Below are 72,089 nucleotides of genomic sequence, written 5' to 3'. Positions count from 1 at the left end.
AAAGACCGCAAATGGGAAACTAAATAGTTAGCAGTAAATCAATGAGCAACTTTTACTGCAAGCATCGAAAACTTTATGCGCCCTCAGAAACGTTCTATGATAGCTTTTTCGTCCGCTAATCGGCTCATATTTCTTACATTTTACGGTTAGTGCCCTGAACTCCAGCTGCACAATGCTATATTTTCATTCCGTGTCTACGTGACTTCATAAAAACTTCACTGTCTCAAACGATAAAAGTAAAAGATGCACTTAGCTTCTTTCACCGCCAGCAATATTCTTCAAGTTTTGTGGGTTCGTGATAAATTACTGGAGTTTTATTAGAGCGAAGTAATATTTTAAATGCCTTATGTTGTAGCTGCGGTCTCGAAGGAAATCTCTCTTAACATAACCTCGTTTGCGTGATAGAGAGGGGGTCCAAAGGGACAGGCTGGCGGCTTGCAATCCCGACACTATCATTTTAATAGGTGATATTTGAACTTATTATTTTTTATAATTGCGTAGTATATTATAGTTTGAATTCTACCAAAACCCATTTGAGCTGCTGATCCCCAATACCTACGGTTCTCATCATAAGATCTTATTACAAATGGAAAACAACTTTATGTAGGTTTTCGAACTTCTAACTTTTGACACGGCGGAAACCAAAGAATTTCCGCAAAATTTCGATAGAATAATATAATTATGCTCAACTTTCTTTTACGTATCTCATCAAAAATCTGTAAACTTTGGTTTCAATAATGGGGAATCAATTTTAATTAACATTTCATAATTATCTTGCGATCGACAAGGAGGGAAGGAAAAACTTTTCTCCCTAACTACTTATTGAATAACTGAGTACTCGAGCACGGTTAATTAAACTGTCCAGCGGTCTTGGTACTTATCCTCTTGATTACGTGCTTTTTGTTCACCCTTCTTACTACCTATACCTTATTATCTGATCTGCAGGTATGTGATAACAGCTATGCTTTGTAATTAGAAATGTCCCAGTTCTAGTGGCAGCCACGCCAGTACTTCGATTGCATGCGTGTTTTTGAATATTTTAGATTTTACGGTAGATCCGTAATATCAGCAATAGTTTTGTGAGAATCATTTATGTTTTCAGAAAACAAAAAACGGGTCTGGCTTATAATCTTTTCATTGAAAGTAATTTGATTCTGCCCTTTGTCCGTATCGAAGTAAGGTCGGAGCATATTATTAGCTGTTGTTATATTTCAAGCGTGGGCAGTAATTTTGTTACAAAAAATTACCTGCTTTTTATCAGAGTGTATTTTTTTGATGCTATGATTTTTTGATAGAAAATCGGTTTATCTAAAGATAGCCCGACAGCTTATTTAAAGAAGTCCCTAAGTGGTCTTCAGCTTATATTGAAAGCAAAGATTTTATCGGTGTTAAGTACATTGATAAAATCTCAATCAAAGTGAATAAAACGTTGTTCGTAAGTTAAATGTAAAAGGTTAGGTACAATTTATGATATCGTACTAATATAACCTAACGCTGAATCAGCATTTACATTTACTTTCCCACAAAGTTGAATTGAGATTGTCTTCAAAGAATTCCAAGTCAAAAACGACTACAATTCCATTATGTATTGCACGAATGGGTTCTAAACATTTAAGCAACTCTACAAGTTTCCTTGTAACGCCTTCTTAGTATGAAGAGCAATAAGCCACGCATAGAACGTGGAATATTGACTCCGTGACCCCTGCTTCTTTGAATAAGGAGCTAGCTTACAAACATTTCATACCGTCACTTGACACACGGGCTTGTCGAACGTGATCACTGATACATGTATTTGTATACAATATTTATACAACTAAAATGTCTGAGTACTTAAGTGTGAGGCTTTTAAAAATTTCGACATGTTGTAGATATTGAGATCGAGTTTCGCAGCTTGTGTTATTTCAATATTGTCGTTATAATAAGATATCAAGTACATATTCTTTACTGTAAACATACCAAGTTACACGGTTACAAATTAAATAAAACAGCATAATTGCAACTTATTTTATTTGTCATTGAACTTTTCATTAGTAAAAGATAAAACAATACGAGTATCAGAACTTTCCTAATAGGAAATTCCTATATTGAAAACTGAATTTCAAAGGTACAGACATACCCCTATACTAACATTGTATCCGCAGGGCAAAGTTGTTCCTGACAGCAAAATAACAGAAAAAGTCCGAGAGAGTTCTCAGAAATTGGCTAATGAGAATCCATTGATTTTTAGAATTTTATGTTCAAGTACATTCTGACTTCATGTATTAAGTTCTTATTCCATCGAATTACAGAATACATACACGTATAAAGGATATGTCTGATTAGGGTGAGTAAGAAAAAAGTTTAGGGTGGGTTAAGCCACTTTTGTTTCAGTGGGCGCGAAGGGAAAATTGTACCCAGATTTTTGTGACTATTCCCGTGGCCGACTTCCCCCGTCTGACTTTAATCCACTCAAACGTCACACTGTCACATCGTACACTTTAGTACGACACGTCGACGTGACAGTAAGAACGAGATAATGTTACATTTTAACGTCATGTCAGTAATAAATCCCACTAATAGGATGAATCGTAAAATATACGTTTTACATTGTCATCTTAGCTGATAGTGCATTTTATGACGTCATTATATTTCACGATTTTACAACCGGTTATATAAAATGTTATTAATTCACTAGTTCTCACTCATAAAAGATCAAAATTACATAAAGCAGTGAAAGATTTGACACCTAGCATAGCTTAATTTTATCTTCATAGCTAAATTTCAATGCCTATTTTGCGGTGTACCGATGTTCGCTAAAAAGCAGTGCAAAACCAACGTAGCTAAAGGTCACAAAAACTAGTCTGGGTGCGTAATGGGCCTCAAAATGTCTTTGAACTTCTCTTTTGTTTGCTCTGTCTCGCTTAGAATCTAGTTTGTTCCCAACGAAACAAAAAATAAAACAAAATAAATTGGTACGTATTTTGCGGAAGACTTTTATTAGAGAGTAAATGGTTTTTACGACCGTTTTATGTTTAAAGCAGACCAACAACTATTAAATAAAGCAATTAATAAATTCCCGATAAGCCTAAAAGGTCTATAAAGTCACAAAAAAATCACTAACGGCTAGGTAAAATGATTTAAAATAAACCTATTCATATAGCTGCTTATAATAAGTTACAGCGAACGTTTAACCTTCGTTAAATTCATTTTCCACAGGGATAACCACTTATAAAAGCATGAATCATATATGCCCGTGGATAAATAAGGAATTCTGCGTGAACGTTAAAAGCAATTTGTAACGAAGGACGCCTTTCCCTATTTGAAATTAGATGTCGGCTAAGTTGTGGCATCCTTTTAAAGCCGTATATTTTCACAAATAAATAAAAAAATATATAAATACATACTTAAATATAAAAGTCTAAGAAAAATATTCTTTATGCGTGAGGGGTGAGGGGCGGATCCAGCCGATATAGCACAAAAACTAACAAAAAAATTACATACATTCGCACGACCCTCATGACCCCCTGCAACCACGCCTAATACGCTGTATTTACGCACTTTTTTTCTCTTCGCCTCTCAGTCAGCTTTCATATCGAAAAAGTTGAAAAGATTTTATTAGAATTCGGTAGGTGAAAACCTGCAGGACATACAAACCCAAAAGAAAGATTTCGTCCTACTGCCCAATTTAAAGGAGCGAACACTACACGTGTGACATAAACCATGTGTTATGATAATATGACCTTTAACGGCTTCACACTCCGTATAAAACAATAAACAGGTTTTTATGGGATCCCAAGAATTCAGTAGGAAGTGTTTACGTAACACGATCAGAATAAAATGTGTGGGACCCACATGTTTTGAAATCTGCGTGATCTGATTAGTTTATGATTTCCTGGTAGTAAAGTTGTTGTTTTGAAGGATATTGAGCCTTCCAGATTTAACACATTCTTCTTAGGTACCTATCAAACTACGAATAATGTATCCTAGTACCAAGTTACTTACGCTATGTCATGCATGTGTTAATTTTTGGCGTACATCTTAATACATATAAGGACCAATTTGGTGGATAAATAATAATAAATCTATACGTATTACCTAGAGGAACTAAAAAAGAGTCACTTATAAACCTGTTAATGAACGGAACAGCTTCACCTAGCTGATACAAATGGTGTCGATAATGGACCTTCTTCCTATACGTGGATCCTATACACAGAAAGTGGTTGGCTAATGGACGGATACTGATTGAGCCCATTGTCTACAAGTACCTTTATAACGGCCTCCCCTCAATCGGCTCTTACAACTTGGGAATGAGCGTACTGTATAGCATGTCTTTATCCCGGGTAATGTGTTCCGTACCTGCGTTGCATGCTAAAACATATTTGGAGAAAATTGGGGGAACAATAGCTACCTAACGAATAAGGTTTTAGTGTCTCGGATATAAAAATTATCCTCAGCTGTGTCGATATCAGCTGGCTGAAAGGTGTTGGCCGACTGTATATAATAAAGGCTGTATTACATTAGCATGTCCTGGGAATTGTCATGTATACGAAGCGATGATCAAAAATGTTTTACTGAGATCAAACATTCGACCATTCGTTACCTATATAGGTACCAGCAGTATTCAAATAAGGAAGCCAGGAGAAGTTAGGCACAGATTAAAAAGAGTAGGTGACAACAATATAATATTAAAAACTTTTTTATTAGTCGGCACATGTTTCATTGTAACTGCGAAGTTTAATTTTATCCAGCTTGGCGGTTTTTGCGGAAACCTTTTCAACAACTTTTGGAAATGCTTTTTTAGGATCTGTTTTATAACGATACTTTCTCACGTCGATCGTGTGGGCGTGCTTTTAATGAAAATGGTGTAACTTTATTGTATTCGCAAAAGTCATGACGTCTAGGACAAGCTTGCCTCCGAATGTCATGGGATCGGTTACCTATATCAAACGTATTGTCAGATTGTATTTTGTTTTTGTCATTTACGACGAAAGTGGTCTATTATTTTGTCTAGAGTTTTAGACTGATAGAATGGGTGCTGACTACTTATTATTTCTTAAAAAAACTACATTATTGTATTTTAAAGAAAAGTTAACACTGTCCGAAAATGACTACTTGCACAAGCAAGTTAAATATTTGATTAATAATTCTAATTCAAGATGGAGGAACGCAAACATATTTGACAAGAGCCTGAAAAGTGAATTTAGTTTGAGTTGTAGACAGTTGGTTTATTTCTTTTGTTTGTGTCTGCACTGAACTTGTGTCTGGACTCGGAATAATGTAATTGTTGTTAAAAGATAATTATCTGCCATGTGGACGAAAATAACTAACGTAGTACTACTTAGTGAGTTTTATTTATTTCTTAGCTGTACAGGAATATGTGCCCTTATGTCCTTTCAACAAAACATTAGATAACATTCCTGTGTCTTAATGGGTCTTACGAAGAAACAAGTTATTATTTTTTAGTAACTTCTAAGTAATCTATTCAAATATTCGAAATCAAAAGACTCAGTATTTTCGACATAGCAACGATATGATTCGATTGATTTAATTTGAGACCGCGAATTTGATTGGTTTCATACTACCCACTCTGTTACTTACTCAGTAAAGTTCTTGATGCTTGTAAGTAGTCGAGCGATTGATGTAAAAGTTTCTAAATCGTGGCGTGTGCGTGATCGGGAAGTTTCAAATAAACTTGGTTTGTTGGTCAATCAGAATGGGAAGTAGTTAAAGCTCTTCAGGACTCACTGGTATGACCCTTTCGAACGAAACACAACATCTACCTTTATACTGTATCTTGTCATTTACTTTTCACGATCTTGCCCACCCACGCTGAAGTATTGTTGTGGTTTTTATATGTTGTGTGTGTATGTTTTTAGTCTAGTGTCTAGGCTAGACTGTAGTCTAACCAAGTCTGACGGTCTTGCTAATTAGGTTGGTTAATTCAAAAAGATAAATTGGGGGAACTTGACAAAGCTGGAATACCTTCTCACGCGTCTGTCAGTTTTAAAGATGTGGTCTGACTTTCGTTGAAAGTTAGACGTTTAATAACAAATTCAAGAAAGACAATATTAATTCTTACTACAGTTAGGTATTTCGTATTATGTTATTTGTATTTGATATCACTTCGGGCGGTTGTCATCAACACAACGTGCCTCTGGCGATCGCGTCGTTTTATATTTTGCTTTTGGTTTTCTAAGTAGGGAATTTAAATGAATTATAATAATGTCGGGCTTACTAACAACAACTAAATTGGCAATTTGCTTTTCTAGTAAAGATAAAGTAGTAATTATAACTACCTATTAAACAAAAAAATACGATGCTTAATCAATCGTTTACAAACATGACGAGAGATCACGAGATTGAACTTCCTATAATTATTAAACTTAATCAAACACCAGTAAGTATAATCTTCTTTCAGAAAGTAAGTCTTCTTACTGAATAATGCTTTACTTTTCATGCTCTGACAATTCTCACATACAGATTTAAGGGCATTCCCATGCTTGATTGAATCGGCATGCGGCAGTACTTAATACGTTTAAAGGATTTATGTAAAGACTCACAAGAGGCAGGTATGTGCTCGTCACGTTTATGTAATGTCAATCTGTGCAATGTGTAAATCCTTTTTCCTTTCTTGCCAGCAGCAATTTCTTTGTTATTTTCGTAAACGAGGACCATCTTTTTAATTTATTGAACAATATACCTAAACGATATTCCGAATACGAGGTAAAAGAGTTGAGTAATTAAGTAAAAAAGGGATAGGTAGGTACTCAAACATAAATCTATTTTATTTTGTTTCAAACGGTAAGAACAGAATCTAAAATGTTAATACCAAAAATAAATAAAGACAATTTATTATCTCTTAGTCAAGGAATAGAAAGCGCTGACTGGCAGAATTTTGAAGGAAAATCCCGACTTCAGTTTGATACCCTTTGTAATTAGTATCCCACCCAAAACAATAATGTGAAAGACTGCCAAGTTCGATAATATGGGAATGCTTCGCCTATAAAAGAAGTGAGATCTGAATAAGTACCAAGTTCCATAGTTACATATACCTCAGTTCAAAATAGTTACTTTTTAATGATGCTACTTGGCAAGTTTTCACACACCTTGTTATAAACCTACTAAACGCAATGAATCAAGTATTTAATTTTCTATTAAAACTTGCCAAGTAACATCATTAAAAAGTAACTATTTTGAACTGAGGTATATGTAACTATGGAACTTGGTACTTATTCAGATCTCACTTCTTTTATAGGCGAAGCATTCCCATATTATCGAACTTGGCAGTCTTTCACATTATTGTTTTGGGTGGGATTTCATTTATTTTTGTAAGGTTGATTATTTTATTTTTTTCTTATGATTAAGTTAGTTAAGGAAATGTCTCATTTATACTATCTTTCATATTTATGCTTCTTACAAAGAAATGAACTAGATTAACTAAATGGACTAGATTTACCAACTGACTGACATGACATGTTATTTATGTTCGTGGATCAAAGTTACACATTCGTTATTTTCGAAACTGACGCACACTTGGTCGTTTTCAGATCAGATTTTTACTTTACTTTGACTTAATACAAACCTTTGTAACGAATTTCAGATCGGTACGACCATTCGAAGATATATTATATAAATATAGATAAATTTATTTCGTTTTAGTTCCTTAGGGGTATAAATTTACACCGGGTATAAAACACCTTCATTATTTTGAAACCGACTCACACTTGGCCATTTTCAGATTTTTCCCTTTACCTTGACATAAAGACCTACCTCTATGCCAAATTTCAAGTCAATACGACCATTGGAAGTGGTCTAGGTTTTTGATGAGTGAGTCAGTCAGTCAGTCAGTCAGTCAGTCAGTGAGTGTATAGTAAAAATAGCGATTTTCTGACGTCAATATCTCAAGACCTACAATAGGTATATTAATGAAATTTTGTATTTTAGATAAGTGAGGGGGTCTCAACAGATACTAAAAATTTGGTATGCGTAAATAAAATAGATTTTGAGTTATAGGGGGGTCGAATTTGGCCCGAAATGGTTCGTGTAATATAACCCACGGCCGGTGTGTCGCTTTTTTTGCTCGAACTTGGCGGACACACTGCCGTGTGTCTAGATTATCTTGAGGCATATTTTAGCGGAGTCAGGAAGGCTTATAACAATATCTGCTCATTCAAAAGTGTTTGTGGATTAATAATGGAAAGTATTTAAGACCTTATTTTTGTATATAATTTTGTTTTGTTTCCGTGGCAAGCGTAGGAGTGAAGAAACGAAAATGTTTAATTTATTTCTTGGAAATTCTCGTTCTATAAAAAGCATAGAAAGATGAATTGACGATTGACGTGATAGCTGTTAAGAGTTAAAGAAAATGATTTCAGAAATACGTTTGAGGTCAAGATGATGTTCAAAGATAACTGGAGGACATTGTATTTTGATATTTCAGGATTACAGTCTATTGACTAGAACTACGTTTAATTCTATAAACTCTTTCAATATTTTATTCAAATCAAATCTTGAAGCTCCTGAAAATTTAATATATTTCCGTTATGGATCATAAAAATCTTAAAAACGCAATTTTTCCTATATAAAATCGCTTCATTATTTTTCCAGGAACGGATCTTACAATGTATACAATATTTATTTTACCTATAAGAGACCACTTTATGTAAGCTTCGGATGTTTATAAATAAATTATTATTTTTGCCTTTTCAGTCAACCCTTATTTCCAGAGAATTTTAATTTAAAGATAAAAGAAATGCATGAGATCCTTTTGAACCAGTGCCTATATAATTAATTTGAGAGGCATTTTATCCTTTTATGGTGAAAATTTTATGTAAAAAATATAACCATATTTCGATTTCAATAAATAAATAATCCGCTTGTTCAATAAAGCCACAGAAAGCTTTATATTCAATCTGTTAAATAATTATCCCATTTTATACCGCATTGGTTATAAAGTAAGGTTTTAATACGGTTCACAAATATGAAATTTAATTAACAATTTTGGTTTCACCACCATTGTTGAGCAAACAATGACGCTGAAATCAAAATTGTCATATTATATTGTTCATATTACGTAACATACATACACATAACATAACATACATAACATTCGATTTTAGTAATTTGATTGACGAAACTCAATGACTGCGAAGATCACAAGTATATCTACAAAATTCTTAAGAAACATTTGCTTACCTATAAAAAAAAAAAACTGAATACGACAGAGAACTCTTGATTTTTCGCAAACTCAAAGAAACGCTTTCGTCAGGAAATTTGATTTGGAAGATGTCAGTGAACATGCTAATTTACAATTGAAATTCACCGTGTTTCTGTTCAGTGTTCAGTCACAAGAAAATACTTCGCGTATCAACTTTGTAAATTGTTTTGCGAGCAATCAATTTCGATAACTTCATGAGTATGTTGCTTGAGAGTGCCACACACACGTACACCGCAGAGTAAACAGTCGGCCGATAGATCTGTCAGTATCGGCCACAGAAAATCGAGAAATCAATTAAAGTCGGCCTGATACCGGCCAAATACCTGATCGTTGTAATGTGCGCTCGCCCATACTTCTCCGAACTTATGAAGCGCCCGATCAACTTGTCGGCTGACAAAAAGTCTGCACTGTGCTGGTACTTTAAGTATCTACGGCAAGTAACTTTGTTGAATGCAAAATCAAGTACATTTTCAAAAGGAGGTTCAAAAATAAGTTTTAAGTACCTGCTGTCAGTGGTTACTGAATAAGTTATTCAGCGTTTTATCACTTACGTTACTTGCTTTCCTAAGACGACTAAAAGTTTCCTGACTGTCATAAATTCACGTGCTGTAAATTGTAGTAAGACACGTATCTACATTTGAATGTTTTACATTTTGTTATTAACTAACCTTTTTATATTTCCTTTCGATTATATAAAAATGCCAAACCCACTATACTTAAATTCTTTACATCCTTAATGGCAAGGGTTTTTTGGAACCAAATATTATTCATGAAACAACGATATACCTAGCTATCTTATAAGACGACCTTATGGTTAGAAGCAGATAGGTACCCGATATTAATTTTAATATAATAACAGTACGTATAATAGTATAGCAGTCACATATTAAACTAGCACAGTTGGTAATAAAACTGGCACTAAATCTAGTCTAATATAAACTTTGAAGATTAATAATTTCGCATACAACTATGAAAATATGATGTGCTACGCGTGGCTATGAAAACTGTATTTCGTTTGAATTGTCTGAGTTTAATACATAGTTACTTTTTTATGATTTTAGATGTGGTATATTTGCTTTATATTCTAAAATGCATTGTCTGCAATGAATTGTTAATAAAATAGTTATGTTAAAAAAACAGAAATCTATTATTTCAGGTCCACCAACAAGGTGGACAGAAGACCTTATAAAGGTCGCCGTCGGTCGCTTCCAACCGGTACCTGTGGAGATCTAAGAGGGAGGAGGCCTATGTTCAGCAGTGGACGTCCTTTGGCTGAGATGATGATGATGAAGATTATTTCACTTGATAGTTAAAGTATACCAAAACGATTCATACACGTTTAATGATTACAATAATTCTGTTATATTTTTTGTTTCGTAACTGTAAATGAAACTTGTAGCTTTAACCGTAAATCACAGTACTTAGTAAATTAAATTGCGTGTGAAGATTACACAAGGCATTAAAGACTCCACGCTTCGCTTTACACGACTGTTGAAGGTATAGCACCTACATTAATTTAATTAAGACACGTTAATCGTTCACATAGGGTTTCGTAATAAAGTTATGCTATCATACTTTGACTTCAAGTTAAAGCGCGTCGAAGTTAGGATTTTGATGTTGTTGGTCTTGGGTGACTGGACATCATCATATTCATCGCCTTAGCCAGAATATTAAGCTGCATAAATAGAGGCTATTTTGTATTTCTTCTTTCATTTAGTTAATGGAACCAGATAACAAGATAACAACACACATAAGAATAACTATATGAATGAATATAAAATAGTGTATGTAGGTATACCATTATATTCATGAATGTTTTTCATACTTACATGTTATTCATTAGTTAGTAGTCCAAAACATTCCAAGCGAATGTGACATTTAATTCTTCCACCCTTCACAGAAACAGCAGGGTTTCATAAAATGTTACAATCCAGCAGGCTTTGTTCCTATTTCATTTTGTATTTTATTTGCCAAAATGTCCGCAACTAAGGTTTAATCAGACTAATTAGTACAAAAGCTGGGTGAAAGTTTAGATCGTGATCCACTTTTTGCAGTGCCGTTTAAAACTGTGATGCCGTAAATATTTAACTAAGAAGAGCGCGGCGCTTATAGACTGTTCTACAGTGCTTTACAGACAAAAAGTTGTTAACTATAAATAATTCTAATAAAAAATTAAGACTCAAAAGCACTTTATTTCACTGAAAATAAAATGCTTCAAAATTAGTAAAGATTGTTTAAAAAGTTACTGTGTGTTCTGAAAACAAAGGTTAGGCTTTCTTGATAATTACAAGGCATACAAAAAGTCTAGCGTAGTTCACTAAGAAATGATAAACGATGCCAGTAACAGCTGTTGGCGTGAACATAAATGACGTGGACATACGTAAAAAATAATAAAACAAAATCTACCAATTAGTTGTAGAGTTCGATAGTCCAGCTTTCATTACTTGGCTGTCAGGCTGCATCATACGCTTGGCCAGCCCGCGTAATAGCTATATGTTCCATGATTCCATCACAGCACACCGAATAACGGAATCGTTATAAATAAACAACTTTTCAAATACGTAATTGAAATTGTAAAGCTCTAGGTTACCCTCCAGGTCAATGAGTTTTGTGTGTTTTGTTCTCTAGAAAGAACAAAGGCGAATATATTATTCTTCTATGTACCTACATCATTTAATCAATAGCAAAAAGTTACACAAAGACAAGGAAAAGTTATTTTTCCATTACTGTTTAATTTCAACGGAATGATTTACAAAGTTTATAAAAGAAAGAAAAGTTCAAAGAATAAAGAATTCGTTTTGAAAACATCGGTTCGTTCATCGTAATGTTTTATAGCCGAATATCGATCGAACTCAGGAAGGAAGTATGATATTTTTCGAATCGAATCATGCTATCCAGCCACTTACCGATCGGATATCTTCAAATCGATTTATTTACGCCCAATTCGAATATCGATTACTGATTCTATCGCTGAAATCAATCACTCGTGTCTGACGCGGGCGCTCGTCCGTTTTCGATATTATTTTGTAAAACGTCCGCAAATGGTAAGGATACTAGACCCAATTATGTACAATATTGTACTGTTAATTAAGGATCTTGGTTTATATTGATGCTCGAAATAGCTGGTCTCATTAATATTGAAATTTTTCCCCCTATTTCAATAAGTTCGTAAAATATATTTGGTATTTACTTATATTCAAACATAGTTTTCCAGAAATATTTTCTATAGATTGAAGGTTTTTCTTATTTCATTATGATGACAGCAAGCGGTCTATTACGAATAAGTAATATACGGGGCACAAAAATATATAATGTATAATAATATATAATGTAACAAATGAACGTCGTGAAAGTGACACAAAAAGGTAAAAATACGAAAACTTATTAGAAATTGTATAAACACGTAGCCAGAAAAGAAGAGATATTTTAACGAAAAAGAAATGCTTGAATCCCGGTCTAAATGACTCATTATTTTAAATAATAATTATTTTTTGTTTTGCACAAAAAAAATCTGGAATGTTTTAAGACATTAATTTATTTTAGTCATTTATTACCTACTGTATATATTATCTATTACATTAAACATAGGTTCATTGAAGTAAACATGATTAATCAACGTAGATATTGGTGTAAAAGGGATTTATTATGAACGTTTTATAAGCTTCAGCTAGCTAGTCACCCGTAACAAATAATTAAGTATGTATTGTAGGATAAAGTCATACCTAGTTACCTCATTTAACGGTTAGTGGATACGAAGGATGAACTAGTTCTTCAGGACACAATACCTACCTGTTTCAAAGAACATGAGAAAATAACAATTATAAGAAGATAGCCATTTTATTTCTCAGGTAAAAAAAAGTCCCCAGTCAACATCACGACGTTTAAGTTGTCTAATTAAAAAGTTTCTACACTTGGAGAAAAGTTAAGATCTCGTGCGAACAAAATACATGGAATATGTATGTATGTCTGATGCGTTTTAAAAATAAAATATGCATGTACAAGTACAGAAAATTGAGTCTGTAGTATGGATATTTTATTTCACTTGTGTGTGTACTTGCAAATTGTCTTCGTAGGACTCGGTACTCGGCCACTACGGAGTGTTCCCGAGCTTACGCATACAAAGAAAATGTGCATGCATTTACACACACACAGGTAAGACACCCACTTTGTGAATAAAACATCTACAGCATCTATACAAATAAACATTTTTCATTTATTTCAAAATAGCAACTGTGTCTTATTTCCAATCACGCTACAACGTAGATTGCATGGTTATTTTGATAACTACGTATTTGTTTGCAAAAATATTAATACACAAGCCTGGGTCAACGAACTCTCTTTGCAGAGTACAAACTCAAATGATTTATTTAGTCCGCCATATCATTACCATCTTATTATTATGAGTTTAACGTACTGTAAAACCAGATTCTGATGAATAATACAAAAAATTAAGTGGAAAGTTTAATACGTAAAGCTATTATTTTGAACCAATTTCAGTGAGGGCAGAGCTCGTTAGTTCTGAAAGGATGTTTTTCTCATACAATTACTGAATGCGAACAGGTCTTGCTTTTCAAAACTACAATTAAGTAAGTTTTAGGTAAAAGGTTAGAAGTCCCAAGGAGATCTTACAGAAAGTAATATTTTAGTTAGCAATACTTAGAATAAATTAGCGAATTCATTATCTACAGGTAAGTACGCAACAATCACCTTTAGGTAATAGCAACTTTTGCTCAATTTTATAAAGTTTATTACATTTACCGTATCAGAGTACCTCACTGATGCGACTTTAAAATTCTCACGGTAATGGTTAGCCATTTCAATGCCCTTCTTAACACAATTTACGGGTAATTGTAGAGATTATCCCTTATTTATGAAGTAAAATGGATGCAAACATTCAGATAAATATTTTGTACCATAGATTATACACTTATATACTTTGTACTTTAGGAATAGTTTAATTCAGCCAACTGGAATACTTTCTTTCATCTTTTGCCTTTTCTTTGTGTATAAAAGAAAAGCTATAGCGGTATTATTGTTTATTTTTTTTACGAACGCATTGTTTTCAAGACAATAGAATCCTAGTGAGTATGTTTTCTTTGAACAACCTCAGTTTGAACTTTACAGTAACAAAGGATAATTTTGTAATCACCTATCTTATGTACAATTTCAAAGAAAGCATACATAAAGCTTATTTGATCATATGTATTAGCCAAAAATAAAACTGAACTTAATAAAAAAATATTTGCCTTTTTCCTTCTATAAAATGACCTTAATTTTTTTACCATAACATTGTATGGAGTTTGCTAAAGTTGTGGAGTTATGCGGCATAAACGATAAAGTTTATCCACTTCCTAAACAATGTATTGCTCCAAACTTTTTCCATGAGATCAACAAACCCTGAAAAAAACTGCCTAAAATTTTACTTCTAACATCAGTAATTATGAAATGTTCAAATAATAATAACTTTAGTGTCTTTTTTCATATACAAAAGTTTTTATTTAACATTATTTTTCAATCGATGAACATCAGCGCACTTCGGTAAATTACATAAGCATTTTGTTTTTAGACTATTCCAAATCTAAAAAAAACAAAGGAAAGTAGAAACATTTAGAGTAAAAATCAAAAATGTTCCAAAATACATAGGTAAGTGACAAAGAAATCCGATTGTGCAATGTGCAGTGTCTGTGAGATCTGCTGACTGCAGCTTTAGATAATGTCTTCTTTGGGATTGTCATAAAAGAGATATCTCTATGTCTGATCTGAGAGGAAATCGAATAGTGTGATCATAATATAAGTTTGTGAGATCTTGGTATAAGGAACAAACTGGAAGTCTTAAAGGGTAATGTAATGTAAAAATCTTTGGAACCGTTCCAGAAATTCTCACACTAATACCTTGGTAGGTTACATTATTGAGTACCCTAAAGCAGTAGTTACTCAATTATTATTTTTATGTACATACAAACCGGCCTTCATTTCTTGTTAATTAATTTTGGAAGCAATTTTCATCGGGGATATCATTTTAACTAAATAAATATGTCTGAGACAATGTTGTATCTTTTGATGATGCATCTCGCTACGATATTGCAATTATGTGCCAGTTGCGATGAAATTATTTTATATTTAAAACCAGAGGAAATGTGGAGAAGTAATGAAGAGCTTTAATGTACATTGGGAAGGAAGATAATTCAAAATATGTAGTTATTTTCATCGGCCAAGTTAAATCATAAAATAACGGTGGTATGGGTGTGATGCGATATAATTAATTTATGTAAAGGTGTGGCTGAACAACAATTAATGTGTAATAATTATGTTGAACACAGATATAGAATATCAGAGTTACCGAAGGTGTTACAGGCACGTACATTACGGGTCCCGTTTGTAATAATTATGTGAGTATTAATTGCGCAAATAATGGGAATTTGATTTTCCCGCATCATTATAATGTTGGTTCACTCCCATATTAATTATTTTTAATAACATCCTGGTTTACATATTTGTTTTAATAATTTTACATTTTGTTGATACACGTTAGATAGTAGAAGGAGGTTGGAATTCAAGTAGTAGGTAGTAGTAGCATTAATTAAATAATATAAAATATCAAAAAAATATTTCAAATAATTATAGAATTGAAAAAGTTTCGTATGAATATTTTTTTACTTCAACGAAGCTATATAAGACCTAGTCTAACTAAACGAAAGAAAAAAGTACAATCGTCTTATACATATGATGACCCGCGGGTACTTTTATGATAGAACTCAAGCTCAAGATCCCTTTGACTAATGCTTTTTGTTTACGAACCATTGTTCAATTTAAATTCTGTTTTCGGGGCATATATGTGCGACCCTCGTGCACACAAGAGATTTCATCTGAAAAGCTTACATCATGTATTTTAAAAGCCGCATTGTGATTTATAAATAACCCAGCTTCGGGATATTTAAAGCATTTAGGTAAACTGACCTCTGAATACATTAAGACTAGTTAGGTATTATTTTTTAATTTAGAATCATTGTAATATTTTTTAGAGAAAAAATAATGTGTAAATATGCAAATAAATTGTATGTAAACCTAATTAGGTTACTAAAGCATTGAATAATTATTTGTGGTTGAACATACGAAGGTATTAATTTCAGCACATGCGGTAATTACATTATGCGGGCCCGGATGAAATGTGTTCCATTAGACGTTTATTTGCCTCGAACAATAGAAAATGTTGCCAACATTTTTGCACAAAATTATTCAACAATCCTTTTAGAAAATTTTAGATTTAATTTAAATATAATTATTCTTGGAAACACCTTCATTGTTCTACTTATTTCCCGTTTTGGTTCTAGCATAAAAATATTGTATTATTCGGTTCTCTCGTATTATGGATGTCGGTCTTAGATGTTGGGATCTTTCATCCTAACTAACGTATTTACTTCAAAGTTTTTATTTACTAAAACTGTTATTTTTTACTGTCGGCTGCAACTTAGAAAAAACCTAAAAGTGGCGGACGTAAAATTATGGATTTTTAAATTCAATAACTGGTGCTGTCGAGTGCATGTTTACCAGAACGTTAGATAAATGCATTAGGTGAACTAAGTTACGTCTAGGTTGCCACAGTAAATAAATGTGTATTTTTTATCTCGGAGCCCATACGTGGTGGTTCTGCTCATGCCGATATTTGAAACCTACAGGCTTCGGTACTTTAAGCAAGTTAAACATAGCCTTGCAAAGATCAAGTTCAACTAAAAATTAATAAAAATGTAAGTTATTTATGTACTTTGTTGATGATAATGAGGTAAGTTTTCACTGTCTACTTTGACAGGATAGTCATAAATCTTAAATGGAAGATACTCAAATCTTCCGACGAAAATGTCTGAAATTAATATTCTGATAGCAAAAGTAGTACCCACTTAGTCAAAGCTGAGAATTTGGTTTCAGTTTGCGCGTGACTGAACCGACACGGCTCTTTCTTAAACGCGAGCCAAAGACTAAAAGCTAATTTGCTTCTCATTGTTATAGGAATTTAACTATTTAACAGCAATACAATCGTATTTAGCACTGTGATATTTTTACTTGCTCTATAAATAAATGTAGTAGGAATATTTTTAATTTTTGGATGACAAACTCATAAAAATGATACGTTAAATACGCCATCATATACACACATAATGTAGCTAAGGTTAGCCTGTAACTCCTCCCGAATTTATTCACTATCACTTAATAAACAGCCAAATACCAATTTAACAGTACATTGAATAACAATAGGCAATTCATCAGTCGATATCATTCGCCCGACTACCCAGAACAAACAAAAAACGTGAAGAATATTTCCTTTCGAGATATTCCCACAGGATCGCGAAAAAGCGAATGAAAAAGGGTTCTCAATTCGAGAACCGACTCTTAATATACCGAATTCTATAGCTAGGATTTACTACTCGAGGGTTTTCTTAAACAAGCTCCTTCAGTGACGTAGATTAGTCTACGACAAAATACGGGTAGTATCTTGGGTCTTATTCGTCTATCAAGAATGTACTACTTATTTCTCGCAAAGTGTATTAAACTGTATTGGGGAGCATGACAAAATATCAGGCTACGGTACAATATTTTCAGTCGGATATTAAGGAGGCTGGGATAGTGTTAATAAATAAGTATACGTTTTGATATGTTTTTAGCTTTTTTTTGCTGGTTGTGATTGACTTATGTAGGTATTATATTATAATCTCTTAGACTGAAATAGCTTACATAATTAGGGTCTTTCGATTGAAAGATTTACGCAGTTTTAAACTTATGGCCCACCAGATTTATAGATTTCAGACCTTACCGAGGCTTCAGTCCGCTAAAATAAAATGTGTATGAATTAAAAAAGCACCTGAGTTAAGGTTATAAGGAGATTTATTCGGATTGGTACGCCGACCCACGTTTTTTTCTGCCTTTTGTTTTTTTCATAATTCAGCAAAACATAGGCGAAATGTGTGCCTAATGGAAAATACATGTTTTAGAAAACGGCACTTAAAGACTTAGAATGGCTGACCTTAGCGCCGAAAACAATTCAGGAGCACTAGATTTTTTATGAAGTTCAATGACATCAGAGACATGCAAGTAGGTATGTTAAGGTTTTCGCCTCTATATATCGGTCGAGTGACTGTCCGACTTCTTTGTAGACCGGATTACTACCGGAGTCCCTAAGTACGGCTCACGGTTCGGAAATTGTTGTTGCATGATAATAGCCACCGACCACTTAGTGTTGGCATTGTTAGACGTTAAATCGTAAATGGGATGTTGCTAATTTTGGTCCATTGTTATTTTTTTCTTTTCTTCCTATTTATATACAGCTTTCTTAGCGACGAATTATACTGATTTCTTTATAATGTCAGAAGGAAAAATAGCTATTGTGTACTTTATTAGGAGTGACAGGTTTAAGATGTTATTTTTGGCGGGTGTTGAATAGCTCCATTTTAATCAAAAGATATACTTAGGTACTTATCAATCGCAATTTTATTACAAAAGATAAGATTTAAAGATTAGACAGATTGACTAGTACTCAAAATACCTGCTAGTTTCGAAAGTCATGAACTAACGAGTGAATCATATGAAAATTGATTTTGAACTTGATATGCGCAATCCTCTCGTGAGCTCAGTGGACAATTCGTGGAACCCCAATTACCTTTGAAATTGAAACTTCTTGAGGAGCTTCACACGATTCCTCGCTTCATGTTTCTGCTCGTCGATATTTACTGATACCGTGGAATATATTATTATGCATAACTATACACACTATTTTACAAAATATAATTTGTGTGTTATGGCTGATTTACATTGAGTCAGTAACTGACGTCAGTGCTGACCCGGCACTGCCATCGTGTAAAATTGTAAATTGATTTGAAGTCAGTACAGTGACTATATAGTTCGTGTAAATAGCACGCGTCAGTTTTCGGCGCCTACACTGACGTCAGTTATTGACTCAATGTAAATCAGCCTTTATGATGCTTTTTACTAAAAATGGACTGATTTCTTGAGAAAGCCTATTTATAAAATGCTAATACCATAAAATTACTCATTTTCCAATTCGATTCTCAGTATTTACTTACTACCAAATTTTTAGTGATATCAAACTATAAACAATATTTACACTAAAGTTTAAGGAATATTTTTATCTACCTATTCATTTAAATATATTCAATTGCTGCGCTAAATAAAGCGTTCTTGAAGCAGTAGTCACGTAAAAAAGGAATGAATGAACTCTTATTTGCTTTGAAAACGGCTTGGCTATCAAATTTTTATATTTTCTTCACTTTTTTTTTGGTACGGCGTAGCAACATTCGACACTTGCTACGTAAAAGTCGTCTGTACGTAGGTACAGTCAACTTCAGGTCAGTGGTAACAGTATTATAGAAAAACCAAAAATCGTTGAAAGAGTTAATTAGCATGCATCACCTCTATTTTTTTTAGAATTTTATACCCCGTAGTTATAAAAATAGAGGGGGGGGGACATACTTTTTACGACTTTGAGAGCTGATATCTCAAAAACCGTTCACTTTAAGAAAAATGTTTTTTAGAAAACTTTATATCATTTTAAAAGACCTTTCCATTGATACCCCACACGGGTATGTACATCGAAAAAAAAAATTTCATCCCTCAGTTACATGTATGGGGGGCCCCACCCCCAATTCTTTTTTTTACTATTTAGTGTCATATTTTTGTGGCGGTTCATACAACACATATTCCCATCAAATTTCATCACTGTAGTACTTATAGTTTCCGAGTAAATCGGCTGTGACAGACGGACAGACGGACAGACGGACAGACGGACATGACGAAACTATAAGGGTTCCGTTTTTGCCATTTTGGCTACGGAACCCTAAAAATCGTTCTTATTAGTATAGTGTTAAGGTACATGACAGTTACCACTGATGTGCAGTCTACCGTACAATGTATAATTTGGTTGCAACTGATAATACCGCAAACATAAACCATAATAAGATGACTTTAAAGCTATTAGTTTTAGTTATCTATCGATATAGCAATATCGAACATAGTTTACATTGCCAAACGAGTTGTGAAACTTCAACGGGATATTCTGTAAATTTGACCCGCACAAAACCTAACATGCCCCAGTTTTGCGGTTTAAATTGTTGCACGGCAGTCTGTGGTGCAAGCTAAGCATGAACACATATTATACATAGACTGACCACCAGCAAAGCAGAAATTTAATTTTGATAGAGATTGTCATCTAACATGTTCAGATTTTCTGGTGAATTTTCGAAATAATTTTCCAGTTACAATACCAAGCCGAGCTGGTCTTTTAATTAAAACAAAAACGTTAATTTTTGTTTGTGAGTCAGTTAATAATGGGTATTAGGTTGAGTAGGTAACTGAGTTGGGGTCAGATAAGCAGTCGCTTCTTGTAAATACACTGGTACCTACTCAGCTGCATCCTGCATGCAGTGGGAAAGGCTAGGCAGACGATGTGTCTGTGAGACAATTCTGGATTGTTAGAGTTAAGTGTTGATTATAAGGTATCATCATCATCATCATCATCATCATCATCATCATCATCATCATCATCAGCATATCGCAGTCCACTGCTGGACATAGGTCTCTTCAAGGTATAAGTGATGATAATCCACACAATTAGATTCAATCAGATCATAAGTAGATACTATTTTTATCGTCATAATTCTGAAGAAAGTACGTTGACCTTAGGTAAAATTAATTCGCAGTTCTTCCTGCTAACGTGGAAATATTCAAGCAACATTATAAAGATTCAGTAATCACGTCAATTTGGAGCGTGTCAGACACGTGACAAGTTAATATGTCTATTTATAACTGGTTTACCGGATTCGATAAGCGTTGGCAACAAGATGGTCTGGTACGAGTACCTACGTTACCTCGAAGTCGGGTAATATAGTGAAATCAATTAAAGGCACATCGGGAACCGTTTGAAGTAATTATTCATTACCTACAGTACTTAAAGGTAATTGGTTTAAGGTAAAATGAACTTGATTTGTGGGTAATATTGTATTACATTTCGTAGTACTTCAGATTGAGTGTTTTTACAATTTAATCTGAGTAGGTATTATGTACTTTAAGAATGTGATGCGAGTAACATTTCTCAGTTAGACAGATTAGTGCACTAACTCGCTGTAGATATTGTGACTATAGCTCCCTCATATCAAGAAAACTATTTCGTCTAACATTATCAAAAGTAACCTCTTATCCCTTTGGGATCCCATCTACTTTCATTACAAACTAAAAGTATTTGACTTTGAAAGTTTAACCAAACAAACTTATTCACGCAATAATGGTATAAGTTGGAATTATGGCAATAAATTCAATCGTTGTGTGGGTGTTAAACTACAAATAACTGACGCACTGTGGGAGCACTATAGAGTTTAATGGTGTTCCCAACTTCCTGAAATAACACTCGTATTAGTTTATTAGTATTTACCACAATGTCCGCATCCCACGCATAGTTTGTATGCTTCATCAATGGACCCGAAACGCTACGAGGTCCCTTTAATATGATAATTTAATTTAAAACCAATCACTACCGCGTTACAGCGATCGCAAGTCAACTGTTACTAGTCAATTTGCCAATCAATATTTTGAGTGTTACCGACTGATTGAAAATTACATCGCAAACTTCAAACATAGGTAATTGTATCCTACGGTTTCGCATCATGTGTTAATTTTTCAACGTCAGTAATGTTTTGTTCAAAATGTTTTGTGCCAATGCTAAAATAGCCTATATTTAGCCTACCTAGAGTGCAGTATTTCAGCGGTGTATTCACGAAGAGCATTTCGTTTATTGCCCATCTCTAAAAGCTCTTCCACCAAACCTATTGCAGCTTGATGTGTTCTGATTTGAGAAGCAGGTATGTTCATAGAATAAGAATTGTATAGAACCGAAAAACATGTTTTCCTTTGTGTCTTCAACATTAAGTGAAAAATGTTGAATTGCAAGATGAGAGGAGAAAATAATGCATAACCCTACTTAGCTGTCGGGTCAGAAGTTTATGGTGTAGTCAAAATATATCATTATGTGTAAATGCATACAATTTTATATTGAGAGATCCTAGCCAGAGTTTTTATATAATTAATGTGTATCAATTATGTAATAAATCCGATGCAGGCATTTCACATCTATCTTTTGTTACTCTGTGGCGTACATGTTGCCAGAAATGAGACATTTCAATTTTACGTGCTGCAAGCATAGATTGGCTATGTTTACCAACTGCTGCCAAACATAGTGTTTGAATCCAATATCCTTCTCTAGAGAGCCACACGTGTGTGGGAGTGTCTAGTGGCGCTTCATAGGACGCGCACTTTTGGGCAAAAGGTCATCATAAACTGCAGTAAATAACGAAAGATGTCTTACAAGATCAGTTGTTGTTGTTGTTTATATTTGAATTTATAGAACGTGGATATCAATATTTCAATTGGGCTTAGGTAAACTGACAACACTAAAATATTGTAGGTAGGCCGATTTTTCAATCGCCAGAAAACTATTATCTGAAGAATGTATTTGAGGTTTTGACAGCTCTTGTATAGGAAATATGTCAAACCGCTATTTATATTAAGATTTATTCCTCAGATAGAACTTACTGCTGCTGAAAACCCAGCCCTAAAAGTAGAAGAAAATATAATACATTACATTAAACTCATAAAATGAACCCGATACCAACCTTTTAATAGTAGGTGGGTAAACATGCAGTGTAATCAAAGTTTCATGAAAGCGACGCCATACTTTTCCACACCTCACAATTTGGACTTGTTGAAAACCTTCATTATGTACCTCTTATTTACTTGAGAAGAAATAACTTAGAACCAGGTGCAACTTAATGCACACTTGAAAACTAAGTGACTTTGGTAGTTTTCTTCGCAATATTATTAAAGCACTTAAGCTAGATTTAAGTTGGTATTTGATCAAAGCACATAAGTGAGAGCAAACTAAGTTTATAGAACTGTTGAAAAGTGTCTTTAACTAAATGTTTTTTTTTTTATATGTTAGAAATACCTAATCGTGTTGAAGGCGGTGAAACTTCTAATGAAGTTTCGATAATCAATATCCAGGCAATTAATCATGTCAATACTTTTTTGATATTCGTAAAATATAAATTTTATCTTCGTATTTATCTATTTATATAAACTCAAGTACTAGTTTTTCGATTCGAGACAGGGTTTGTATTATTTGAATCTGTATAGAAATACACCGTGCATTTTACAATTTAGGTTTGAACATCTCCATTAGGAAACAAATGTTAAAAATTATCACATCGATTATATTCTAGGAAAGCTTATCATGCAGCGAAAACATTACAACAGATTCCCATTAAAAATCTCTCGAAACCAGTCATTCTGATATTAAAATATTATTTCATCAACCAGAACCTCCGCTTCGCATAGTAACAATACAATATAGATCACATATAAATTATTTGGAGTACAAATACAATATAGGTTCCTACTTAATCAAGATTGTACTCAAGATTTCCAGTCATATTGTACACGGTTGTCCAGGCCACACTTTTATTATGTACATAACGTATTTATTTATGAGAACGTAATTGGATTCCGGAAGAACAATCCGAGGGATGATGTCAGAATGAGTATTTGATGATACATTTGTATTTAATGTTGTAAATATTTGTTGTCATATGTACGTGTAGCTATCTATGGATTTATGGAATTGGAAGACGAGAGGATGTTGTTTTTTTGTATGTAGGTACGATACTTGTTATTATAGATCTAATATAGAATTGTAGAAAGTATCTTAACCTAAGTACTAACTGTAGTTATCGGCACGGATAATGAGGTCTCGGCGTAAGAGTGGGGATCGCTTTGCGCACTGTACACTTATGGCAATAAACTAATAAATCCCTTCTGTACAGGAGAAGGTCAGGGCTCAATATCCCTGCCGATGATTATACCTCTAGAGTTGTTATACTCGTATAGTTCATATTTTGTTCTTAAGTAAAATAAATAATTCTGAGATCACTAAAATATAACTACTTAAATGAAATGAAAAACTTTTGCATCGATCTAACATAAAATAAAGAAGTTTAAATAAGTTATAAAAAATATATACGACCAAAGTTAACTTTTCTAGTATCAAACTGAATCCAACTAAACTTGCCACTACTGGAACATGCAGTAATCTAACCACGCGGATCCATTGCGAGTTAGATATTATGACCGGTGGAGAGCAAACAGCGGGTCGTGGCCAAAATCCTCTCGCTCGGCAAATACATTGGTATTTGCAGTGTTGCATCTGCCAACTTCACAGTGCGGCTTCATTTCAATGCTCAGCTCAAATATTCCAAGTGTTTCTGCTCGGATTTTACCAGCAAGCCTACAACTTACGTTTTTTAATCACGGAGTGGCGTTTTACTATCTGCAAAACCATGATGTCACCTGCAACGATTCATAAATATTCTGCTTTATATATTTCCATATATTTAGACATCTGTTCAGGAACGCTCATATCTATATTTCAAATACATAATAGTTTAATTAGAGTTTAGAATTCATGCACTAAATTGAACTAATTAACTGCACGGTACAGCTGGTACGTTTTAGACTGGTACCTATTGGTTCGTCCTTGTAACATTAATCACATTTGTCGCCCACATTCCGAATTAATTTAATCAGATTTATCGAAGCGTTTGCCTGGAAATTAAGGCTGAAAAGTAGATAAAGAACCGAATTTAGGGACATACCCGTAATATGGTTTGATAAAAGCCAGAACCCCACATGGGAAATGTCGCGTAAAAGCAACGAATCCAGATTAGTTTTTGTAATTTACTGATAAGGTATTTCGGCTGAAAGCTGACAGAACGATTTCTGTGAATCCGAGTTTGCAATACGCATGCTATGAGGAACTTTAACAAGTATGTATTTGTATTTTACCGACACCGTCCGTACGGCGTACGAGCCCACTGGAAAAGCCGCCAGTGTGAAAGCGCTGTTAGGGAAAATTGTTTAATCTGCTCGTGATATTTGAGTAAACTTGACGTTTCAGGGTTTAATTATGATGCGAGTTTATGTGCTTTCAAATATACACACGACAATTTCGACGTGTACAAATGTCTAGAGTAAATTGTTATTTATCTTGTGTCGTGTTAAACATAGCCTAGGCAAAAGATAAGCAGACAACAAACCGTTGTGGTTTTGAAAGTTGTTAAATATACCAGCTCCATTTTTATATTATATGTGTTTAATTTTAAATTCATCATTTGAGGATATCTTAATCCTTGATTGTGGAGTAGTCAAGCATCTAATTGTAACGCTTTAACAACTTAATAACACTAATTATTTAGACTCTCAAGGGAAACTCTTACATTAAGTACAATAATTCTAAGGGCGGTAAAATTGTTCGTTAAACAGCCCTGAGCTTTTTAAAAACAAAGACACGTACCATATTACTAAATTTTTGTAAATCTTCGTCATTAATCTTGTATATAAATATTCTTATTATTTTGCAATTTGAAGTAAATCACTAAGATTAAGATAAAACTTAATCTTGTTTTAAAATATTTTATCTGCTTAGTATTTTTTCAACGGAGAATGAATAAATTGACTGCATAGTAGGTACGTATAAATTATAAGCTATGAATACTTTTGCAGGTATATATTTTTTATATATATTTATTTTGTTTTTTTTTTCAAGCTGAATGTAGCAATCGTAGCGAATTCGTAGCAGCTACGCTTGCTACGCGGCTACGTAATTGATTTAATCACAATCATTGTCTGGCTGTCTGTCACTACATTGTGAAATATTAAACTACATAAAATGAAATTGTATCATCAGTATTTTTTTACCAACTTCAAGATAAAGTTCAGTTTTACCTGTATGTGTGTAAGTTTGTGTGCGTTTATTTATTGTTCCAGGTTTTTTCTTTATTTATTTAAATTCTCATTATGTTTTTTTTTATATATTTTCCAGGGTCATCAATTTTACATCCTAATTAATATGATACCGAGCTTATGAATAAAACAGAACTATTATTAGAAATTGTGTAAACAAACGAAGTGGTGAAGATAATAACAGCAATATCCAGTTCAATTAATATTTATTATCAGAATGTCGATATCAGTTTGATATATTAAGTCGTAAGCAAAACAAAACCAAATAAAATTGTTTTACGCAAATACTTAAAATTCGAACTCTCCAACCAAAGAACATTGAACATAAGTATTTCGTAAGATTGTTATGAATTCCTATGATTAAAATAGATGAAAAGAAGATCCTAACACGATATAAGAGAGCATAGCATGCTTAGGGATCCCGTGGCAAGTCGCGACATGTCCAGTCAATGTAATATTGACAGCCAGCTATAAAATAGGATTAAATAATATTAATATAACCGCGATAAAATACGTAAAAGTAGTTTTATTTAAATGTCTAATATTCGCGTAAGTGTCAGAAATCAATATATTAAAGGAGATGTCAAAATAACAGTTAAAATGTTCCTTTAATAATTTTTCTCCTGATTAATTGTTATCTGACCTGTAAAACTTATGCGCCCGCGAATTCAATTAAGGATCGCACATATATTGGGTCCAATTCTGTAATTACATAACCTTTTATTAAAGCCATAGCAATGATTGATTTACTCGTTCGTTTTACGTATGCAAATCGCCAGAACCCGACAATTTAAATTTATGAGGGACAATTTATTGATGTTTTTATCGGATTTTTTAAAATTCGTGTTCTACCAAATTATTTTGCACCTGATACGGAAACGATGATCGTGTAGGAATGATCTGAATATTTTGCTTGCATACAAATACTTCATACAATAGAAAATTTTATTAGAGTTCAATTCATGATTCACACACTGGTTTACATATTTAACGAGTTCTTTATCCTTATTTAAGCCGTGTCCTGAAGAAACTACACAACTACATCTAAGGAAGACGTAAGCAATAATAGCAATCTAGCTGGAACGATAATACACCCAGACCGTTAAACAATAGAGTTTAAAATTCAAGATATGTTGTCAAAACAAGTGCCACATATTGCCATCGCCACTCTGCTTAATGAAGTTGTAAAGTAATCTGGGCGTTACATCCAAAATTCGAACGTTCTCGGAATTGATTCACAGGGTTCCTAGTAAACGGAGAACACTACATATGATCGGAAAATCATAAACCTTTTTTTTAATGTTCCAGTAATTCATGGCGGAGATATTTCATAAGAAGTCCAGCTTTATTGTAGTATTCTGCCTTTTAAAATAAAGAATATTATTCAGTGTCAGTTTAAGGATAAAAATTTCATATGTTATCCTTCTCACTTATTATGAATTTAAAAAATTTGAAAATTTGCTCGTAAAAACACAGCTATGTGTTCCTACAAAAGTAAATACAGCTCATAATTAATACGAATCTGTTATGCAGTTAATTTAACCGCGAGTGGTTTCAATTCAGATTCCGGATACAGTTATAAAATCAACAGTGTTAAATGAGACAAAGCCATGGAGATCAAAATGACTAGCGGAGAGTTCATTACGCAAAATTTCCTAAGAAGTAGCACGCTCAAATGAGGGTGTTCGGTCGACGAGGGATGTTACTAGCTCCCCACTGACACGCCTTTCTGGACCCCGTCCATTTTTTTCAAAATAACAGGACCGGTAATTAAGACCAATCTTTGAGAGATAGGTTTTGAGTAACGAGTATTCGGGTGCCGATTTATTAGAGTAAATGATCATGCTTGCCGTACGATGCGTGACCTCGAAGAAGGTGCCTGACCTACCTTCTTTATGGTATCTCCGCTATCTTTCCTTCCTCCGTGTTCCGGATACAGTTATAAAACCAACAATGTTAAATAGGGCAAAGCAATATACTCTCCATGCAGACTATTTGCTCACTAGTGTAAGTCCTAACTGAAACGTTCGATGTACTATTTTATGTTCTTAGTTTTATCCGATAAATACGATTATACCTTGAGGCTACTTGTATAAGCTTCGTTCTAATTAAAATTCTAGACTAAAATCAATTAAAATTCAGCTAAGTTTAGCTCTCCTATATTGAAGAGTTATTTATATTTTTTATTACTCTTTTTTCAAAATAAATAATTTACGAAGGGATTGCTAGCGTGTTTTTACTTATTTTATTTACTTAATTATAGGAATACTTTGTTAATTTAATTTGATAGGTCCTTTAAAACTAATTATTTCAGTTATCCTGCTCGAGTTCAGTGTACAAGTGTACATATATATTGGTTTATATTTTATTAAAAACTCAATTTTACTCGATTGTATTAATGTATAGATACCTAACAAAAATGAAACAATCTCTGACTTAAATAACTTTTAGATAATATCATTAAAACTTTTCTCGAGAAAGTAGAGAAGATTGGTATTGATTTCAGTTCCATAATTGGAATATGATAGTTTATTTTTAAACGAATCTAAAGGTTTAAGATTATGACAATTTTTAAATTACATAATCATGAATATGTACCAATAGGTAATATTTATATTTATATATTGTATTGTTATATTCGCCTACGCCTTTGTGTGATTCAATCCTTTTGTATCTGGGTCTTTGACTTCCAAAGCCGATGTACCCTAGCTAGACAAAGTTAACCACGTAAATGAATTTCGAGTATTTGGATTGGCAAAACCATTATCTGAACAGCAAAGAGAAACAATGATCAAAGTGAGTTTGATTGATCTCAAGCGTTGTATTCGTGAGCGGCAGAACAGTGGGCTATTCCCTTTGTCTCCAACTGATGTACCTCGTAAATAAGCACTAGTGGGTACGTACATTTAATGGATTAGTTTTACTCGCGTGGGATTCAATGAGTGGCATGAAGTGTAAAATCATTGTAATAAGTAACTTTGGCAATAGCCTGTAATTTTTCGTCAAAATAGACTGTGAAACCTACCCGGATTCCCACTAAGGGTTAGACAAAGATGTACCTTTGGTACCGACGGGATTTTTTGCTAGTCATAAGGTGTATTCCTCCCATGCTAGCCATTGGTGTCTGTAACCAAACTATAACTAAGAATTACTTACCTACCTAAGCTCGGATTTGAAGGCCCCTTTTGAGCTCATACTTTCTTACCAGTTGCGCTGATGATATACTTACACCGAAATAAAAATATTTCTATAAGGAGCTTACATTTAGATGAGAGAACTGTTACCTTTAATCAAAGTGAACCGTTGATTTGACGCTTGAGTGACATTTAAACCCCTACGTTGCTACTTGCTAACACTCATGTTACCAAACCAATTCATTTAATCTTTACAAATTTTATCCATGTTTTCCGAGGCATCTATCTATTTTTTGCAGATAAACTCATAAACGACTTATTAGATTTTCATGTGGTTTTCACCAATCAAAATTGATCTCCCTGCGAAACATACAATATCTTACGTTCGTATCGTTACTTTCACAAAGAACGATATTTTACTAATTATTATTTTACGATGTACGTTGAGTAGTTATGTCTAATTTATTTAATAACAGTTTGTGTTGGTTGCTGCATTACAAGCAGAAAGCGGGGGATTGTCAGTGATTGATCGAAGTGTCGACTAACTTAACAACTTTTAGTTTTATCGTAACATTCCGACACTTTGAGGGACTTCCGACATTTTACTCCATCCCATTTTTGTCCTGCTCCTCTTGTTGTCCTAATTACTTTTGGGTTATTTTTGAGTTATGGAGGGAGGGTAAAATAAACAATTTAATAGAAAATTAATCGGTTTAATATGATAATAATGGTGCGAACAATGAACACGTAGGTTTTACCTTTTACATTCAACTTTGGTACATGCTTTGGTGGCTAAGCTGTAAGGTACATTACACTAAAATGTTCGATAAGAGCAGATCAGCATACATCGAAAGAAACACCTTAATTTTTTACATTATTTATATAAAAATGCAATTTTATTTGACAATTATAATATAAATTCGTTACAATATTCACAAACAACATAATTGTCTATCAGAGAAATTCGATATAAATGCAAATGTTCACAAAAGTAATAAAGTATTTACATTTAAAAATTATGCATATCATTGGACCCTAAGTAAAACTACATTAATCCGTTCTACAATAGTTTTAATAATTAAAAAATAACGTTGTAAAAATATTTACAGTTTAAATTGTAACAGTTTGAAGAAGTTAGTTTTTGCGTCACGGCTCATAAGACGCAAAAACTAAGTTACAAATCTATTTAATTAAGATACAAATTACAATGTTATTCCTAGCTTTGGCTTAAAATATTTACATAATTATTATCTAGTAACGTGTGACTACGGCTTAGAATGGTAATTATTAGAATTCTTATGATAGCTACCTATAAAATAAATGCTACTTAGGATTGTGAATTACGCTGTCGAAGTTGTAGAGAGCAATTGTACCTGAAACAAAAAACACTATTAGCAAGCATAAATTAACCTTAAAATAATATGTACCAACCAATTAAATACTAGGTACTGTTTAACAAAAATAACGTTTCATTTAAAAACGTATTTTTATAATCGAATTTCTTTGGTATGCTCCATATTCTGCATTTTTATTTTAAAATTAACGAATACGTGATTTTTCTCTCTCCCTCGTGTGTATTTTATTCCGGATAACGTATTCCTGACTGAAAACAAACGTTTTTGAGCATACAATACTGGCAGATCTGAAAGCTGTACAAAATAGCGTTTCTGAAAAAGCATGTAGGCTTAAATCTGCAGTAGACACCTCCGAATATAAATACTATTGAAAATATTGACAGAAATAGACGGGCAAACGTATGCCTTTGTGTTATTTTTGTATGTGTCAGTCGTTATTTGTAAAGAGTAAGTTAAAATTATAACCTTTAATCTAAAGTTAGTCGTCATAATCAAAATATTATCGAGGCTATCGATTTCTATGTGTGTAGTAACCTACCTATCTTATGTATTTAATCTTAATATTGACTAGTTCGTATATTTACACACCTACACGTGTAGGGACCTCTGAAGACCGATGAAATTCCTTCACTATCCTAGATTACAGTCTACATTTTTAATAGAATAGGCTTCAAAATATCAGAGCTACGAAGACAAGATAACATACCTGAAGTTAGAACCTAAAAGGAACGCAAAGGAACATTTGGCTTTTTAACTACAAGAAAATGATGTAGCTATAAATACAGGCTTATCTTGGCCAACTATCGTACAGTTTGTATTGATCGCAACGACCCACAGTTTTGATCCACTTTAATTTCCTTATTGAATAGAATCAGAACCAAAACACGATCCGTCTATGTCACCAAAATATACATTTTACGTAAAGATATAAATAGGAGTATTTTTCATCTAACACTTTTGATCGAGTGGTTTCAGATTATAGAGAGACTAAATCAATGTCCTTTCGTTTAAACGAGACTTTAAATTAAGCTGACTAACTACTACTAGACTAATTTCTGTTCTAGTATTACTCAGACCGTTAAGAGAGAGTAAATACTTGGATAGAATGTTAAATGGTTTTGCTACATAATTAATAGGTTTTCTGTATCGTTTAAATTAAAACGTTAATATAGTTAAGGATAGCTTGTAGTGCCTACACTCCTGTAAGTGTATATTATCTAGTGAATTCTAGTGTTTAATTTAATATGGAATAGTAGATCTGCCTATGGCTTTGTCTCGAGTAAGTGGTACTGTCACACATTTAATACATAAACAATAATAAAGTACTGTGTCGTTTTGTAAAATAACGTTTAGTTTCAAAACCAGCCTTGAATTAACAAATAGCTTTATAAATTAAAATTAATGACTTTAAAATGTCCTTTATTACTTTAATACAAAACTAACAAACATGCCATAAGTCATGTAGCACAAAACTAATATTGCAAATGTCTGCCCTCGGTGAGTAATCAACACACAAGGACTCGTATTTCCTAAAGCTTATTTTAATGTAATTACTCCCCATAGTGTACCTTTGCTGGCCAATTCCACCATAAATTAAAACAATGGGTACAAGGCTACTGCAAACCCTATTAACAAACCTTTTTGTCTCGCTGTGTTATCTTAAAAAACACGATTCATTAAAAGGGTGAAATCTCAGAAGGCAGTGACGAGCGATGCGCAAAGGCTTAAAAAGCATTCCCGCTGCGAATTATCACCTTACAATTCTGTGCCTTATCGCTAAAGGAAATGTTTTCCTTATTGCCGTAAACTTTTATCAGCCGTAAAACAAAATGCTACCCCTCCATTTATAAATAATTTGAAGTTTATTCTTTGGAAGATAGGATTAAAATGCTCAATTGTTATCTAATACTCGTCAGACGTCTGCGCCTTTAATTTGATACGTCTTTCCAGTCTTGTGATTAAAAGATTAGACAGCAGGTCTTTTTGTATAAGTTATTTTCGCAATAGGCAATACATGATAAAATAGTCGAAGCTTAAAATAACAGTTTCAAATACCTAAGAGTTCTTTCGAAGACTAATATTTTCTGAAAATAAAGAGAAAATAGCCTTCGCCATAAAAATGAACAAGCTTCCTTTTATAAATTGACGTTTCACATTAAAATATAAATTGCTATATTTATGAGTAAAGGATAGGTACTGAAGAAAATGCATCAAATTCAACGGAATTTAAATTCTTCAGAAAATTGCATCGTTATCATAACGTTCAGTTATTGAAGCTTAGAATTTTCAAGTTTTATTTTTCGTTTATTGCCTCCGATAGAAGTTAGTTGCAGGTATTTTTTATTTACCAAGCTATTTAAAACTTGTATACAAAATCCACGGTTCTTATTAATAATAATACCAATAGTTTATTTCATTCTCAATAAGTTATTTTGTTCTTAACTCCCAAAAAATAAAATAATTGCCTATAATTAAGTAGTATCTCCGTGATTATCAATTAAGACCGCCTACATCCACATTGAAGTACCTACCTAATTACCTATTGTAGGTAGTTGCTCAAACTTAAAATATATTTCATTATCTTTCATCAAAATAGATTTTAATAATGTAGTGAAACGATAATATTATCTGAACCAAAAAATCTATTGAAAAGTACAATATTCTCTTTACTTAAGTCTTCACGTGTCTGCAAAGCGTTTTTATTAGAAATTCCACTTGAGTGCCAATAACTTTGATATTAAATGGTGATTTACACTTATATCAACACTATGCTTTATCTTACTAACATTAGAAATCAAAGTCTGTAAAGAAGTTTAGTATGCATGTGGGTTTGTCTCAAGCTAGTCTATGGATTAAATCAACAATACAGTTTAATACTTATATTTTTATTCTTTTTATCCGTGTGTGAAAAATACTTGTTCAGGGACTCGTGTGAATTTGCTAGTATCTTATAATCTCGCAGTCTTCTTTAATTCAAAATTAATGTCAATATTTTTTCGAGAGAATATCAGAATATTTGCAAAACAACACTTCTCCTCATGATGACGTTCGTTATAATAATACGCAGTCCTAAAAATCTTAACAGTTTTTTTAAACCAAAAAGATCCCAGATTTGTGCGCCTAGTAATAACATTAGATTAACCCTTATTTTAATAGGCGTAGGTCCGTCGCATAAATTGTTTTTAGCACTTAGGACCTTAATGGCGTGACTTATTTTTATTTTCGTCTATAATTTTGTGTTATGGCTCATAGCGTAAAAGTGGGTTGCGGAAAATATTGCTTGCGTCCGCCGCAAGTGTCACGTAACGTGCAATCACGTTGGAAAGCTTACAGGTTTAAGTGACTTTAGACGTTGCAATCAGGATCCAATAAGTATAGAGAAGTTCAGTAGTGTGTTATTAGATTCTTTGGAACAGGAGATAAAAATATTACACATTGTTCAAATCCTAAATGAGATGGTTAATTTTGTGCCATTAGTTATTTTAGTAACTGGGTTGAGGGACAGATAGGCAGTCGCTTCTTGTAAAGCTCTGGTACTCAGCTGAATTCGGTTAGACTGGAAGCCGATCCCAACATAGTTGGGAAAAGGCTCGGAAGATGATGAGTTATTTTAGTAATCATAATTTTCCTGCCTGTCTTCTTCTTCCATATCCTTTTACACATGTTACACTTCGTCTCACACACAAACGTATATTTATTATCCTGTCTCTTCATTGTAACTCACTAATTAATCTTGCTCCAAAGTCATTTGAGCCATGTCGATTCGATTGTGAAGCCAACAAATCACAACGCAATTGGAACACCTAAATAATGCAATATGCAGGTCGAAAATGACCGAAGTAATGCGGATGTACTGCGGTAGCTAATTACGTTCGTATCTAATCCACAGAGGAAAACAGAATACAATACATTATTAATGTTTTCGATTGCAATCTCAGTGAACTATTTCCAAATAGCATAGCTATGTTATTGGATTTTGCATTCTATCACATTACATAGGTATTAGATTTGCACTAGGTATAAACTAATTTATCTCATTTCTAGTAGTAGTCAATACATATTTCCAATATAGCCTAAAAAGCCTATTGGCCCGTTGTTTTGGAAATACTCAATTCATGTAATGAACTAGAGAGAATGGAATTTAGATTAGATGGATTATTTTATGTACTCCTAGTAGGTATTGGTTATTTTAATCCCGATGATATTTAAGGATCTGATCATTTATGAAACTTTTCTATATAACCTACTTAAAAAAATTGCTCTAACTTGATCTGATAAAACTTTTTAGACCTATTGTGATCTTGTTAAAATTTTGAATGCTCCTCAAATATATTTCATAACATAATTTTGATAAACTGAAATTCCTTTGATGCATTATGAATATTATGATCAATGTCAAATATTGAAATCCTATGTATGTAGGTAGATTTGTTACAACCACTAAGTTACCAATTATATATGTGTATAGGTATGGTTTCATACCCAAGCCATAAACTCAATATATGGTCTTTGATTACTATTTCGGAAGACAAACACCTTAGTTATAATAGTGTTTGTCTTTGAAACTTGAGGCATGGTTCCCAGAAATTAATTATACATTAAGATCGAGATAGAAAGGAGAAACAATAGTATCCTAACTCAATATAATAATAATAATAATTTTCGAGAGGCCAAAAACATCAGTGAATAGATTTAATAAAATCTATTCACAGTTTCCAGAAGTATAATAATACTTCAAAATTCATATAGATAAAACAGCTCATGTTTTAATCATCACTGAGATGATATCTCACATCAGCAATTAAAATATTCTATCCTTACTGCAACCACATCTCAACTTATTGCAGTTTAACACAGTTATTCTCGTCTGCTTCAAATATCATAGAAAAGAGAAGATGAAGTTTTTGATAAAGTTGGCTGAAAATTTCTCCAGTTTAAACGCACAAGTTATACGGGAAATAGCTGCAACTTTTCCAATGTGCATGGTGCATGCTGTCAATGACATGCATATAAAATAAGCACGGAACGACATACGATCTCATAAAGTAGACTTTTATTATTTTCTATTTAATATAAAAATGCTTTGTGAGGGACACAGATGCTTTTTATGAAAGATCAACAAATAGTTTCGGAGTTTCTCTATTTTATTGACATGTATGGGATAATGAAAAAAAAGTATTTTCTATTCACAAAGTGAATCTATTTTTACCGTATCGTAACTTTTGACAAAATTATGAATTTTTATACATAGTATATTATTAGTATCTTTTACTTTGTTTCATATAACATTTTATGGACAATATTTATTTGAGTTATATATTAACTGTTTGTTTTGCCATGCTGGTACGAAATTATATTCACAAGAGTGCCACTTCAGTTAGCTTGTAGAATTTTCTTAATATTTTGCTCAATAATATAATGAATGCCTTATTGTGTTGCGTAATTGCCAACCATTCAATCATAAACTATCAATGATCTACCTACACAATATGTTTTCGTAAGAACCCTCTATCACTCAGTTACTAAGATTACTTTTATTTATTTTTATTATGAAAAATCATAAACGAACCTTTTATAAAAATAAATTACAAAGTCAAATGTTTTTCTCTCACAATTAATAATAATATCGATAGCAATAAAATACAAAATGGCGTACCTATTTGTACTAAATGGATTATAGCAAGACCCTGTGCGTCGATTTCACGTAGCCAAGCAATAAAGCCGGGCGTAACGCGAGGGACTTGTAAACCATCGACAACCAGTAAATATTAGGTACGAGTCTAGCACTAAGTAAAGGAGGCCGTATACTTGCGATAGTTTATAAAGGTATAGAGTAATTTTCTCCAAATAGTTTTGCTAAAATACGAATATTGTATGAAAGAAAAATCAAGACAAAATATATTGAAAAAAATGGCGGCTCCGTGATCAGAATTCTTTTCTTACATCGATAACCTTCTGTTTATTTATTTTGCTCAATATATGTTTTTGGAAACACACTATCTACTGATATGTAGCAACAAATGTGACACAAGAACTAATGTACCTAAGTATTTTTGAAAGTTTTGCTAAATAAGTAGAATATTTTAAGAAAACAACGGGAATTAAAAATCAAGTCGACTTCGAAGAAACTTCGCGGAATGCATTAAGAACTATTCGATAAATGATGGCCAGGAAAACTTTTCTTCCAACAAGAAAAAGAAAACCTGAGAGTTTTAAGAAAATCAGGGCAATGTTTTTGCACCGAAGGTTATTCAAATTTTGGAATGTTAATTAGCTAGTTATCTTAGGTAAAATCATTACGTGTACACAGATAACTCTTTCTGCCTGAAAAAGTATTTCAACCATCAAGTTGAAACTGAGAAAAACTGCTAAACTACTAGGTACTGAACTAACAGTTTATACTGAGGAAAAAGCGGGAGCTAAAGAAGCTTTTATGGTTATGCTCCAAAGTGAGGAAATATCCCGATTTATGAAACTGACACTGGGTAGGTGTCAGTTTCAGAAAAAGAATTATAAGTCACTGGTGATAGACACTTCGCAACTATTATACTGAAGTCATTAATAAACTACATATGGTGATTGTAATATGATTACCAGAGTAACCACGTCATTCAAACAACCATGTTTAGCAAAGCTTTGGATCATTGTTTGTCGAACACACATGTTAACTGACGTTCATGCCATCGGTGCACATAAACGTATAAACATCAATTATGCAAATGCTTTGAATTACTATTCCGTGTAACTAGATGATGTATTAGGTGTAATTATTATCGATATATTCAATATAGTGCAGAAACCATTGAACTGCATACAAATACAGCCAGATTTCACGGAAGATTAGGTATATATCTATTTTCATATTGGATTTCAGGTTTTTATTTGAAAACTGAGGCCAACAAAATATTGTTTTACTACTAAACTAGTATTATACTAAAATTCTATCTAAATGCGGTAAATAATAAATACTTAGTCATCCTTCCATCGATACAAACGCAAGGCAGTTATTTCCTTTGCTACATTGTTTTCGCTAATTAAAGAACAATAAAAATAAATGGTTCAATTTAGCAAGAGACCTATTCAAGACAATAACATAGGCAGAATACAATTTTCAAAACGAAATTACGAAAACAATGTTTTCTAACGAATTGGTATAGATAGTTCAACTCAGATTTGCGCGCGGCCCTATGTGTGCGTCGGCTTGTAAATATACAACTTTCATTCGTGTGACAGTGACGTCGTCCGAGGATGACGTGTTCTTATCGCTTTTTGTTATGGGTACAGTCGCTTACGAAAATACTAGTTATTCACGGAGAAATTATTAAGGAGAAACAACATTCAAAGCTTTTTATTATTAAATATAGTTTTTCATTATTTTCGTCTTTTCAAATTTACATTAATAATAATAAACTTCTTTATTCAGATAACTGAGATCCATACATTAGGTACATAAACAATACAATTAATATATAATAGTAAGCAGGGACTTAGTCCTCTGCACTAATTTCCACGTAAGCGGGCAGTCGTGTCTACTTGCTATAGCACTCAAGATGCTGTGGCGACTTCCACGCAACCGACTGATGAAGGATGCGGTCTTTTTACGCCATATTGCTGCAAAGCCATCTGTGTGTGCATCAGCAAACATGGCTGATGCGCTACAGAAACGTGGAAGCCGCAACAGTGCCCTGAACGCGTTATTAAATTGGACCCGCAGAGCACTGTATGTTCTCTGAGTATAGTTAGCCCACAGAGCTCCCGTGTACAGTGAGGTACAGTACGCTTTGAATAATGTAATTTTAACTGCGTCTGTACAACGGGAGAATCTGCGCGCCAACATATTCGCCGGAACTGACAATGCTCTGCGTTCCCTCTCCAAATCGACGTCATCTTTCAAATCGTCGGTGACCCAATGTCCAAGGTATTTAAATTGGCACACTCTTGTTAAGGCTTCACCATTTAGGTAAAGTGGTTGTACTGGTGGACTTTTGGGACCCGATTTAAAAGCCATATACACTGTCTTTTTTACATTATATGTAAGACCATGTGAAGTGACAAAAGACTCACAAACTGCAAGCAACTTCCGGAGAGCTCCGATTGAGGGGGCCAGCAGCACCATGTCGTCCGCGTAGCTGAAGTTGTTACAACAAACACCATCAATGTAGCAGCCGACATGCATGCCACTGAGCTCCTCAACCAGGGCGTTTACGTTTACACATTGACAGTATCTAAGAAATAAATGAGGTGAAATATCTAAGATGATTTAAATACTCCTTACATATTTTCTAGCTCGGGGTACGCAGACAATAAATATAATAATGTAAACAAAATGTGTGGGGAATTAAAAAAAAATATATTGCTTCACATAATGTCGACCAAAATAAGACGGAAATAATGAAACTCATAAATGAACGTATAAGTCAAATTGATGAAGGGATGTTGGGTAATACTTGTCGACATGTAAGAAAAAAGAAGAATGCTATAGACATTTTGATATGGAGTCAGAATTTATAATTCACCTTGGAGAGTAGCGAATCCGAAAATTCATCATTTGATTTTTAAGTAGCGATTTAGAATCATTATAAATAAATAAACATTAAATTACGTATAGTTCGGCCGTTCAGAGAATGCGTTCCTGACACCTATCAGTTAGTCAGGACTAGTGATGGGCACAACATAACACTGAGTTCGTTACCGTTCCCCCAAAATAAACCGCCGCATTATTTTAAGATTATTTTCGTTTTAAATTGGCGGAATCATTTAAAATTTATATTTTAGTTATTTAAGTGGAAACCAAAAAAAGGTAATATTCATATAATAAAATCGTTTTATTTATTCTTTGTTACAAAGTTACAATCTGTATTTCTATGCAATAAAGTAAGTACATTGAATTGAATGTGCGTACAGAATATTAATCAGACTCCGATTCGCTTGAGGAGGTGGTGTTTTCATCATCATCTTCGCCTACGTGTATAATTATATTAGGTATTATCAATAACAGAATCAATCCTGATATCTCGGTCAAAATCTTCCAAAATCAGGTTTTTAGAGCTCTACCTCACTGGGACGCCATGGCGACGTCGCCAGCGGCACAGGTCTGGCTACTTCTGGCATCCAAATGTCGCCAAGTCGAGTGGCCATGGCGTCTCGACAGTCAATTGTTTACGTCGTCGCTCAAGAAATTGCAAGCTGACTGGCGACCACATTGGCGACTGTGTGAGGGAGGTGCGCTTTACCGTGTACATTATAGTGGCTACTGTGGCCACGTCGCCAAGTTGCCACGGTAGCCAGAAGCCACATAGGGAACTGTAGCTCGTGGCCACGCCTCCAATTTGGCGACGTTGCCAAACCGTCGCCAAGTGAGTTAGGTTCCATACATTTCAATACTAACTGCTTGGATACGTAGCCGGCGACGTCGCCATTGGCGTCCTAATGAGGCAGGGCACTTAGTCTTAGCGCACGAAACGACAACAAACGACTATTTAGCGTCACAAAATGACGGCCCATGATGCCATTTGGGGTTACCATTATCAACCTTAATATAAAAATGCTACTTTCTTTCGCGCGTTCAGTTTGATCATAGTTTTATTTTTATATTTCATAAAAGTTATCCTATAGTCCATTATTTTCAAATTCTTAAAAAGAAAAACAAAACGTATTATTTTATATTATAAGTATAACTGTATAAGAACCATCAACCAGAACAGATTACGATACTTGCCTGTTATTTTTAGCACAGCACTACAAATATAAAGCGCTGACATAACCTTGTAATAGCGCAGTATAGATTTAGAAAAATATTGTTTACCAAGTTATTTGACACTCAATTTGGCACAAAATTACAACACTCATTGATTATTATTGATATAATAATGTTGTTTTAATGCTCAACAATTGTTAAAACGATAAACAACCAGCAAAAATATTTGTATCGTACTGCAACGCCATTACAAAGTTACGTCGTCAGTTCAATCGCGATGTGTCAGAAACGCATTCTCTGAGCGGCCGAACTATAATAACTGTTTTTCTTTAAACACCCGTATGCAACCCCTAGATAACTGTATTTGTACCCGACTGTACCTCTTGTCACGCACACAAAGTCACTGTATATGTACAAGGGTTACCCACACATAAGGCCGCGCGCACGACTGAGTTGAACTTACTATACTCACAGGTACTCACGCGTATTATTTCTTAGAAGCACTTAGTAAAATATTGCTTGACACAAAGTAACTGCTCTGATAACTATGTGTGGGTGTATATCCGTCGTGCTTACTTTAAGACAAAAAAATATTCAATGTATTTACAGCTCATTAAATATGTAATAGATAGATAATATGCTCCATTTATTTCCTTACACTTTCTTTTCCATTAGCTTTCATAACTTGACAAGTTATATGTGTATTCAGTTAAATACAATTCTCTCTACATTATTACGAGTAAAAACCCGGCATTTTTAAATTAAAAGTGTTTTTTTGTGATTGTACATAATTAATCTCTCTGTTTTTCATTTGGTAACCACACGAGAATACTTTAATAATTGGCATTTACGAAACTTAGTTCTGGTTTAACATTAAGCATTAAAAATACTAAGGTTTCCTTGTAACAATACTAAAAACAACTGACACTATTGGGACCTAATTCAGTTGAACACTAATGAAGTAACTGCGCAGATGGGATAATAAACATTCATTAAACTGTTATTATCAACTGAATAACTCATGTTTTTTTAATTTATTTTTCTAATTTTTTTGCATTTTGAATAATTCAAGAGTTTCAACTACATCGAACTTAACTTCTTCACTGTCCACGAAACAAAGACAATAGTTAAACAGTCGGTGTGTATCACATATGACTAATGGGACAGGGAAGTTATTAAAAAAAGTCTTACTAATATAAACGTAAGAGCATCTATAGCAACTATTTAACACATCTTCATATAAGAATACACCATAAAATTAACTTATCTAATGATCTTTCACTCACCTGTATCGTTATTTATATAATACTCTCTTCTACCACCCTTATGAGGGTGGGAATTTGGCGCTATAGCGGCCCGGTGACCTGCGAACCAAATACAATTCAGTTAATGGACACCGGCCATTGTGACGTCATCACCTAATCCCACAGATGGATGTTACAACTAATTATAATCCCATCATCCTTTGAACAATATGGATCACAGGAGCGAGATCCTTCGCTGATATCCGACTGAGAGTCGAATGGGATGGCTTAGCGATTCTCAATCAATTTAACGTATGTGAGTATATATGTCTCAGGGATGATACTTGGTAAGTACGTGACACGTGATGTTCTAATTAATGAAATTAGTACTTCATGTGTCATATTACTGTTGGTACTCTTATCTTTTTAATAACACCAAAGGACTAAAAAAAAAGTTATCAGTGAAGTACTAAAATTCATATTGCATGTAAATTCATGTAATCCATAATGGTGGAAAAAACCTTGATGACGTGATATATTTAAGTATCGTTCTTCCTGTAACAGATACCGATACTTTTATAAAACGATAATCTTTTAATCTCTTTGTGTTTAAAAGCTGAACGTGTTTTGATTGCTCTTATGTGGCGCTATCTTTGAACAAATATTTATTAAAACGATTCATTTATGTGTCATACATGTTGCTTCCTTTTTGATCCTTGAGCCTTAATTGGTTAAGTTATGTCATTATTGGTGAAGGATTTATTTCATCTTTTTCATAAAAGCTTACCTTAAAAGCTTTTTATTTTCGCTCATTTTAATAGTCATATTTGGCTCTCATTTACTATAAGATCATTATTTTTTCGTAGGTACCTTTATAATATTTTTTTGTTATTTTGCGTTCATCGACTTCAAGACTGTATTTCAATATATCTTTAAAATCCTTTTTAGTTTACGGTCTGCTAAAGGCCCTGAGTTTCGTCGTAACAAATTGTTCGGACAAAGGTTTTCACAAATTATCAAGTTCATTAAGCAAATACAGCCTTTGAAGAAAACATTAATTCTGCTATCTTGATAGCTCTTGAAATCAAACAACTTGAAAGTCTGACAACTATGATTCGAATATAAGTTTCAGATTTCATGAGTAAGAGCTAGACCAAATGGTGCTTTTATGTTACACGTAGTGACCTTACGTCATTAAAACTATTTTCAGAACAAGAGTAAGAAAATGTTTTCAGTACAAAACATGAAACAACTTTATTATTTTGATCCCTCAAGTCTGGTGGACTATTGTTATACTCATGTAGTTGATTCTGTTTAGATATTCTAGTCTTATAAAATCCATTAGGCATATTATTTTGATACCACATGGAAACACACGATGTCAAAACGAATTAAAAGTTGGAACAACCCCTTTGCTTGTATTCCAAGAGTATTGTTTGTAGACTGACTCACCAATCATTGGAGTGCAGTTCGACCTGAGTTCTGAGTGTTGACCAAAGAATAGACAATCCATTCAAAGTGACTGATCAATGTTCAACCTCAAAGGCAGAGGTATTTGGTTGCCTGAAGGCGTGAGCATTGTTTTGGAAACTATAGCTTCGCAGCTTTCATTCGACCGTTTAATCGATTCAGATTCTAGATAGAATCTTCTATTCAATTACAAACGCTATAGCAGCATAAAGGATTAGTCAAAAGCTTTGCGCACAACAGTGGTTACTTTTCACAAAATTTATCGTCGTAAGACCCCCTCTTAATCACGTTTTGAATGCACTGGAGAGCAATGGATCCGGTTTATTTTACGTGAGAAGTAAATAATAAAATAATAACTCAACTATACACCGTGACTTTTTAGTCGTCTTACAAAGGTGGTCCACTCAATCTATCCGACATAAAATACCACTAGACACGATTATTAATTTTATAGCCTTACTTAATTAAGATAATAGGTGCAAAGAAAAATACTGAAAAAAAAAAATGTTTACGTATCAAACGGTAGAAAGTAGGTACCTTCCCAACGCGCCGCGATCCATTGATACAAGATTCGGGCATCGCTCACAACAGGGTGTTCTTATAATCTACGTCATGCATCATAATAATGAATTAATTTTTATTTTTAAATTATTCAAATTTCATAACTATTTTTTTTTTTGAACGTTTACTAGTCATTGGATACATGAAGTGGGCTGCCGTACCAGACGACTAAAAAGTCACGGTGTATAATGTATTCTCTACTCAACAAACTATGTTACTATCGGATAAAAAAATCTTTTTTCTAACTGACCCAGATTCAATGCCACCCATTACAATACAACAAATCCCATAACCCTAGCCCATGTTACGTTACACACAGATTCACGAACATGTAACATTGATAACAAACTAATTGTCCTAACATTGTGATACCTGCGTGGTCGGTTCTAACTTATTAGCTAGTTTGGCTGGCTCCTCGGCGGCTGACAGCATACGTCTGGCCAGCCGAGCGAAGGTGCAGCGGAACTGCCGGCTCATGCTGCAGTAGAGGACGAAGTTCACTGATGACGTGAACAGTGCTAGCACGTCCATCAGGTCACCTGCGGAAGAAAAAAGGGCTTTAGTAATTCGTCTACATAAAAGAAGATTTATTTAGATACTAGCATAGCTTAACAGATTTTTAATTTTCAGTTAGTGATCGCAAGGGGTATTTACTAGTTTAACCAAAGGGTATTGGTTGCCCGGGTAACTGGGTTGAGGAGGTCAGATAAGCAGTCGCTTCTCGTAAAGCTTGGTACTCAGCTGCATCCGGTTAGACTGGAAGCTGACCCTAACATAGTTGGGATAAAAGCTCGGAGGATGGATGGAATCGCCAGGGGAAAGGCTCACCAACATAATTATTGCATTCAATACCTATTTATGTATAATATGGAAAATACACACAGGAAATATATTTAAAGGATCGAAGCCGATTGCTATCGTCGATAAATTAAAAAGACGAAAGATCTCGTCAGGCAGGTCCCTACTCTTCACCTGAGACGCAAAAGGGGGATTATTGTTATTATAACAATATATTTTGAAGGAGATTATGTCTGCTATCGAAAATATACAGACAAGAATAACAAGATAAGGCGGATTACCTACATCTTGTAACCAAAAGCGGTGGGAATATTTCATAGAACAAAGATTATATTTAAGTTTTTCATTGCAAAGTTTTATTTCAAAAATAATGTGAAAAACTAACGCGAAACAAAAACAGGCCAACAAAGTGACGATAATTCGTAACTATTTCGGTAACAAAAAGATAAAAGTAAAACAAAGTAGAAAAATATTGGTCATCATATTAATCTTTATTTTGTTATCAGACTGGCTTTAGGAAGGTACTTTGTTACGAAAACAGTGAAAATTCCTTAGGATCTCCTTAGAGCCTGAAAAACTAAATTGGATTCCAGTTATTTGGAATTGGAATGCCATTTTTTCAAGCTAGGATTCTTTTCTTAGACGTTTCTTCGTGCCTTCATTTTAACCTTGAGAAAAACAGGTGTGTTTTTCTTTATGAATCCCTTAGAATTATTATCATAACATAGGTAACGGTTCGTTGTGTCATCGAATCTATTTGTGGCGTATATTTTTCAGGAAAATATGCCTATCCGTTCGGTTGATTGGCTCTTTTGGTTCACTGAGCTCTGTTTTGCACGAAAAAACTGCTGCTCCACGAATATTTTTGTCGGAAACTGAGCTATTGAGCAATATACGACAGGTAGGACCTATTAAAGTACTCACGAGCCTTTTGAGTATTATACTACCTATTTCACATCGAACTCAATTTGTAGATAGTGCGTAGTAGGTATTATTTTAGTTTTCTTTAACGAAACAGAGGCTAAGCCCCAAAAATTCCCGAGACTCACGCCTTTTAATCCAGGGCACGTAGATTTATTCTCAACAGATACGCAACAGTAGGATCATGTAGGTTACATTAAGCCCTACGCTCCCAGTGATTGTCTTTTATTTTACGACCCAAGAACATGACGCACAAGTATTTCCTTCGTAATAGTATGAAAGCTCCCAGAAGACCCACACAACACGCAATTAGTTTGAAAAGTCCTAATTGACCTAGATTCGGGCTGTTTCTTTCATGAAAGAAAACATCAATAAGTACATTATGACATAAAATTTAATTTAACGCGTTGGCGGTGCCAAACAAACTTCACTGGCATCGACTTACCCGTCAATTCTCAGTAAACTTTTTATATCGTTGAAAAGCTTTTTTTACTTTATAAGACATTTTTCAATCAGTGAGTTGGAAATTAAAGTCTTGACATCGACTTTGTTAATTAAGCATAATTTTAATACAACTTTGTTATCAAATTTGTTGTTGAGAGCGTGGTTGGCTCGTCAATGTAATGTATCGTACCTACTGCAGAACTTTACGACACACAAGTACAAGATATACCATTTCGTTAGGAACGTGTTTTGAATAACAAACAAAGAATATTTCTTGTATTTGCCTAGCGGGCACTAGCTTCCTATCTGTAATAGAATTTATGTGTCGTGTGTGGCCAACACTCGACTCCTCGAGTTATCCTTATTCATAGTGTTATGTATTATATCTGCACGACTTATGTAGTACCTACTTTCTTTTACGACAATCCGATAAGGGAAAGTTATTTACGTTTATTCTCAAGTTATATACACGATACGAAACACTACGAAAATCTAAATAAGCTCTGGACTAGATTTTCCGAAAGTATTAATATAACTCCATGTATTTTAAGACCTTGTGTGACAGTTTTACTTTAGAAACATCTGTAGCGAACTCTTTTTCAGTCAGTGATGATAAACCGATCTTGGGTACGTACTTTAATCCGCTTATTTGTTGAATATATTCGATTTCTTTGCAAGAGGATTTAAAAAATACAGTGACGAGATACTTAAGCAAATCTTTTTGTTATTCACTGGCGCAGAAATTCAATGCAGAATCTGTTTTCGTATAGCCAACGAGGATTTTTTTCATACATTTTTATTTTGTGTTTTGTCGGCGTTTGTAGAATTCGACAGCAAAATCCTTTGAAATCTCTGAAAATGAACATTTACACGAACATGATATTCATTAAAACGATACCTCATTAATTATGAGCGCTACCAAAAAGCACATTTATTTTCATTCGGCTTCAGAGAGGTCTGTATCATAAATTCATGTGCTGAAATAAGATGCAGAACCGTTGAACCGAGAGCACATTTATTCAGTCATTCACGAATGTCCGCTCTGTAGTTGAAGGTAATTGCATCGTTAAAATAATGCGCTAAAGCTGCAGTTGATCCGGCAGAAGTTGTATGAGCGAGGCCGGCTTACGACACGATCCCTTTCAGACTTGAATGAGCACGTTGTGGCATGCCATGACTGACTAGATACTAAACAACTTTTTAAGGATTAAAATACAGCCTTACAGTACAAAAACATAACAGTTAGACGCAGATATTTTTGTGTATTTCAGAAACTGAAAATAAAATCAATAACTACGCAATTCGGGATGGCGATATACCTAAATGCTTGTATATGTGTACTTTCCATATCATTATTATATGGTTTTAACGGGTATTCGCGCCATTCAAACACGCACTGAGCCAAAAAATATGAATGCAATGAAAAGAAAAAGTACGTGAAAGATGTAAAGAGGTTTTTCAATCCGCTCGGCCGAATCTTCCATTCAAAAACAAAATGGTTCACGAGTTGAATAAGACTGAGCTAATGGAAATTAGTTCGGATAAATTGAAAGCTCGTAAATAAGAATCTATTGCTCTCTGAATAACAACAATTTTTAATCAAGAGACGAAAGAAATAAATTAGTTTTACGTGAACGAAATTTTTTAAATAGTTGTATTTTACCGTTTTACATACCTACCTTAACATTTCAATAAATAAATCTTAGATTTTGAGTAAGGTTTTGGTCTGGTACCGATTTTCACAATTTAATTTTGCCTGAGAGAGTGTCAAAGAGCCATAAATTCAACAATGAAATTGACACAGTTTAATAAACGGTAGCAAGACTTAGGTATTGGCTTTATTTATTAGGCTCCACATAGGTTCCATTTAATGTTTCTGGATTGCGTCTGGGTGAACAATTTCGTACTAGCTATAGTTTCGAGGTTCATATACCATGAGTGTAGAAGCTGTAGTTTAAGGAATGTAGGTACTAACGTCATTCATATTTTAAATAGACGAGTATTCCCTTGTTTACATACTGACCTTATGCTAATTGGTTTTTATGCATAGAGCTTAAATTATGTTTGAATATTTGTGTAGTTCTATTTTCATACTCATTTGCAAGAAGATAAAAATATGTGGTGCTACTTTTTTCAGAAAATCTTTGTATTCATTTTTGTCAATTATCTTAATTGCTCGTTGCCAAGTCCAACTGGGTAGGCGCCAAAACACTCAGACCTTACTTGCATAACTCTATAAATTAATAAATTACCAACCGTATTCCCGCGGTTTCAACCGCGTCCCTTATGAATTACTGTCCGTACCCTGATAAAATATAACCTACATTACTCGGGAAGAGTGTAGCTTTCCAACAGTAACAGAATTTTTCGAATCAGTTCAGTATTTTTGGAGCCTTATGGATATACGACATGGGCTAAACAAACGAAAAAATTGTTTCCTCTTTATTATATTAGTATAGATTTGCAAACCATATGCATGAAAAGGAGTGAAACACTTACTATTCCCTAAAGTTTCATCTTCTTGGTCAGAACTAACAAGCTTACTAGACGAGACATCATGAGTTACGCAGCATGTTCTTGTTTCCTCTTATTTATTGCAAAACTTTACCCTAAATAACGTCTGATATATTGCGACGGACTAGAAACAGCTGTTCTTGTAGGTATGTAGTTTGTGATACATAGACATATTATGCATATTCTATGTGTGATATTAATGCAGATATGGGTCGTATGATAGGTTCTTACTACGATTGTGATGAAGAATGCATGGAGATGTTGCTGGTCAAAAAAGGCAAGGTAACTCTTTGGTAGGTAACTGTGTGAAATTACAGAAAAAAAATTGCTTATATTAATTTCAGCAGCCAATAATTCGGTGAAGAGCCTATCCAGTGGAATTTTATTTGAAAAATACGCAAATTAAATGAATACGCTTAATTCATGTGACCTTAATATCATTAAGTAATGAAGGCATAAGTACCTACTTTACCCATCCATTTCATATTCGAGCGACGGATAATTCTTCCATCTCTTGGGAAATTAGTTAATTTAGGTAACAGGCTTATTTTTCAACCGATGTGAAAGTTGAGACGTTTAATATTTACGAGGACAGTCCTGAAATTCGTACAAACACGTCTGTCTGTTATTCAGTACTGTATCATGAACTAGATACATAAACCGATCCAAAATGTACTAGGTCCAGTTAAACAAGTAACCTTCAAACTCTACACATGCACAAGATATTATGTTGTACTTGTATATGTCACTAACATTAGATACACAAAATGCATTCCTAGGTTACCTATAAGTATTCACATACCTACATAGTGAAAATAATCCAAAATTAATGTCGCAGAAAGAATTCACCCAACTGAAAACATGTGATATTCTGTTTTATTTTTAACCAAAACAACACTAAATGAAATGCTTTGTTATTCTGTAAGCAACGTTTCGTTTTTCAGCGATCAGACAGCTGACTGATTTTACTTCGCATTTTTTACGTTTTAAAAGATTTAAGAATATCATGAGTATTCATGGAAATGAGTCAAATAACTTTTTTGACTGAACAAAGAAGACCTTAGTAAGTTATTCCTAACATTACGTTTGGGATTTAACAACTAACAACAATAAACAAGGTCTTGCTCAATAAATAAACATTTTATTGCCAATTCAGTTTTTATTTGAGGTTTGAAACATAAACAAGTTTACGTACAGTCGTAACTGTTAAACCAAACCTGTGTGAAGAAACGGGTACCTATATAGTTTTAATGCGAAAGGTGATTACATACAGAAGGAATGCCGAGCCAGAATCGAGCTAAAACTAGCACATTTACCCAAATGTTTATATGTTACGGACAATAAATCGGTGTTACACTCTTTACAGTCGGAGTCAAGTACCCAATAAAACTAAATTGTATGCGGGCAAGCCCAGAATGTATTAGATTTGAATACCCACCCAAAACAATTACACCTGGATAATAGAAAACCATGACTATAAAGTCTACTACAAATGCGTATTTTATTAAGAACATCATGAATAAGTATATAAAATTCCAGTATTCATACAAGTAAAAATACTTTTTATTATTATTTTATTTGCATACACATGATAGAAAATAAATGTACGCTCATCGGCATTCGGCAAAAAACTGTCGATAAAATGTCGCTCGCCATTGTGCTACGATTTATTACTTGTTTTCATTAACATACTTCAGCGGAGACACGTTATGAACTACAGCGATAAGCTTTACGACTTTAATAAACAAATTAAACTAGCGAAATGGATGTTTATACTTTACATTTTACACTTTAACCTATTCCTTCGGGAATACAAGCGTAATGACATGGTATGATGTGTTCTATGAATACACAAGTTATTTACAAACTTGCAGGATAAGACTTTTGTCTGTGGTTACAGAGTGCAATAAGACAATAAGGCCCAAAGTATCTCTTATCAGTATCTTGAGAATTGGCATCTACAGTCGAACTTTAGAAACCAAACAATATGACTTGCCTAAAGGGCAAACGAAAGACTTGAGGTAGGTTATATTTTAAAGTGCGAAAATGAGATTATTACCCTGCTCTTATATCTGAAGAGTTTAGTTTCTGCATCTTTGAACGCTAACTCAATAGCACGTGTCTGCCTGGAGAGATTTGATAAGACGTAAGCAATTAGTGCTGGTTTATTATATAATCTTATTCTAATTTCATGTATTTTCCATGTAGGTACGACACTTACATAGGTATAAATGGTTAAATTATTTTTTAAAGAGGTTGACTGTTCTATTATACTTAATGCGAAATACAAATAAATAAACGATTATATAAAAGATTTGTTACGACAAATAGTTACTTCGGTACTTATGACTCACCAAACATGCTATAACAGCTCTTAAAGAAGTCTGGAGCGAGGGCGCTGGCCAGCCCCAGCAGACCTTGAGGCACCTCCGTGGACAGAAACAAGCCCAGCACGGCTAGGAGCATGCGCGTCGTGCGATCCGTGCGACTGGCTCGTCGCGCGCACGCCTCCTCCGTCGCTAGGCACTGTTTCTCAGGCTGGAAAATGTAAAGGCGTTTAGGGTGGGTAATTATCCTTATTTTGCGTAAAAGTTAAGTACCGCAGTCATGATCCCTATGATGCGTGAATTATCCATAATATACTGATTTGCTTGACCTCACTTGATTAATTAAATTACTGCTTTGTAAACATCGTCCCTTTTCCCAAAGAATTCACAGACAAAATGTCGTTTTGATACCTACACATTTACATTGAAGACAATGCCATTAAATCAGTAATAACACAATTTTATAACATTAGGGAAGTTTGTACCAAAATACATCTCGTTTATTTCACTACTACCGACAAGAACATGTAAGGTGATGCAAATGGCAATTAGTTTCAACATTAACGAGCTTACGGTCGAAGCACAACTTGACACGCGGGCTTTGTGAATGACTTGGAGACTCCTGTGCACTTCGCTACCACTGCTTACCTACACTATTTAATTTCATTGAATGCAAGTCTTGCAAACTTAAATACAAAATAGATAGAAATAAATCCATATAGACAAGTCATTGGATAATAAAATATGCCAAAGAACAAACTCTCGGCGTTTCTCTAAACTCGATTAGAAACCCACTTAAGCTTTTATTAGGCCAACCAAACTAAACTTTTGTTAAATTATCATGAGGAACAAAGCAAACCAGGTACCTCTACCCTTTCGGAAACAAACACGAACTTACGTAAATATAAACCACCTTGATCTTTACCAACAATAACAATTGAGCAAAAGCGATTGTTTGTTTCGAATTGAAAAGCCAATCAAAATCTTATACGGAGGAAAAGTTCTGTGAAGATCACGCCAGTCGGTAAGTGAAGATGAAAATTAGTCTCCCTCGACCCCTATGCTTGAATCAATGGTTGATTGTCGGTCGCTATTGTTCAACAAGCAATATTGTGAAGTGATAGCAACCGTAATGGTTCGGCTATTGTAGTCTAGAACAGTGGGGAGTAAGTTGCAAGGTGCCGTGAACGTGCGCGCAAAGTCGCAAGCCGTTCGTGCAATCTATGCTCACATATAACATAGAACACGTGGGAGTTAGGTACTTCTCGCTAAGCTCTTTTCCTCCATTAAATACAATATAAATTTATGAATATTACTGTTTGTCAAACTGAAAACTAAATTCAATAACTATATTCACCTGAATTACAAATACCGCACAATTTTATGTTAATGTTGCGATGGATATCAAACGTTCAGATTTATTATTCAAATAATAATTAATTCGTATAATGTAGGTAAGCAGAATTAGTGATATTATTTTATGGAATTACGCTGAAGCCATGAAAGTTTAAACAGATTTTGTGTTTCACCTGTATATTTGATTATCACATGATGACAAAACTCGCAAATCACAAGCGTATTATTAAAGTCGATTTTAATTTGTTTCTAAATTGAGTACAGTTTTCTGTTCGCTGTGAGTTACAAGTTATATTTAGTTTGAATCTCTTGGGGGAGCCCAGAATTATCGGCTTGTAGATGATTAGAAACATGCTGGGATCCCACTAATGAGAATCGGGTAGGTTCAGCCGGAAATATGCGACGGCATTAGGCCGGAAAGTTAGTGGGATTAAAGGCTATTTCGTCCGACAACCGCACGGAAACCGTTGAGTTAGAATGGACATTTTCGGGGTAATGTCCCGTTTAATCGTTCGATATGGATGTCTACGTGGGTCGCTCGGTTGATTGATTAGTTTATGCACGTTTTATATTTTCTAGACTACGCCAGACATGCTCAGCTATTATCATTGACCCATATTAAAGAGGGGTTGTGTAACAAATGGCTAATAGAGGGTGAGGTAGCTAAAATACACCCATTAGGTACGTCAAAAAATTACAGGCCATAATAAATTAAGAGATACGCTCATCCTTGCTGGCTAATCGATTTTTATACAACTCAATGTCTAACCTAAAGTGTGTAACCTATCTTAATTGTGAAAAAACGAACAAGTAAAAAATAGAAGACTACGTACTTCTTCAGTTCTCAGAACTGGAGAAATTTTAGAATGAACTCTTACGAACTTAATTACAGGGTGCCTAGGGATTAGCGTTTGAAACGTCTGCCAAGCGTGAGACAAACATGGTCGTTAAAATCATGAGATACAAAATGTAATTAAAAAAAAATTGCCATTTTAAAGAGAGATGTGTACTACTAGGTTCTACTAGATGTTCTTTGCAATCTCTCTTTCTCTCTATTCCAGTTTCATTCAAAGATAGTGCATTTTCATTTAGTCATTCATTTAAGCACTTACTTCAGGAGTACCTACAATCTTACTTACGTCTCCTTATTTTCTGTTTTTAACCGACTTAAAAAATTAGTTTTTCAGTTTGACCTTATGTACCAATGTTTGATTATCTAGTCGGACTTCGGCGAAGGTTTCAAGTATATTTTTGAAGTCGGTATATTTTTTCTGTAAAAACTTTTCAACCAATACACCATAACTTAAGTACCCAAACAATTATCCTTTCCTTTTCGAGAAGATTGATGGAGACTCCTTCCGAAGGTTACACTAGTTAGCTACAATACTGGGGCTTTTGTTCAGAGGTTCTATTAACTTCATTAAGCCACGTTGCTGTGAGACCGGTGTCTTGGCGACGCTAACGATATTACACTGTCATACCGAAATCTAATTTATGTGCATGTGATGTGTTATGCTATTGTCTTTTACAATGACAAGCTGTTCCACGTCGTTTTTACCGCGAGTTTATGAGACTGTCTGTTTGTTGAAATTTATCAGAAATGTTTTGGTATCTACCCCAAGTGTGTAGGCACTTAGTATCAGTTAGGAATGATTACAATGTACAAAGGTTGAAAAGTAAATCAATATTAGTTGTGTAAAAATATAGTCATTGGATAATAGACTTCGTAGTTTTCCGTGAAGAGAGATGATTGATGCAGATATACTTAGTAGTGTTGTCCTAAAACACACACAATTTATACAGAAAAGTGGACGCGGACCTTTTGTTTTAAGAGCACGTGTGATTGATATAGAAATGAAATACCTATCTCAAATGAAAAATATCGAGACAAAAATGAAGTCAATTTTTAAATCCGAATAGCTATGTCGAGTATAAAATGCGCAATAAAACACAATACACAAGTCACAAACAAGAATTGTACTCATACAAAGAACCTAATTTATTCATTCAATCGTAGAACTCCTTTATTGAAGGGTCAATGAACTCTTTCATATCCTGACTCAACTAAATTGGTTCCGTCTAATAGAAAAAACAACGTCTGTACATTGACTCCACATAGTCTATCATCTTTTGGAAATATAATATTCAATCATTAACATCAAAAGGCAATGTATGATAACGCACTTTCTTTTGAAAACACACGAGTTTAAATATATTACTACAAAGAATTATTCATCAATGAATTCGCCGTTTCTGATCAGAACGTTCAATATTTAAATGAACCATTAATGTGTTTTGGAACTTCACAGGTGGAAAACCCATTGTAAAGTTATGGCTAACTTATATTATCTGCTAAGCGATTTGCTAACTTTCATCCCATATGATTCCCTAATGTAGCGAGGTATAATTTATGGAAAATTATCGAATTCAGAAAGCGATAAGTGCTATTCGTAGGTAATGCTATGTTTAGGTGGCTGTATTTCTACGGTAAAACTTGAGCCTTTTTAGATTCAAGGTTACACAATAAAAACCCAGACTTAGTAGCTCAAGTTTTCAACTAGTCATCCACTTTAAAACGTTCCCCCTCACGTAACGCTTTAAGGTAACAATTTCTGGTACCTTTGTATTAATCGGTAGTTAACAGTTAGTGGCATAACCTGTACCTTCAAATTACAGCTGTTAGCGAAAATTACAAGGTCTCTTAATTACACCATTACCCCTTTTCGCTATTTTATTTAAGTTTCAATAACAGCGCATATTTACGCTATTAAATAACATTTAAATTTCAGGGTTCTCAAGCCCTTTGCCCATCAACAGTTAGGCTCGGTGGACAAAGGGTTACTTAATTACAATCAATTTGATTTTATGTCATTTTATATTGACATTGTGAGAGGAAAGGTCCCGTTTGGTCCCTTATTAATAGGCTGATCTAATTTGGGACAGCGGTAATTAGTAGGCAACTGATGACTTTGAATTTTGCCTTTTATTTCAAAGTATTATTTTAAAGGGTGTTTATTCGGCTCATGTAATAACATGTGATTGATGATGAACGTTGCAAACCCTAGCATCGATTGGATTAATCCTAAAATTAACAATGATTCATCGCCAACGTCAGTCCTATATCATCCCAAATTTCATTGAAAGCTCTAGGTACATATAATCGAATTAAGTGGATATGTATAGAAACAATATTGATGAATGTGGGTTGCATTAAAATATCATACGTACGCACGCACGTATTAATCATTAGCTACTCATGATTAATAGGTAATACATCTCGTACTATTCCCTATATTTGACAGAGTTTTATGTATCACTTTTACCCGACACACCTTGTTATTTTCTTCATAAAATAACCACTTATTTACTCTTCGGTAGATAAGTTCTGAAGTGTCTCCGAGAGGACGCGGCCAAATAACACTTCACGTTCCCAAAATGAGTCTCCAGCGAAAATAAAAGTAAAGCAGCGGTATCAAGTATCACCGCTAATTATTATGGAGTACTTAGATACTTCAGACGACTTTTCTTCATACTCAAAATACTGATTATCCGATACTAACAAGTGGTTCTTACTTCTTTCAAAGAAAACGTAACCTATACTATCAAATGTAACTTTAATATCTGAAAGAATTATTGTTTTCGTGAAAATTGTCTCTGTCTTAATTGTAGAACGTCTAATGTTATTGCAAACAGTTTACAAATACACACATTATGCAATCATAACAGTTTGTGTAGCGCTTCATGTAATGGTATTAACAGTCATTTCGTATGTATATTGAAAGTACGAATAGCACAGCTCGTTTGTTTTGAAAACATGTTTTGTAACAACACGAAAATAGCATAGAAGCCATACCTAGACTTGTAATGTAATTTTCATTGAACTTACCTCATTCGGCCCGATTGTTGAACGCTTCAGAAGTTTTTGCCTCTTTCGCTCCGTTGTCGTCAACTTTGATATTAAACAAGTACTCAATATCGACAGCGCTATACTCGGAACTAGTTTTAATATTACACTATAAATCCACATGATTGCTGTAACTAATTGTACGTTTTTGGACATTTCTAAAACATAAACGGTCCGATTGTCCGGCAGGGACAGGTCCTCTGCGAATTCTGAATTGTTTTGAGCAGTCACTTCACTGGGCACTATATTCATCGCGAAATAGATAGGAAGACACAAAAAAGGACATATCACATAAGCGCTCACGATAGCGAGAGTCGTGTTTTTCTTGCTACACCAGGTGCTATTCCGCTGGGGAAACGCGATCGCAACGTATCTCCACACAGCCAGAGTCACCGCCAACCAAATAGAAATTGTATGAAACGTTTGACTGAATATTGAATGAAAATAAACAAACACCGCCCAAGCGTAAGTGTTCTTGTTAACTTGGGGTCCAATTTTGATGTTCATGTGTAGCGCGTAGGGTATGTATTCGAGCATGACTAGCAGGTCTGCGACGGCGAGGCCGGTGAGGATGGAGTTGGTGGAGCTGGTCATCTCGCGGCGGCTGAGCACCGCGATGTTGATAGAGTTGGTGGCGGAGCCGACGATGCATATCACCAGCGCGATGTAGCCGTGCAGGCGGCTGTACGCCTTGTTGAAGTTGGTGGCGCCAGGCACGCAGTACGCGTCGGTCGCGTTCGACATGCTCGCGGTGCGCTCGCGTCCCGCACCGGCTGGTCATCGGCACTGCAGTGACGGTAGCCTTGTCGCGAACAACTTCAACTACCTCTTCAACTAGTCTGTCGTCATAACCTGAAACAAGTTACGTACATATTTAATACGTCCAAAATAGTTTACAGAATATTTGAGCGGTAGAATATTGTTCAATGAAAGTCAACAAGATTGGTTTCACGTCTAGAAGTCGTCATACATATTTCAGCAGTAGCCGTGTAACTGTATTGAAATACAATTTTCGTAGAGTCGGTAAATAGTACACAATAGCCACAAGGTCATGGTCGTCGCGGTGAGCTGAGACCGAATTGTTTGTGATCACCGTGTTATACTCGTACGTTACACGTGTGTAATCTCACGTTAATTCGAGTAAAAAATATTACTGAACGGCTGTAAATGATTACTTCAAAATTATGAGCTTGAAACAATATCTCTTTCCGATTAGAATAAAATATATTTACAATTCTAGGTGCCTACTTACTCGTATATTTAAAAGTTGTATGAAATCTGTAGGTACTATCTGGTATCAAGTGTAACAAACTGTTAAAGAAGATACTTAACATAAATTAGCTATCGTGCTTTATTTCTAAACCCTATTGCTGTTACATTTTATTGGCTCTGTGCTTTAACATTTTATTCTCGCACATTCACAATACTAACAGCTCTGACGCGGAGCCAATTGAAAATTTATTTGCAGAGGAAACAGCGAAATGTAACATTAATTTATTAATTTATATATTGCACGTTAATGTTACCCACCAGTAACATTGACCATTCCCTCTATCATTAATTATTCTGGTACAAGCATCAATTTATATAAAATGTGACAAAATCTGTATTAAAAACCTACACAGATTTTTCCTTAATTTCTGCTAGTTTTGGGATCTTTATTCAACCAAAATGTGTACGGTCTGGCACCTTCTTGGACGGTTAGTATGGCATACAAACTCAACCAACCTACACGAAGTCCTGAGCATTATCCCGATTCATTTGAATGTGATCTACATAATTTTCGGTCGGAAACCCCAGAAATACATATCAATCCGGCGATGAACCCCTAATGCATTATTGAACGTTGAACGCCGAATAATACCTTTAGTTTGTAATCCCTCAACATTTCTGCAACTTGAAGATTGCATTTGCAAGATTGAATTGTCTTGGCAAATGTATTTCGTTAGCGTATAAAATCACTTGGCTACGAAAATTGATAGGTAATGTTTACCTACCATAGATACTTGAGGGTATAACATTTATCTCAGTTACCTTCACAACACCCTTCGACTAACATTCTAATCTGCAACGATGCATAATCTCGAGGCTGAAATGCACTTTAAACGAAAGTAGCAACGATCGAGTAAAATTTATGTTGAGAACGCCAGCGTGCATAAACTACTGTAAGAATACGTATAAAGTCCCATATTATTATGCAGCAAGAAATGTTTGCCGTTGCAGGTACAGTAAAGCTGCTCATGTAAGTGACATGAAGCCCCGGGTGACACATTCAAGATCCCTCTTTACTCCTACCGAGCGCGTTGAGTAGATACCCTATGGGCACCTCGTTGTACTAACGTGTGTCATTTTTGCGTGGGTAGTCCTTGACATAAAACCGCAAAGGATTTCTCTTCTACTTTATTTTGTGCTATGCGAATTTAATAGAAGCGAAGTTTCATATGTCTAGTATATTAAAGCTCAGTTCGTCCGCTGCATATGCTACAGGCAACTTTTAAAAATCATATAGAGTCGTTCTCAATTCCAAATTGTATTGAGTCAGAATAATATTTCAACTACATTTTTTAACTGACTTAAAAAAACGAGGTTCTTAGTTTGACCTGTTTGTATGTATCTTTATCCGCTATTTTCTCGCGTTTTTCTTAATTTTGTTCAGTAACTGGGGATTCAAATATTCAATCAATATCTCAATGATTTTTTGCTAGAAATCAAAATTAGCCAAGAATATATCTACCTAATTTTTATTCGTAATATCAGAATTTTTATGTAAATTGATACTTATACATCACTCAACACTAATCTGCGTATCAAATAGGTACCGCGAAAATATACGATCTAAAGCTTTATAAGATATGCACTTACATACATATATTATCTGTAAGTTTGACTTTCATGACTTTGCAAAGGTATGATGCACCCACTCAAAGGTATAAAATTACAGACAAGTTCTCACTTCTGTAGGTAAGTATGTAATAATAGGTGTCGTTACTATATTTAAACTTATCTTGACCCGTGAAGATATAATTCATTAGATATGTATATGAGAATATGAGTCGTAGTAATAAACTAAAATTAACACATTTTTAATTCAACTTGTCTCCTAGGTTTTTTAGTCATTAGATTTGTTTTTTGTTAAATCACCAGCCCGCATTGAGCAAGCGTAGTGATTAACGCTCAATCCTTCTCCGTGTGAGAGGAGACCTGTGCCCAGCAGTGGGACGATAAAAAAAGTCTGTAACAGATTTTTTTATTTGCAATATGAACGCTTTTAAACGGGTGTAAAAGTTACACATATTTCAGTGAAAATATTCTCTTTCTCTATAGATAGATAATATAGACGAGTGCCTAATTTTCTTGTCTTATTTTTTACCTAATTTGTATTGAATATCTCCGAAAATAGTTATGATAAGATTATGATGCTTGTCTTTTTTTTAGTCACTGGAATTTCTTGATAAACAGTAACTACCCCGGTCACGTAGTAATACCTTATTTGTTCGAAAAAATAATATTGTGATAACATCTCAGCCAAAATACTGTGTGTATTATTAGTTCATCATATTCATAGCGAGAGCGGGCTTATTAGATGAGACTGGATATTCAGAGTTATTTATTGCCACTAAGAAAATATATATACTAGTTTTTAGAGGCCTAGACGATACTTTAACATTATGAGTAGAATAATTCGACATGCCAATGGCAATGTAAATACAGTAAGGATTCTTTATGCCTCAATAAATAAGACGCTCATAATTTCAATTAAATAGCTTTTAAAAATGTTACTTGCAAAAGAGTAGGTATAAACCTAGTTCAACGATTGTCAAAACGTTTAAAAAAAGCGGTTGTTATCTAAAGTAGATCACTGCATGGTGATAAAAATTCTCTATATTTTAAAAGTATACGTGACTTTACAAAACGTTGAAACATAAAGATTTAATTTAATAAACACAAACTTTACAAAGCAACTGATACTTAATATCAGAGGAATTTCAACTTTCTTGACTGTCAAGTCTGACTTTAAGATACGATGTTACTTTGAGCGTGAAGTAATAGTCTTTGGTAATACTTCTAAAGATTCAGCCTGAAAATCCGGAGGGGGAACAATGAAATATTAATATTGTCTAAAATAATAGACATTATAGCTTATTTATAGAATCGTTATTAATTTTAACTAGTTCTTGAGTTATGAATACTGCGATATTTTCTTGTGATTCATTTGACAGTTTATTTATTGGCTAAGTTTGATTTGTGTTCCAAAACAGCAGTTTTTTTATCCCCTCTTTATATTGTAGGTAACTGCATGATTTATATTTTTAATAACCGTGATCAATAAAATTCAGAGTCCAAAAAGCGACACGAGGAAATTTTGATGCGTCCTTAGACAGCTTATTAATGAAATGATTAAGCATGAACTGTATATGGCATAGTGAGTTAAACAACAATTTTTAATGACTAAATAGATCATTGTAAATCTCAACCACATCAACTGTCGATAAATCCGTGATTTCAAAACAAATAGGTATCTAGATTACACATTACTCAGTACGAATAACATCTTAGAATCCATAAACAAGTTAGTATTTGCATCGCATTCCGAACATAAAAAGACTCTGAATGTTTGCACAAATCTGCCACTCATCGCAGAACACTTTCGAATATACTATTAATTCACTATTGGAAGCTGTTAACAGATTTGTGGTGTGACTAATGCGTGTTAAATTAACGAACATCATTGTACATAGTTTCAGAATTCGCTTACATTCAGCCCAGTCGAAACCACCAATAGTTAGACTAAAATATAATTTATTTAACAGTTTGTAATGTAAATGAACTGCTCAGTATTTTAGTTTGTTGATTTACGCTTCAAAGTTTAATTAAGTTTTGTTTGTGTTTTGCTTTCGAATCGATCGTGTTTTATTTTTCCACTAATAAAAAATAGATATCAAGTACTAAAATGCTCGCCTGTCGGGGTTACCGCGGCCCTAGCACATAGGAGGCTTAAGGAGGAACATGATGGGTTTTAGTCAGTAAGAGTCTGACACTCTCACGATGCTAACTCCAGCGGGCGGAGTCATGTGATGATTTCCCATAAAAAGTACTCAAATATTCAAGCTTGCATACTCATTTGGAACTTCGAATTAAAATTCAATGTCTGTAATGATCATATACTAGATTATAATATGTAGAGCTCTGACGCTCTCGCAGATACCTACTTGATCTAAAACAATGAACTTCGCTGAATGATTTTGCTTCTTGTTTAACACATTAACGTCTAAGTTTGCTGTGTAACTACTTTGTCTCACTCTAATTTACGAGCCCATTAACGTTATTGTCTTTATTGTCTCATTGCGATGTGAATCGTGGGTAAAAAAATATGGATTAGAAGCATATCTCCATCGAAGAGCATGCACTTAAGAAAAAATGATTTCAAATAATATCAGGAGTGTTTTTCTTGAAGTGCATAAAAGTTTCATATTTTACCAGTTATCATCCCAATTTTTAGAGTAGCGTTATTTCCAAATTGTCAATCGCCATCAACCTAATGCAACTCCATAGGTACTCTGTGAAATCGTACTTACACGTACGTACTTATGGATTGGTCTAATAAAAGAAGTAACGTGACGAGCAGTTTACTAATATAAGAAATTAACTTTTACATAATTTCTGTTATAATTTATGATCAGTTTTGTAATACCACAGATGAGATAGAAAGAAAAAGGTTTTGTAGAATAACAGAAACGTAAGGAAAATCAATTAGATCAGGGTCCCACTTAAATATATTTCGGGATAGATTGGCCTGACAGATCTTCCAGATGAATAAGTCTATTCAGATATTCTGTAAAGTTCAAGATAGCACTTATCGAATTTTTGTGAGGCGACCCAAATCACTTGTTAATACGAAGTTCGGAAAGGAATCACTCAATCGAATAATTATTTCGTCTGATTTAGGTAGGTAAATCAATAAAGATAATGGAAGAAACCGATTAAAATGACGTAATTATTTTTCCATTCGTTATTAGGTACATACAAAAATATGGTCCGGTAAAAAGTTGTTTATTCCGGAATCGTCACATATGGATGTGTCATCGTCACATGAAGAAGAATCAGCGAGAGTAGCAAGGAGTGTCAAACTTTTACTGATCAAACCCCTTTATTTTGTCGTTGCCCTTTAGAACATTTTCTCTTTCTAACAAAACCGTAGCCTCGTTAGAGGATACATAAAGTATCCTAAGTAACAAATCCCTAAGATTGCATTTTTAAAGGAACTTATCAACCTTCTTAACAAATACTTAAGCACTAAAGACTAACAACACGTAACTGGATCCCCTATACAAAGTTCCATCAACAGTATCGATTGAACAGAACCGAGTTTCCATATAAAAATTGTTCTAGAATCGTCGGAAGCTGAAAAGTGTCGCCGCATTATAAAGTTGGGTAAACTCGTGTAAGCACAAGTTGCGGAATTTTACAGCGGCGGCCATGCTAATGCGGATCAGACTACTTTCGACCGGCGGACTTTGTGCGCGAATTTCCATATTACAGTAAAGCACCTTCGTAACGTAGGTACATACTTGGATTATACCCACGCGTTTCATGGCATGTTAACACTGCATTGAGTCTTAAATTATTAGCATAAAATGGAATTACAATTTGCTCAAAGAAAAACTTGGCACTTATCTCTCTCGAAACGGTCTTAATTTGAGAGCTCTGCAATTAATTACAACCCGCACCGTTAACTTTCTTCTCAAAGATCGCGATTGCGAACCTAATTTTCGATGCAACTCTGCGCTCAGAATTTCGACTGCAGTTGGGAAAGCCACAAACAAACTGGAAATGAACTTAATTGCCATGCGACTGCACTTCTAGGGCTTATCCATTACAGGCGTCGTACTCGTTTCCCATGAACAAATTGCAGAAGCGTCTAGTTGGAACAATAAATCACCCATAGTTTACCATAGGTCGTAGACTGTTTGCTATTCACGCCATTAGCTCCCAAGTGTCGTTTACACTGCAAATAAATGGTGATAGCTATTAATTTATCGACAGTTTGTGACATTCAAAGCCATTTTATTTGCCTAACTCGTTTTGTGGATCCTTGAATAAGTGGATTATATTAGAACAGATAACTAAGCGTCCTCCCAGTTCAATTTACGTTATTAAATTATAATATTCCATTATCATATTTTCTTTGTAATACATTCGATATTGGTCGTTGGTTTTTTTAATAAAATTCCCTTTGTGATATTAATTATTGATCACTTTATCGTAACGACGCTTTGATAACGGTTTTATTGAAATCTGTTGGTACCTATTACAAAATCCCAATATTGGAGCAAAGCTCTCTACTTGGCTCCGGCTCAAAATTAGGGTCAATTTGTCTCGGAACACTGGGGAGGGCCATCAGGCTATCTACTTTGCATGCATGATTTATGTTATATAACTCGATAGATATATGAATCTATATTCCCCTTGAGAGATGCAAATTATTTATTTGATGAGTGAGCGAAAACGGTGACGCTTCAGTGACCGATGCTGAGTAGTTTCCCACACATCAAGCCAGTCAGTGGGATTAGCCCACACAGCAAATGTAATGAATGGCATACAACATTAATAAGACAGTGCTGTTGGACTAAACAGTTTTATGAATGACTTTGATAGCAAATCCTTTGACCACATTGCATTACCGACATCATACAGACTCGCAGCTCTTATGAGCTAATCATGTTTTCTATTGACAACTGCGAAACCAAAGGACGTTTCTACACAATTATGTTAGCTTCCATAGATATTGCAATTCTGACACATTCCGTCTAAGCTTTAAGCCTCAATAAACTTACATATGCGTAAAGGACGAATTTCAATAGCGACTAGAAACTTAGAGAGATTATATCTCCTGGAACTAATATGTGATAGATATTATTCTATTCTGAGAGAATTCACATATATACATACGCCGAATTTGTCTTTTCTACCGTGAACTCGGTGTTTGCAGAAACCTAATTAGGAACACACAGGAATGTGTGATGAGTAGGTAAATAACAAATATAATATTGTCACATATTACGGAGTGAGATATGAGGTTACCTAAATATTATACTCATTGACAAAGTTCTTGAAGAAGTAATTTGTATCCAAAAATAGGCCTTACTAACTACTACGTCTATGAAAAAATTGTTTCATATTATTTGATCAATCTTACGAAGGCTTTAGTGAAGATTATGAGCCTTTTGACAGTATCCAAATAAAATAATCTTTTCGGTCCTTTATTTGAGTCAAGAATCACTATACAAAAATATACATGTACGACGGAGGGTCTAACGGGATAAAGGTGACGTTTTGTTTACCTTGAACAATACCTTCGTTAGCGAGACACGATCTGCCGTCCAAGCACACTTCAGAATATCAACTTTATGCTTAAATGCAGTTTCTGACGCAAATACCCAAAGGCTCAAAATCTTTTATTTATACATGAATGTATTTTTCAAATTACTGTAAGCAGTCTGTCTTGGTTTGTTTGCACTTGCGTGCGTCACTTGTTATCAATATTTATAATTGAGTGTGTATCGCGAAAGTCAGTATTGCAAGGTAAATGTAAGTACACTTTATACGTATATAATGTGTACGCTTAATTCTCCTCGGTCTACATTTTCTCTACCACATGTTTTCTAATGGCCTTGGAATAAAAGTAGATGAAAATAATTGTTTTGCTTACATCAATGTACATCATAAATCTTGATGCCGTGTTATACTGAGCCTCTGCAGTTTCTTTTAACAATATTAGCACTGGAATGCAGCTGTTGGAAGATTAACTATTTTCGGCACGATAATAAACTGGTTTTGCAGTACATTGTAAAATGTAATAATTTAACCACATATTAATGTGCAATAAACCTTTCACATGCAATGAAGCATTTTGACAATTCATTAGGTACAGAGCGAATCATAAATTATTACGAATATTTGTTACAGAACCAACAGTTTATCTTTTTCGTTGTTTGAAATTAAAACGAATTTTTGTATAACTTATTGTTTTAATGAAAACCACGATGTGTAACGTTAGTACCTATTTAAGTGGAGAATTTCATTGTAATAAGAGTGCTAAATTAAACAAATATCACATGTACAAATATTAATTTTGTTAATTGAATCTTTGTAGATCGCAATGAGGCGTTGAAGGGCCTCTCTGAAAGAATACTACTTTAGAATTTATGAAAATCCCAGCAGCGATAAACAGACCTTTGAAAAGATTATAATTTTGTACTAGATTTTATAAGGAAACCGAGATCTATTTTTAATGAAAATTATATTTTATTCAAATTGATGGACAAAAGGTTTTTTCATTAATTGATTCCTCGTTTGAATTATTAACAGTAAATTGAAAATTCTAGTACTTCGTTAAATTAAAATTTCTCATACAACCCGAAAGTACCTTTGGAAGTCTCTAAGGTTCTGATAATCAGAATCCAGTCCTTAGGGTATGAAATTAAAGAAAGAAGCTTTAAAAAATTCTTTGGCATGCCTCCTTGTTAGTGAGCGCCCGCTTTTATCCTTGGCTTTGTATGAATTCCTCTGAAAGTAACATCTAAACAGGTTTTATTTCGACAACATAATTTTCCTTACTCTTCTTTTGTATGAAAATTTGACCTGCTAACCTTCTTGCGACCTTTGGACAGTGCTGATTCTGCTTCCATTTATAGCCACGTTTTGCTACCCAAAGTTGCCATTTAATAAATACCAATATTTACTTAAGTGTTATTACTGTAACATTGTTGAACTTAAGCGGGAACATGTAAGCCCTCAAGACCCGTAAGTTTTCTTAAGTGTGAGCGCAGAACGTTTGTTTTGTGCCCATAACCTTCCGCTTATACTGCCGCAACACTTTAAGTTGTATCAGATAACTTTACCAATTAAGTAATGGGAGAAATCCTAATTGAAATTGAAAGCTTGAGGGTTTAAACGATTTGAAGTTTATTCTTATCATAAATCTGGAAAATAACTTTATCTTTATCCCTGCTTTCATATAAATAAAGCGCAATCTTAGCGCTGCGTTATTGTTCCTAGAACTATAAATATTTATTTATATAAGATATAGTCTAAGAGTTATGGAAATAACATAAAACATGTATGAAGGTAGAAAATAATGCCACCGGTGTTTACAGTCAACCTTAACGGGAAACGTAAAACGACCGTGACAGTTGATAAGCCTGATTTGTGCTGCTCAGATATCATTATCTAACTTATAATTAAAATGATTTACGTCTATTCGATTAATATTATTAACTACCTACTGCATACCTAGCGTTTGACAAAACATGGTAGCCACAACTAACCTTTCTAGAGGTAGGCTTGTGACAAAATAAACAACCCTTTAGTAGGCAAAACAAACGTTTACGTTTTATTTATACAACATGGGTACGCAAAAACATACATGCCATGCACGCAATTTAGCCACAAGCCTTGTTATAACGTACTGTGGAATAAAACACAACTTGTAATAAAAATAATTCTGCCATGACATGGTCTTTAAAATGTTAAGATAGGATTAGGTTGAATGAAAAACAGTAATTTACTCTACCATAGGGACACAGCAACATATTAGTTGTTATTTTCATCAATAACTTTTTTTATTTATGGTGCTTAATGAAATTCTGTGTTTTGTATAGATAAATGGGCTTGTTTTTTGGAAAAATAAATTCGACTAAAGTCAGGCTACGCTGTAAAAGGTAGAATGCAATAAAAAAGCAGTATCGATTTCTGTATTTCCAGAAATTTACCTTGCTGGTGTTCCCGCGAATTCCAGATCTCATTATTCTTTTTTCCACTGCTCAAATTCCTTAAAATTTGGGACTTGATCAGTCTAGACTATGTCTAGTTTTTACTTAGGTACTGATAGGTTCATAATAGAGAAAATGGAATTAGTTTTCTTATTGAATCCATGACAGAAACTAATCAATGTTAATTTTGAAAATATGTATGAACTATACAGGTCATCTTAAGTGCTAGCGAGATGCTATATTCTATACGAGAATATCCTTTACACATATAAGTATACATATTCAGAACAGCTCTGCCCTCGGAGTTACTATTCGCGGCCCTTGTAACTCAAGGGCGTCGCGTAACTTTTTACCGAGTAAAAGCATTTAGAAATATTCAAAAAACTTCAGTAGTTGAAGAAATTATCCTTTCAATCCCCAAAGACTGCAAAGTTTTAGTCGGCCGATAATCTGATCGACCTCTTAATCAGTTTTAAGCTATAGTGCGCATTTAATAACAACGATTAGGCATCGGCCGACTGAAAAGTTTGATAGGATTCACAATTATCTTCAAACTAATCTACCAATTACAACATTCTGTAGTCTGTGAACGCTTTTACATAGGAAAATTCATGGGTCCTAACAAAAATATAAACACGTGAAATGAAAAATGTTAATCCTATTTACAGAGCCGTAATACATTTCATGTTTTGAACTTCCTCCTTTGTCAGAATATCTAGAACAATGTTTATGAACATAAAATGTTTTACAGCTTTCTTTGTTCCATAGGTAAACCGATATAATACACATGTCACGTAGTATATATCCAGATGCTAGTTGTAAAGTCGAGTTTTAAAAATAAATGTGTATTTTGGTTTTTACATTAACGTTGTTAGACAGGGCTTCATTACGGCTCCGCTGAAGAAAAAAGAAAAACTCATAATGGCCACGTGTATAATGAGGATCATGTGAAATATCTCGTTTTTGTACAACTCAATATTTTAATTATGAGGTACATAGGAATATGTTATAGGAATGTGTCATATGTTAGAATGGAATAATTTATATCCCGCGTTTATTTTCATATGATTATGCAAATTTTTATTCCCTTAATTGTTCAAGACGGATTCGTGATTTAAATAATTGTGTGTTATAAATAAATTGATGTACTCAAAATATGTTGTTATTCTGAATAAGTGGTATATTGTCATACTGAAAAAAAAACAGTAGTACTTGGCGCCTCCGACATCATTTTTTTTTCTAGAATAGAGTTTATAAATACTTTACACCATATCATACTGAATGAATGAATACGGAAAAAAATATTAAGCGAATTAATATTCAAGGTTTTATGTATAACTATTGAATAATAGTGCGATATCTGTAGTGACATGTCACGGAAGCAGCTGTGGGACACTAAATTATCTTCTATTAAAATAGTACAAAACATTTTTAATCCAATTCGATAAATTAATTCGAAGTTTGACTCAGCACGTGCTTTGAAAACAAAATATTTTTCACTTTGCGTCTAGAAAACATCATTCAATGGTAACATAAAACATTTCTAAATCATAAATCACTTCTACACTGATAAATTACATTTTCTTCGTCTAATATTGTTTAAAATGGTTGGTAAAAACAAATGTAAGTCGATTTTTGTACAAAATGCCATTGGCATTCTGTCCCAATGGACCCTAGGAAGTAAAACGAAATATAGTAAGTAGGTGGTATATGAATTGAAACACCATAATACCTTCATAAAAATACTAGATGCAGTAATGGTTCATAATCTGTATTATATGTAGTATAGTATAGTTATATGGTGCTGAATCCAATTCATGTTCACAATACAAAATTTTGTGTAATTTAAATGAAATTGCGGAAATAATTTCAGGTTTAAGTGTAATTTTATGTTTAACAAAAGAAAACAAGCTTTAACCTATTACATTTGGATCCGTAGGTTAGCCATTTCTTTATAACAAATTATTTAAACCCACCTGTTTTTTTTTAATATTCTAGCTAGATTACCAGCCGGGAAGAATCACATCCTACGCCGTTCCAGAGGCTTTGGAAACGGGAACAAATTAAAATTAATGGTGTAAAGACGATAGTTTTTGTTATAACTGTTCTTTAAAATAAATATTAATGGTTCTAGGTAGCTATAAAAAATGTCTAAACGCAAACATTATAACCTACTTTAAACTGAAGCAAGTCAGCTGCAGGAGCTATGCTAAATATCCAATTAAAAAGAGCAATTACTGCAACAACCAAATGAACATTAACGGTAACTCATTTGAATAGTTACCTGCAACATTCAAATACCTGGAACTAACATTATTTAATAAAGGACGGCATAATTATGGAACTTAGTACAATAGATAGGTACTAATATTGAAGAGTTTGTTTGTTGTTTTGCCTAAACGCGCTAATCTCAGGAACTACTGGACTGATTTGATCAATTCTTCCAGTGTTAGATACCTCATTTATCGTAGAAGGCTACAGGCTGTTCGGGATCCGGGTTCGGGGAGAAGTTCCTACAGGATGCGGGTAAAGCCGCCAGCAGAAGCTAGTGTTGTAATAAATCGCTCACTATTTATAGGCTTTTTACAATTTCATTCAAAAGAACTGACTGAAGTGGAGGTATCCTTGATTTCCCACTGGCACTGTAAAATATTGTAACGTTTTGCTACGTTTTATTAAAACAATGTAGACAGCTATTTATAAATACTCCAATGTTTTATTCAACGTAATCATACCATTATGTTTAAATTAAATTAAACTTTATTCATTGTACCATATACAGACGCACCCATTGTCCTAGCTGAGTGTTCCGTCTTTTTACTAAATCCAAAATAAATGAGAGATTGAAAAATTATCAGATACCAAAACATGGTATTTTTGATAAGATTGAGACACAATATAAAGAAAGATATATACCATTTATTTTGCAATTTGGAGAAATTTTCAAGTCATAGGATACCTATAACAAAATATTATATTAAACAACATATTCTGATAAACTTTTACTCGATTATAATGAATGTTCGTACTTTATCTTCGTATACCGGATTTATTCGCCATTGCTTATAATGATATTCAGCTAAATTGCGTGCCTGTAATGCCTTCAGAAATGTTGTTAATTCTCCGAAGTAATTATTAATTACTTTCGCACCTATTCATGTGATGTCCTCCTAGCCGATTATCGGCTACGGCGGCTGTTCTCATTTAAGGAGATCAGCCAATTGCGCAGGACATATTATAGTGCACAAACATTTGCGCAGACACAGGTGCACTCCCTATTCCTTCACTCTCATAACCCGATGGGACGGCAAATCCGACACGACCGGAGAGGGATCAGGCGCAGGACCGACATTTACGTGCTCTCCGATGCACGGGTGTATCAATCACCAGCTTCCAGGCTCCGGGCTGCTTTGTGAAAGTCTTCTAAAACCCACAAAGCGATTTCGGCCCGACTCGGGAATCGAACCCGAGACCTCGTGCTCAGCAGCCGCACTTGCGACAGCTAGACCAACGAGGCAGTCAAATAAAAAAGTCAAGTAAAAAAGTCTATTCATGTACCAATACCATCAACATGAGTGCGTTAATGACAACAGGGCTGTACATTAATTGCTACTTTGTCTGATTAAAAAGCATTTTTGAAATATTTGAGCTGAGCATGCGCAAAAACCATCACCAACAATTCTACATTATATACTATTATATAATTCCCTCACAATAAGGTACACATTCTAATTTATGGTTTAATTGTGATAATGAGGAAATTAAAATTTGTTTATTTTTTATTTTTATTAAAACAATCATCATTTAATACAAAAGAAAAAAAAACAGCGTAACATTGAACTCTTACACGAAGGTAAATAAATATGAAAGGTACAATATAATATGATATTACTTGATATCTGTCTTCATTGGCAGTCCCTTGCAAATCTAATTCAATATCGAATCCGTAGATATTGTACCGTAAAAAATTCAGGTTCTTTTTCACCGTACCAGAGGAAAGATGTCACAATATACGTGATCTTTTCGCATTCTGTATTGGCTTTCATAGAAAAGGTATGTTCAATCTACCTATGTAGTGCTTAGACATTAATATGCAATTTCGGTTATGATAATAACGATCTTATACGAGTAGGTATATTGTGTTATGATGATTATAAGACTTAATTACTAATTGACATCCTAAACAGAATATATATTTTTTAATTATTTGATGCATCAAAACCACAAATTAATTGATTGGATTGAAAGTCAACGGTCTTAGTCTTACTTTATCAAGGTCTCAGCATTTAATATTTTTTGCAGTTACATTAATTAGTATAAGCTGTTATGATCGTTTTAAGTTACCTATTTCATTAAAAATTATTGCCTCTAAACACGCATCCAAATTGCAAAAGTTAATTAGGTAAAACATGGATAATCACTTAACTTATTGTATGGCAGTTTCATTAATTACCGGCTAATAAAGAAATTATACTCCATAATAACATGTGTAAATCATCCAGTATCAAGTAACTAATTAATCTACTTATTTTTCTACTTATTCAATAATTATTACAATTATATAATTATCCAGCCATAGATTCATAAATCAATTTACTCACCAACAAGAAATGTATAAATCAAATCCAAATATTTTTTCGTAGTTTTAAACCAAAACTTTAACGTGTATTCAACAAGTTGTTTACAAATAAATTGTTTAAATTATTCTAAAACAACTTACCGAGTGTTGTACTCGATAAAACACGATTTCATGGTTGTCGGTTCATACACAAATATAAGGCGCGCTATAAGCGTGAGCGCTCGCGTCGGAAAATGTGGGGAACTGAAAGTGTAGCGCGCGATGCGTGTGACGGCCACGGGCACGAGAATCGCACTGCTGGGCGCCCAATGCCCCATAGACGCGCGTCTAGCCGCGAGCATATCCTCGGTAAACAACCTCTTTTGATGCACATTTTTTAAAATTCATTAATTTAATACCAACGAGGTTTTATAACACATTCATGAGTGTAGCTTGATAATAAATAAATATGTTTTTACAGTAGGCTGGCAACACTAGTACGCGTAGGTTGGCAAAATTTTGTTGAAGTTGAAATTGTCTGAAAATGTAAAGTAATTAACAATGTATGATTGACAAGTACAGTAATAACTACTTATCGATAAAAGTAAGATTGACAGTGTAACCAGTTTCTCCATCAAACGTAATTAGTGGCCTTGTGTAGATAATAAATACATAGAATAATATTCATTCAGAACTATTGTTTTGTTTGTTTGTATTGAAATGCGTGAGAACGTCGCTAAGTAGATACATTCTCACGTATTCTATCTTATCACAGGTTCTTATGTCATTAGTGTAGATTGCAGTTTTCTGCTAACTACAATATTATTTGGCAAAAAGAACTAGGTAGTCTTAACAAAGATTTTCAATGTTTTATCCATTCTTCAAATAAAAACAAATGATAATAGGTACATTAATCTTATTATAAGCCATAAATACAGACTCATATTCGTATGTTTGAAAAAGGTTAAAATAATAATTGTTTAATGC

General features: G+C 34.0%; 1 protein-coding gene across 2 annotated transcripts; it reads right to left on the bottom strand.

Annotated features, from left to right (window-relative positions):
• Nucleotides 1-29,873: 29,873 nt before the first annotated feature.
• On the bottom strand, nt 29,874-71,444 carry LOC110370003 (G-protein coupled receptor dmsr-1). 2 transcript variants are annotated; one of them, XR_002429221.3, is made up of 6 exons: nt 71,265-71,443; nt 55,755-56,624; nt 50,540-50,723; nt 43,881-44,047; nt 41,520-41,597; nt 29,874-30,554 (listed from the first exon to the last, which is right to left on the bottom strand). XR_002429221.3 is itself a non-coding variant. In XM_021325687.3 (6 exons), the coding sequence occupies exons 2-6, from the start codon at nt 56,514-56,516 to the stop codon at nt 30,505-30,507; spliced, it is 1,251 nt and encodes a 416-aa protein (XP_021181362.2). In that variant the 5' UTR covers nt 56,517-56,624; nt 71,265-71,444; the 3' UTR covers nt 29,874-30,504. The 2 variants fall into 2 exon arrangements, 1 of the variants encoding a protein (XP_021181362.2); XM_021325687.3 differs by having other exon boundaries at nt 43,871-44,047; nt 71,265-71,444.
• Between the last annotated feature and the right edge of the window lie 645 nt (nt 71,445-72,089).

This window comes from Helicoverpa armigera, chromosome 9, assembly GCF_030705265.1.
Source record: "Helicoverpa armigera isolate CAAS_96S chromosome 9, ASM3070526v1, whole genome shotgun sequence".
NCBI classification, from domain to species: domain Eukaryota; kingdom Metazoa; phylum Arthropoda; class Insecta; order Lepidoptera; family Noctuidae; genus Helicoverpa; species Helicoverpa armigera.
This window is presented reverse-complemented; position numbering and strand designations above follow the sequence as displayed.

Bases quoted from the DNA above. Each gene is read 5' to 3' on its own strand.
- LOC110370003 (XM_021325687.3), bottom strand. From the start codon at position 56,516: ATGTCGAACGCGACCGACGCGTACTGCGTGCCTGGCGCCACCAACTTC. The intron at 50,724-55,754 runs GTAAGTTCAATG...TACATTTTCCAG, and splicing joins CAACAATCGGGCCGAATGAG to CCTGAGAAACAGTGCCTAGC. The intron at 30,555-41,519 runs GTGAGTGAAAGA...TTTTTGTTTCAG, and splicing joins TTATATAAATAACGATACAG to GTACAATTGCTCTCTACAAC.